General features: G+C 36.9%; 2 protein-coding genes across 13 annotated transcripts; one reads left to right on the forward strand and one right to left on the reverse strand.

The window, feature by feature from the left end:
* Positions 1-22,228: 22,228 nt before the first annotated feature.
* Positions 22,229-51,098, forward strand: LOC149136262 (histone-lysine N-methyltransferase SETMAR-like). Of its 12 annotated transcripts, none has more exons than XM_089351508.1 (4): positions 26,312-26,444; positions 29,229-29,333; positions 39,147-39,283; positions 50,509-51,098. In XM_089351508.1, exons 3-4 carry the CDS (start codon positions 39,269-39,271, stop codon positions 50,890-50,892), a joined length of 399 nt encoding a protein of 132 aa, XP_089207634.1. In that variant the 5' UTR covers positions 26,312-26,444; positions 29,229-29,333; positions 39,147-39,268; the 3' UTR covers positions 50,893-51,098. The 12 variants fall into 12 exon arrangements, with proteins under 12 accessions (XP_089207640.1, XP_089207635.1, XP_089207634.1 ...); XM_089351507.1 differs by having other exon boundaries at positions 26,417-26,587; XM_089351510.1 differs by having other exon boundaries at positions 26,443-26,533.
* On the reverse strand, positions 22,602-26,306 carry LOC106878846 (saccharopine dehydrogenase-like oxidoreductase). Its single transcript, XM_014928187.3, has one exon. The coding sequence runs from the start codon at positions 26,044-26,046 to the stop codon at positions 24,751-24,753; it is 1,296 nt and encodes a 431-aa protein (XP_014783673.1). The 5' UTR covers positions 26,047-26,306; the 3' UTR covers positions 22,602-24,750.
* Positions 51,099-72,089: the final 20,991 nt, after the last annotated feature.

A 72,089-nucleotide genomic window follows, 5' to 3' on the forward strand; every position in this document is an offset into this window, starting at 1 on the left:
AGATAGATAGATAGATAGATAGATAGACAGAGAGACAGATAGATAGATAGATATAGATCTCTATATACACTTACACATATGTACACATACACACATACCCCATAATACATGTACATACACACAGACACACACACACATACACACTATATAGACATGCATATACATATTTTATTTTCTCAAAGGAGGCAAAAATAAAAGATTTCCAGGTATACCTGACATGCACAATATCTTTCTTCCAACGAGACACAGCTGGTGACCAGCGGTGCCTTTGGGAAGATGTTTTGGCATGGGGAGTTAAGGGCACGTCTTGTCAATAGTTGATCTACAAATACATCTTTGTACCCCTACTTCCCACCACTTGCCAAGTTCCGTCATTAAGAGTTGAATTTCAACAAAAAAACACATAACTTGGTGGCTGGTTAAGCTTCTGTAATATTTTCAACCTGTTGTACACGCTTTAAAGACTATCTTTGGGATATGCATGGAATTTCAGGGTTCAAATTTATGATTATGTAAGGGCTGCCCTTTCGAAAGGAATGAGTTAATGATAGATATAACAGAACCTGTGAACATTTTGTTTGTTGTTGCTACTGTTGTTTTTAGTCTTTTAGCCTCTTTCTTCCTCTTCTTTTCACCTGTCTTTTCCTTTCTTTCTTTTTTTCTTTCTTACTCCCCCCCTCTTCTTTCTTTCTTTTTTCTTTCTTTCTTTTCCCCTCTCTTCTTTCTTTCTTTTTTCTTTCTTTCTTTTCCCCTCTCTTCTTTCTTTCTTTTTTCTTTCTTTTTTCTTTCCTTCTTTTCCTCTCTCTTCTTTCTTTCTTTTTTCCTTCTTTCTTTTCCCCTCTCTTCTTTCTTTCTTTTTTCTTTACATGCACTGCACAGGCACTTTTACATGCACTGCACAGGCAGTTTTATATATACTGCGCTGGCAGTTTTACATACACTGCACAGGTGGTTTTACATGGTGCTGCATGGGCACTTTTACGTGGCACTGTATGAGTGCTTTTACATGGCACCATGCAGGCACTTTTATGTGGCACCACATAAGTACTTTTACACAGCACCATACAGGTGCTTTTACGTGGCACAACATGATGCCTCACAGGTGCCTAAATACACTGCACAAGTGCCTAAATACCACATGTGCCTAAACACCTTCATCCATTTGAGTAAATTGTAGGAAACAACTTTTAATTTATAGATGTGTGCTTTATCCTTGTTACTTTAATTAATCAAGCTTTAAAATTAGGTATCACCCTGGCTTTCCATTCCAGTAATAACATTCAAGATGGATATATATATATATATATGCCCCAGAAAGCTTCTTACATGGTTGCTCAACCTGCTAAAAATAACAAATAAATTTCCTTCCTATCTAAAAAAAAAAAAGGGAAGAACACATTCAATAATTTCAATAATGTTACTTTGTAGCCCTTCAGCATTCAGATTCTGTAAAATGTAACATTTATTCACATCGTTTTGAATTAGTTATGCATTATCTTGTAGCTTCAAGTTTTTGATGATGTGAATGTTTATTTTTAGAATGACATTGAAGTGTGGGTATGAGAGGTCAGATCTGGTTGGTTTGAAGATAAAAATAGATAATAAGGGTGGTTGATGTTAGGAAGGGTATCCAACCATAAAAAAAAAACAGGCCAAAACAGACGCTGAAGCGTGGTGCAGTCTTCTGGCTGGTCAGCTCCTGTTAAACCAGCAGCCAATCCATGCCAGCATAGAAAGCTGATGTTAAATTATGATGATGATGATGATGATGATGATGATGATGATGATGATGATGATGATGATGATGATGATGATGATGATGATGATGATGATGATGATGATGATGATGATTAGAGCCTGATATGGCCTGTTTAAATACTAAAAGATTAAATATGTTATGCCTGAAATACTAAAAAAAAAAATATGACCATCACTCTGATGAAGGCTTGTTAAACCAGGGCTGACCTGGGGTTAAACAATACAATAGCAACTATTCATACTAATATGCATACACACACATCAATATACAGAGACACACAAACATATACACAAATATATTTATATTTGTGTGTGGACCAAAACGAAAGATTAAATGAGACAACTCGTGGCCTTTTCATTCTGTCATTCTACATCATTTGACTTTGCATTCATACTTTATTTTGAAAGGCAAATTATAAACATATATCTCTCTTGTTTATTTCTCGGTGAGGTCTTAAGAAGTATTAGTTTAATTTAACATTTAAAATTACCTACCTACCTACCTACCTACCTACCTACCTACCTACCTTTCTACATACATACATACATACACACTTATACACACACACAAATATATATGTACATATGTTTGTATTCGTGTGTGTGTGTGTGTGTGTGAGTGTGTGGGTGTGTGTACATATGTATGTCGTTATTTAGTTTAATTTCAAGATTTCTTGCCAATAGAGAAAGAGCCAGTTTCGGTTGTCAAGCGATGTTGGGGGACACACACAGACACACAAACATATACACACAGACACAAACATATATACATATATACGACGGGCTTCTTTCAGTTTCCGTCTACCAAATCCACTCACAAGGCTTTGATTGGCCTGAGGCTATAGTAGAAGACACTTGCCCAAGGTGCCACGCAGTGGGACTGAACCCGGAACCATGTGGTTCGTAAGCAAGCTACTTACCACACAACCACAAACGTTTCAAAGTGTACTCCTTATTGCTTTCTCAACTGGAAAAAGACCATTTTTGCATCAAATCATCACTTGTGATGAGAAATGGATACTCTTTGACAACAGCAGAAGAACAGGACAGTAATTAGATGCAGGAGACTCACCTAAACACTACCCAAAGCCACATTACACCCTAAAAAGTTAGTGGTCACTCTATGGTGATCTGCAAAGGGAATTATTCATTATTCATTTTTGCAACAAGGGAAAACAGTAACAGCAACATCGTATTACCTGGAAATTGATTGTATGCATGAGAATTTGAAGAAGTAACCCAGACTAGTGAATAGAGATGGCCCAATTTTGCTCCATGACAATGCATGTCCTCATACTCCTCATACACACACACACACACACACATACATATATATATATATATATACATATATACATATACATATATAGTTCACATGATTAGAATTCAGAAACTTTGAGAGAAATGAAATCGTTTTCTTAAGTAGGATGTAAAATAGATAATGCTTGTAAATAAAAGTGTGCAAATATTAGATTAAAAAACCTCTTGGATAAGTGCATGCATGTGTGTGTGTGTGTGTGTGTGTGTGTGTATTATGAAGTAATAAAGTAAAATCCAAGATACGATAAGAAAATTAAAGATAAGAAACTACAGCTTAGATGGATTAAAGATAATGATTTACATAAATAAATGGTCATAGAAGCAAATATACTGTATATATATGTGATTCTTAAGTAATTTTAAGAGGAGAGGAAGATATGAAGTGAATGTGTAAGGATGGACTCCAAGGTAGCAAGGAAAAATTTTAAAAAACTAGTAAGGAAGAATATGAATGCAGTTGTGTGATGATAATAGCAAGGGGAACATTGTGAAGGCTGAAAAGTGGGGTAGTTATGTGCAGTTATGTGGGCAGTAAATAGTTATCTCTGGAAAGTATTAACAATCATTTTAGGGAAATTGAAAGTTTAACGAGATATTAAAATATTAAAAGATAAAAAAAGAGAAAGAGAGACAAAAGTAAAGAAAGAAAAGTAAATAAGACTAAATTTAGTTCAAAATTAAACTATGATTTCTACAATGAAAGGGGGAAATAGATAAAATTGATTAATTTAATTTGAATTAATTAATTAAAATAGGTAAACTAAGAAGAGATCTACATTAAGGTAAAAGTGAAGTTGAGGATTAGGAGAATTTAAGTAAAGTGAAAACTGGAAGTAAATATTTGACATTTTAATGTTTAACCCTTTAGCATTTAAACTTCCATTTCCGGTCCGCATATGCTACTTTTTTTATGTTCTAATCAGCCAAATCCAGCCTATCACACATACCCTTCAATGTCATTCTAAAAATATACAACCACATCATCAAAATTTGAGATAATGCACTTGGCGCTAAGATGTCGGAGTGAAGGCATGTGACTTAGTGGTTAAGGTATTCAGCTCATAATCGTAAGATCACGAGTTCAATTCCTGACAGTTCATTGTGTCCTTGAGCAAGACACTTTATTTCACATTGTTCCAATCCTCTCAGCTGGTAAAAATGTAATTCAAAGGGCCAGCCTTGTCACATTCTGTGTCATGCTGAACCTCCCCGAGAACTACACTTAGAGTACACCTGTTTGTAGTACTCAGCCACTTGCATGTTAATTTCATGATCAGTCTGTTCTGTTGATCTGATCAACTGGAACACTTGTCATCATGACTGACAGAGTGCCAGTTCAGAAGTCAGGACAAATACCAAAAGGTATTATGCATGATATTCTATCAAATTCATTGCTCTGGATTTGTATTTTTTAATCAGTCTCAAAAAGATGAAAGAAGTTGATATCAGCAGGGTTTGAAATCAGAGCACAGTGTATTGGAGCAGAAATTACAAGGCATTTTTATTCAACGCTCTAACAACTCGGCCAATTATCAAGGTATATTGACTAGTTTTTTCACATCCAACACTTCTCTGTAGATTCAGGTGCTGCCTGAATTCATTGATGCATGGGCGGCTGAGGTCAAGTAATTTACTTTGATCTACTTCTCTGTTCAAAGCAAACACATCCTACCTACCCAACCTGCCAATCACTATCACTATCACTGAAGTTATCAACAATTGACTTAGACTGTGGTGGTGGTGGTGGTGGCGGTGGTGGTGGTGGTGGTAGTGGTGGTAGTGGTGGATGTGGTGGTGGATGTGGTGGTGGAGGTGGCGGTGGTGGTGGTGGTGGTGGTGGTGGCGGTGGTGGTGGTGGTGGTAGTGGTGGTAGTGGTGGATGTGGTGGTGGAGGTGGCGGCGGTGGCGGTGGCGGTGGTGGTGTTGGTGGTAGTGGTGGTAGTGGTGGATGTGGTGGTGGGTGTGGTGGTGGAGGTGGCGGTGGTGGTGGTGGTGGTGGTGGTGGTGGTGGCGGTGGTGGTGGTAGTGGTGGTAGTGGTGGATGTGGTGGTGGATGTGGTGGTGGAGGTGGCGGCGGTGGTGGTGGTGGTGGCGATGGCGGTGGTGGTGGTGTTGGTGGTAGTGGTGGTAGTGGTGGATGTGGTGGTGGATGTGGTGGTGGAGGTGGCGGCGGTGGCGGTGGTGGTGTTGGTGGTGGTGGTGGCGGTGGCGGTGGTGGTGTTGGTGGTAGTGGTGGTAGTAGTGGATGTGGTGGTGGATGTGGTGGTGGAGGTGGCGGCGGTGGTGGTGGTGGTGGCGATGGCGGTGGTGGTGGTGTTGGTGGTAGTGGTGGTAGTGGTGGATGTGGTGGTGGATGTGGTGGTGGAGGTGGCGGCGGTGGCGGTGGTGGTGGTGGTGTTGGTGGTAGTGGCGGTGGCGGTGGTGGTGTTGGTGGTAGTGGTGGTAGTGGTGGATGTGGTGGTGGATGTGGTGGTGGAGGTGGCGGTGGTGGTGGTGGTGGTGGTGGTGGTGGTGGCGGTGGTGGTGGTGGTGGTAGTGGTGGTAGTGGTGGATGTGGTGGTGGATGTGGTGGTGGAGGTGGCGGCGGTGGCGGTGGTGGTGGTGGTGTTGGTGGTAGTGGCGGTGGCGGTGGTGGTGTTGGTGGTAGTGGTGGTAGTGGTGGATGTGGTGGTGGATGTGGTGGTGGAGGTGGCGGTGGTGGTGGTGGTGGTGGTGGTGGCGGTGGTGGTGGTGGTGGTAGTGGTGGTAGTGGTGGATGTGGTGGTGGATGTGGTGGTGGAGGTGGCGGCGGTGGCGGTGGTGGTGGTGGTGGAGGTTAGAAGCAATGGTTTTTATGAGGCAGGGAGTAGATGTGTGTGGTTATGTGGTGGGGATAAGCAGACATTTCCAGTTTCAACATGTAGTGGTGGTGGTGGGGGAGTCACACTTTAAGATGGTCCCTCTTAAACATCTTCATCACCCCACACAAATGAAGGGGAATCAGTTCTATATGGTGGTGGTGGTGGGGGGTGGAGGTAGTGATGGTGGTGGAAGATGGGGTGGAGGTGGTCATGGTGGTGGTAGCATGAATGTTCTTTTGGTGGGTTGATTGGTTCAGTAGTGTCCAAAAAGTGGTGAGCAAGATAGTGATGATACTAACGAGGAGGAGGAGGAGGAGGAATGACAGTGATGTTACTATTGGTGTAGAAACGGTCTTCTTGGTATAGTAATAGTGTTGTTGGTGTTGGAGCTAGTGGTGTTGGTGTGTTGAAAGTAGTTTTAGTGTCGATGTAGAATCTGTGATGCTAATGTAGTGATAGCGGCCTTGGTGAAATGGTAGTGGTGTTGGCGTAGTGACAGTGATGTTAGTGTTGGTGTTGGTGTTGGCAGTGTAGTAACAGTGGTATTGTGTCAGCAACAACAGTGTTATTGGTGGTTTAGTAACAGTAGTGTTAGTCTAGTAACACTGGTGTTGGTGCTGGTGCTAGTACAGAGACAGTGGTGTTGCTTTAGTGACTGTGGTGTTGGTGTAGTGAAATGGTGTCAATGCCGATGCAGCATCAAGTGTTGTTGTTGATATAGTGAAAGTGGTGTATGTGCTGGTGTTGGTGTAGTGACAGTGTTTGCGATATTAGTGGTTGGCAGACATACTGCCCATGGAAAGCCACTGCCACCACATCACAAAGACTAATTCTCCTATTTAGTGGGTGGGAGATACTTCAGTTCTGATCATCTGCTGATTCATAACAAAATATGACTCACATTAGAATACTGCTGGACATTTAGGAAATAGTACTGCTGTGAGAATACATACGGAAGAATGCTGTTCATTGACAAACATCCACTCAACAGCATACTGCAATCACTAGCTGATAAACATGCTGTTTCCTCTTCTATCACTGTTACAATAGCTTCTGTTCCATTGGAGTAGTTTTCTGTGTACGTTACCATTGCCCTTGTTAACATACAGAAGGGTAGTGGTGGTGTAATGTGGAATGTGTGAAGTGTGCAGACCATACAGGGCAGCAAGTTTGTATATAGGTGCAGGCATGGCTGTGTGACAAGAAGCTTGCTTCCCAACCACATAGTTCCAGGTTCAGTCCCACTCAACAAGGTTGAGTTTTTCCAATCTTGATATCAAAACAAAAACAGGTATAATAATAATAATTGTTACATTTGTACAACAATCAAATCAGATAAATCTAATAATGGAAAAGTAATGTTTCAAATCAATCAAAAAATATTTCTTTGCTCATTTGTTCTGGTGATGAAGTTTTTCAGAAGGGTGTTCAAAGCACTTTCATTACCATTCCCCACCAAAAATTTTTTAGTGGGTACGCTCGCTCTCTGTGCACCCCCTATTCCTGAGTCTATGGTGATGTGAGATACAGAAAGAGATGGAAAAAAGAAAGACAGTGGGACTGAGTAGACCTCAGAGGAGAGCATATCCAAATAGGCTATTTCAGAACAACAGATATTATTGTGATAATGAGACTTGAGACAAAGAGAAGAAACAGCATTTAGACTCTAACCCGAATTAAATACCTTTACAAGATGTTTACTAGTTTACTTAACTAAGTAAACTAATGGGACTGAAACTGGAACCCTGTGGTTGTGAAGCAAGCTTCTTACCACACAGCCACACTTGCACCTACAGGGGTTGGACAAAATAATGGAAACACCTAGCATCATAGCGCCATAATATTGAAATATCTATAAAACCATCAAAAGTTTATTTATTTTTATGTTTTTTTATTTATTATTACTGTTGCTTAATATGTTTTGCTAAAATTGCTGTTTCTTTTCAGATATCATCAGAAAAGGTAATTAAAACTTATTAAAAAGACAGATCTATTGGACTTTCAAAGAGGTCAAATTGTTGGTGCTCGTATGGTAGGCACTAGCATAATGAAAACAGCTGAAATGTTTGGTGTATCAAGAAGTACTGTCTCGAAAGTAACAATAGCCTTTGAGAAAGAGGGGAAAAAACCTCCTAATCAAAACAAAAATCCGGAAGAACTTTCAGATAGGGACCATCGGACTCTTATGCAAATTGTTAGAAAAATACAGCTCCCAAAATTATTGCAGAGCTTAATGACCACCTCAAAAACCCAGTTTTCACAAAAACTGTTTACTAGGAGCTGCACAAAGAGAGATTTCATGGGAGGGCTGCAATCAGAAAACCACTACTTTCAAAAACAAACATTGCAAAGTGTTTAGAGTGGAGTAAAAACCTACAGAATTTGTCCCTAGAGCAGTGGAAGAATGTTATTTTCTCAGATGAGTTACCCGTTACCTTATTTCCGACCACTGGTCGAGTATACGTGTGAAGACAACCAAAAGAAGCATTTGACCGAGACTGCTTTCTTCTAACTATTAAACATGGAGGAGGATCTGTGATGATCTGGTTTGGGGAGGGGGGGGAGCTATATCTTGGAAATCCACCAGCCCAATGGTTTCCCTTCATGGCAAAATTAATAGTCAAGACTATTTAAGCATTTCATCTGATCATATTCATCCTGTGATTGCAGAACTGTTTCTGAACTGTCTTTTTTTTTTAAATTTGGACATTTGTAAATTTGTGAATTCCTTTGGGATGTTTTCCATGGTCTAGACCAGGATTCACAACATTCTTTTCATTCTGATTATCCTTAGATACATTTTTGGAAGTAATTTAGCCATGTCCTGTTTTGTTCAGTAATTTCAATGTACATTTCTACTATAATAAAGTAACTGACAAAACTGACATAATAATTAGAGGTGAGGAAAAGTGGACATAACAATTATAGATAAGAAAAAGCGGACATACCAATTATAGATAAGGAAAAGCAAAGTTGCTTACATATTGACCCATCACACCCGTTTGATCCTAGGATCGTATAGAAAAAGGAAGAAAAGCAAAAAAAAAAAAAAAAATCCCTTAAAATTTGAAATGGGAAGAATTTGGAGCATGTGAACAGTAAAGATCATGCCTATAATAATTGGTGCATTCGGAACAGTAAGCAAAGATGTAGACAAATGACTGAAGGAGACTGAATCGGAATGCCTGGTAGAGCTTCTATAGAAAGTTTGTCTCGTTGGGATAGCAAGGGTTATCGGAGGGTGGGGGGAGTTTTAAGTACTTAGAAGACTACTGAAAACTTGTGGATACCAGAGGATACAGCCAGTAACCCACTACCCACATAAATCCGGCCAGGAATAAGACCAAACCTGAGCCAAACCAAAATAATAATGATAGTAATAATAGGACATTGAAATGGTATGAGTAAAAACCAGATGTCACCAAGAATACTGAGTATAAGATCTGGTGGGATTTTACAATCCATTGTGATCCAGTGATTGATGCTCAGAGACCAAACATTGTTGTAAATTGATAAAACAATGAAGGAAACCAAGATCATAGATATTGCCATACCTGGGGATGTACAGGAGGTTGATAAAGAACTGGAAAAGATTGAGAAGTACAAGCCACTACATAATGAGATTGTACAAATGTGGGCAATGAAGAAAGAAACTGTCATTCCAGTAATGTTAGGGACATTGGGAGCAATTAACAACCAGGTCTGAGAAATTTGTTGGAAAAATTGGGACTGACATGAGGGTGGGACATGCTCATAAAACTGTTTTATTGGGGACAGAGAGGATTTCAAGACTGGTATTTGGATATTAAGAATCATGCTAGAAGATCCTGTGAGACCCTTGGTAACAAGTTGTTGTCTGCTCTTACAAAATAAGCCAGAGCAAGTGAAATGTATAAATCCTCATGATAGCAGAGTCAATATCAAAGAAATTGAAAAAATTGAGAAATATAAAGATCTATCCTGAAAGTTGAGGGAACTGTGCAAGACCAAGACAACAATTATCCCAGTAGTAATTGGTGCACTTGGCAAACACCCAAAATGCTACCAAAAAGACTGAAACAGATTGGAATTGAAACTCATCTCATTGCCCTGCAGAAAAGTACCATCCTATATTGTATAAGAATCCTAAGGAAAATTCTTCAGATTTGAGGAGATTTGTTGTCACGAAGCCTCAAGATAAAATACCTGCTGACTAAATTAGCATGCACTAGCGTAACATGTAAATATTTTAAAGAAAAGACAAATGTATTCTTATACTTGGGGATGGTCATATTTAGTCAATTAAATACATACACTATATATTTGGTCTTCACTTCAGCTTTATTATTAATATTATTATTTTACTTTCTTTGTCTAAGTTCTTTCGTCACACATTCTGTGACCTTTTCAACAATTCTCTATCCCACATGTCTTCTACTTATTCCATTTTCATTATGTATTAAAATTCCATTTCTTTTTTATATCTCGATATGGGCTGAATGCTTCTACAAATCTGTGTTATTAGAGCAGGTATTTTATGGTTCCCGAACGTTATCAGTGAACTAGAAAGCGACGCCTGATTTTTCATCCTGATTAATTAAAATAATGACGCTCACGTCAATGAAATTCAAAGTGCTGAAATTGATAAAAGTACTCACGTGCATACGAATGAAAAAAAAATATTTAATCACAGGTAATTTTTTTTTTATAGAAAGTATCAGAGACGAAACCATTTAATTTACGGATTACTTTAGAAAGTAATTAATAAATGATTCTTTCATATACATAGAGGCAACCTCAACTTACGTCGGTAATTGGTGGCAAGACATACGACTTAATTCAAAAAACAAAGTAGCACGAAAAAAACATTTAAAAAACTTTATTAGCTTATATTCGTTTTAATGATTTGTACATATTTTCACATATATATTATTTGATTTTCCACAACACTATTGGTTTTTAGGTGTTTTAATTTTTAGGCTAAAATCATTCTCCAAATTTGTTTCGTTTTATATTGTATATCAGGTAATCTGATCAAAGAGGCGTAACTCTATGTCATTTATTGTCAAAATTTGCCCAGTTTCAACCAAACTCCGAAAATGCATATAAACTGGAAGATTGTTTTCTATCATAATTTCCTTCACATTTACGATGCTTTTAAAGAATGTTAAATCGAACTTAGTACTTGAAAGCAAAGTTGTGATTTGAACTCAATAGGTAATGAGTTGTGATTTGAACTCAATACGTAATGAGCTGTGACAAAATCAGGATGGCTAGATTGAGCTAAAAATAAAAGACTGCTCTATTTTTCAGGACCACATCCTACTGGGAGTGGTTTCTAAGTATTTTAAAATTCAAAATTTTAAAGGCAGGAATTCTATTGATGATTATCATGCCAAACTTTAGCGTGAGGTTTTAAACCATTAATTCTTCGTTGACGGGTCACATGACTAGGTAGACTGTGTGTGAAGTCTAGAGTGACGACAATATTTATTTGAGTTTTCATATATTTTGTTCATCCGCATCGTTTATAACTACATGCGTACATGCAATTAATTAAATGGAACAAGTTCACATAACAAAGAACATAATAGTTAGGAATCTTCTGTAATACAATATGCTTGATAATATTATGAAAGTAGTACATAACTACTGAAAACGAAATAAGCTGGAGTTACAACTACTACAAATAAAGTAATGTGATCATGATTCGGCTCTACAATTCAGAGTTTGCACCTTTTGTCGAACAAAACAGAATCATGTCAAGTAAGAAAAGCGAAAGAGGACGACAGAGCAGCTCACTGAGCAAAGCGATTTAGTTTCATTTGGACGGCTGTGTGGCTCTTAAGTCTGAGGTTGAATTCGCTAACTTTTTTAAATCGTAAGCAGAAATGTTCCAGAGCTTTCGATGAAGCTATCGAACTCAGAAATTAAAGACAGGCGAAAAGCCGCTAAGCATTTTCCCCGACTTGCTAACGATTATGTCAGCTCGCCGCCCTAATTTAATATTATATTGAATAATGGCTCAATACTTTGTAAGAGTGTACATATTTACTCTTTTACTCTTTTACTTGTTTCAGTCATTTGACTGCGGCCAAGCTGGAGCACCGCCTTTTAGTCGAGCAAATCGACCCCAGGACTTATTTTTTGTAAGCCTAGTACTTATTCTATCGGTCTCTTTTGCCGAACCGCTAAGTTACGGGGACCTAAACACACCAGCATCGGTTGTCAAGCGATGTTGGGGGGACAAACACAGACACACACACACACACACACATATATACACATATATACGACGGGCTTCTTTCAGTTTCCGTCAACCAAATCCACTCACAAGGCTTTGGTCGGCCCGAGGCTATAGTAGAAGACACCTGCCCAAGGTGTCACACAGTGGGACTGAACCCCGAACCATGTGGTTGGTAAGCAAGCTACTTACCACACAGCCACTCCTGCGCCTATTTTTTTCAAGATCAGATTGACAGTGATTTCGAAGTCCTTAATAGAAGGAAATTTCAGCATCTATGGGTAGAAAGTGACTCTTTAGGAAAAATTACTTCATAATGGGAAATTGTGGGGGAATTTGGCCATGAACATTATTGTAAATTTCTTAAACCCTCGTGTGGTGTCGAATGGATTTAACACTGCCCAGCCATTCAAGGAATCATATGATTTGATAATAACTCGTATAATTTAACTTTATGAAATAGAAAGGAAACGATTAATAGAAATATAAAGCAAAATTTTGTGTAAGAGTCCTCTAAGACGTGGAATGTATTTTAAGAGTTCCGTATTCTTTTAGTTGTTTCAGCCATTTGACTGTGGCCATGCTAGAGCACCACCTTTAGTTGAACAAATCGACCCCAGGACTAATTCTTTGTAAGCCTAGTACTTATTCTCTCAGTCTCTTTTGCTGAATCGCTAAGTTACGAGGACGTAAACACACCAACATCGGTTGTCAAGTGATGGTGGGGGGACAAACACACACACACACACATATATATATATATATTTCTTTATTGCCCACAGGGGGCTAAACATAGAGGGGACAAACAAGGACAGACAAAGGGATTAAGTCGATTACATTGACCCCAGTGCTTAACTGGTACTTATTTAAGTGACCCCCGAAAGGATGAAAGGCAAAGTCGACCGCGGCGGAATTTGGACTCAGCCCGATGTGCTAACAATTCTGCCAGCTCGCCACCCTATATATATATATATATGCATATATATGCGACAGGCTTCTTTTCTATCTGTCTGTCTGTCTGTATGTATGTACGTATGTATGTCTGTCTGGCAAATATTAAAGAAGATTAAAGACAACTTGTAAGCGTAATGTCTCTGATATTTTTATTGGAATATAATACTATGTATATGATACATATATAATACAAAACCACATTAAAATACAAATCCAGAACCGAAGAAAACATAAACATGAGCTTAACATCAAGTGCCTCAATTGGTCGCACAGCACAAAGTTCAACGGAACCAACTGAAGCAAGCCAACACACTTGCAGAATTGCCATGGACGATGGCGAGACTAAGGCATTGGAACAGCCAAGCACCCTCATGGGCATTACCTGGCACCTCGGTAAGGCGAGCTGCTGACGATGGCAAAAACTTTGCTGTTAGTGACCCAGGCTGGAAGAAATAGTTCTCTGATAAGTCCCAATACTTAAGGATTTTGTTCCGTTCGGCTACGGAAACAATGACCCTCCCATTTATTGCAACATCCAGGATGTGGGAGGGAGCAAAAGAGTCACAGACTGTGACATCCCAGATGAGGCACCTATCTCTTACCCAGGAACAATGAGTAAGACCATCTGGTCTCTTCCCATTAGTTCTGGATAATTCTGCTGGCTCCAAAACTGAGGGGATATTAACTAACCTGAGCCAGGGCCCCACCTTAATGATTAAGTTTTAGCTCGGTGTGATGAGCGAAACGACCAGCATTTAGGCGGCAAGACAAACTATGAAAGTCTGGAGTCGAGGGACCTACACTGACGTTGGGACCCACTCTGAATGCAATGGAGATGAAGCAAAAGTAAGCTCAAGCGAAGTGATACGAATACATATATCCATACAGCCTTTTCCAAGACTATCACCAAACAGAAGAAATTATAACTGTATTGAATTTATAATACAATATTAAATATTAAAAGAACTTTGTGGTTAAAATATTAATGATTCAGCACGAATGTTAAATGTAAAACAATCAATGAGGAAATGAAAGTTTTTTTTTTTTTTTTTCTATAATGACTTTTGCAGTTTATACATTGGGGGACAAAGTTTCACCACGTGAAAACATCCACACTTGTGACAACGGCAGTGGCGGCAGAGACGTTTACGACTCTGAATAAATTAATGGTTATAATGGTTGTAATGGTAATGGTTTCAGTATTTGAGTAACGACATACAGCAGTGTTGTCTGTATTTGTATAGTGATAACGGTGATGGTGTTTGTTTCGAGATATTGCTGATGACATTGAGGCTGGTTTGTGTACATGTACTAATTGATAATGGTGGTACTTGGAACAATAAAGAAGTGGTGATAATGATATACTCATATTTTCTGTACCAGTTTATTTGGTTAACGGAGAATATTGATTGTCTGAGGAGGATATATAGTTCTACCAGGAGATTAATTTCCTAGAAAGACTTCAGGGAAATTGCAATTTAAATTTATTTACATGTGGACAAAACAGAGAACACAACTGAAAGAAATTAAAAGAAAAAAAATGAGAAAAAAGAAAAAAAAACAAAACAAGTCACCACCTTTGTTTGAAAAGTTGGGGGCGCTGGGAAACCTCTCTAATGGCTATTGAGGCACGCCAGCATGCTTGCAGCGTTGCCACAGGTGATGGCGAGGTTGATGTGCTGGAACAGCCAAGCGCTCTCACGAGCCTCACCAGTTACATCTGCAAGGTGATTTGCCAGTTAGTGGTCTGACCCCACCAACCATCTCGAATGCCACAGGATGGAAAATGTAGTTGGCCAACAGATAGCAATATTTCAGGATCTTGTTCCGCTCAGCCACAGAAGCTGTGGATCTCGCCCTGACTGCAGCATCCAGGATGTGAGAAGAAGCAAAGGAGTCGCTAACTGTGACATCCCAGACAAGGCATCTGCCTTGCGACCAGGGACACATGGTGAAGCCTTCAGGTCTCTCCCCATTACATCTGGATGATACAGATGGTTCCAAGATGGAGTGGATGTTTGCTTGGGTCAAGCTCCTCTTGAGTATCAGGTTCAACTCCATATGATGCGTGAAGTGACCAGCATTCAGGCAACAAGAAAGACCATGGAGGCTTGTGGAGTTGGAGCCTGCCACAATGACAGATCAAACCTGTGCATATGTCAGCTCCCACTCTGAGGGCAATGGAGACACATAGTTCGTCCAAGCTGTTGCTTCCTCTTCATAAGATTTATCTCTTACCCATTCAATGTTTCATAGTCTGGAGCTGAGTACTTATTTTCAGGTACATTAAATCTAGAGGAGGTTATTCAATATATACATTCATTTTTAAGTAAATAGAATAAAGTCTGAAAGAGACTTGTTTGCTATTTCTAGCTGCTCAAACTACCTCATAGAGGTGTCCTTAATCATTCTATTTACATACATTTTTAGATGTTGGTGTCAGTTGAATATTTTGCATACTTGATAGCATATGTGATGGTTAGGGTTATTGGAAAAGTATCGACATGTTAAGTTGGGGTTATCAATTGTAACAGTGATGGATTGATTGAACGTGATAGATGAACAACATTTTTATAAGAAATATTTATTTACCGTTACATTCTATGTTGCCATACCACGACGGGTAGGCCAGTGTAATAGTATATAAAACATGCACGGTTAAGAATTTCGGCTTGTGTCTGTATGGACCTTTTTCATAGTAGTAATTATATATAGAGAGAGATGGTAGGGTTATAGAGAAAAGGAATTGCTAGCTCGTATGCCTGCTTGTGTCCATGGCTTCAGATGCCTAGTGGCCACCGTGCGACCAAGCTGTTGAGAGAGAGAGAGAGAGAGAGGAAGTTTGCTTGGAGTGTCCTGTTTTTATAGCTAGTGAGAACAAAGGATTCTATTCTAGATTTGATGGAGTAGAAGAGGTCAGAAAAGGGTCAAGTGGTGGAGACACCACTTCGAAAACCATTGTCCCACCGCTGGAAAAGTTCTGTGGCATAGTGGATCGAATCCACTTCATGCCTGCCAGATTCCTACACATATATATATGCATACACACTTATGTCTCTGCAAGTTTGTAGCATTGGATCAACTGAAAAGGGTCTAACACTAGGGATAGGTTATCTTATAATAACTCAATATTTTAAATGCAAATAACTCGAACTGGAACAAGTGCATAAATGACAGAAAGTGTTAAACAAATAACCAAGGTTATGTGTTCCATCATTATCTAAGACACCCTGAATAAAGAAATGAAAAATTGCCTTTAAAAGCAGGAAATGGCACCAATTGATTGATTTAAACGTTTTGTTTTGGATTTTTTTGTTTGAAAAAGCTGTGTGCTCTAAGCCTTGTAGAGCCACTTAAGACTGGTCAAGTTGATGTGAGTAGTATGCAGCTCAAATTTCTGTCAGTTGATGTTTGTAGTGGGGAATAATATTCTTTTCTACTCTAGCCACAAGGCCTGAAATTTTTTGGGAGGGGTCCAGTTGATTAGATCAACCTCAGTACGCAACTGGTACTTAATTTATCGACTCCAAAAGGATGACTGGCAAAGTTGACTTCAGTGGAATTTGAACTCAGAATGTAAAGACAGATGAAATACTGCTAAGCATTTCGCCCGGCATGCTAGCATTTCTTATTTCTTTATTGCCCACAAGGGGCTAAACATAGAGGGGACAAACAAGGACAGACAAACGGATTAAGTCGATTACATCGACTCCAGTGTGTAACTGGTACTTAATTTATCGACCCCGAAAGGATGAAAGGCAAAGTCAACCTCGGCAGAATTTGAACTCAGAACGTAGTGGCAGACGAAATACTGCTAAGCATTTCGCCCGGCATGCTAACGTTTCTGCCAGCTCGCCACCTTTAGTGGGGAATAATATTGCAAGTGGTCTATGAGCTTTTATGATTCATATTCTCTCTATAGATAGGGTATGACTCATAGTAGCTCATAGGAAATGATGAAGCCTAAGATTTGTAAAGAGTCTGAATGTTTTAACTGTTCATTACAAGTGAAAAAAAATGTGTTAATGTGTGTAATGTTTTGAAGTTGTTGGATTAGGTTGTCTCATGGACATTAATTATATTTGCTAAAGTAATGTATGCCTGATGGGAAATGGTAATCAAAAAATGAAAGAGCCTATTATTTCCAGAGGATTGTGAAATTAGATATAACATGTAGCAGGTCATTGAAGTATAAGAAACAACTAAACCCAGACTTGAAACAATTTGAATCAGAGAGACCCATCAGCAAATACTGAGATGACTGTACAGTTCTTGACCCAGTAATGTCATTTCTTCAAGAAGCTGCAACCAAGATGTATTTCCCCATACTAATCAGGAATCCCCATTTCTCATTAGGTTTGATAGGCCCACAATTTCATGTGTCTCTGTCAATAATATCATTGGAGATGAGTGGTCTTTGTCTTCTGTTAGAGAGTGGAAGTCTCCAAAATATAACCTCTGAAATAGCTTAGTGTTCAGTACAATAGCAATGGTCAGCAAAACCTATCCTACATTATGTAACATAAGCAGAGATGGGTGGAATATGTCTACAAATCACCTCTTTGGCTTTGTGCTAATACTATGAGATATTCTGAGCCTGCATGAGAAGCCTAATGTACATTCTACCAAGACAGTCTTGAAGGTATGTGAATGTGTGTGTGCACAATGAAAGTGGGATGGTTCATCTTTGTTCACTTAGTATTTGGGTTTATTTTTTGATTTGGTTGAATCTTGGTTGTTTTTTTTTTTTTGTTGGTCAGTTATTTTTAGTGTTTTGACAGAAAAAAGTCAATCTAAAATTGTTTTTTAACATAAGCATGCCAAAACAAGTCAAATGCTTACACAGAGCAAGTTTTACAGCCACATCAGCCAAACTGACCGGGTGAAACCAGGCTTAGCTGCTAGTCACCTATAAATGAAACTTTATCGGAAAATAGTCACTGAGCTGAAATTGTGTTGGGTTGCTAATAACCCTTAATAATTTGCTGGGAATTTAGTTTTTGTGTGCAACAACTAAGTCCCTCTTGTTTGTCTCCATTATAAGAAACAAGCTCTGACTGCCATACCATTCACCATATAACCAACCAATCAGAGTGGGCCCTGCTACCAAGAGACCGAATGTAAAACATGAGATACCCATTGTACTGGTATGAGACATCCAGTACAATGGATGTCTCATAAAGCAGTTTGTGGTTTGCTACAAGTGTAAGGTCAGCTGTTTCTTTCCCATGAGTCGTCTGAAATACAACCAACATGCCATTAATGAAGAACAACAGCAATGATAGATACCATTTAACTTTCTCAGAAGGAGCATTCAAATATGAAAAATGAATTTTCAAAACCTTCCAACTTATTTCATAATAAATTAAAATTCAAGCATTTATTTAAGAATCAACCATCCCTTACATATTTTAGAAAACTAAAATGTAAACGATTAAAAAATTTTTCATGTACATTTAACTCAAATTTCAATATTAAATAATCAAATCTTTTTTAGACAGATATTTTATATTTTACTTCAATCATTAGACTGTGGCCATACTGGGGCACCACCTTGAAGAATGAATTGACTCCAGAACTTATTTAGTTATTCGTTAAGCCTGGTACTTATTCTATCAGTTTATGGGAACATAAACAGGCCAACACCAGTTGTCAAGCAGTAATGGGGGACACAGACACAAAGAAACTTCTTTCAGTTTCTGTCTATCAAATCCACTCACAAGGCTTTGGTCAACCCGACACTATAGTAGAAGACATTTGCTCAAGGTACCATGCAGTGGGACTGGACCCAGAACCATGTGATTGGGAAGCAAACTTTTTACCACACAGCTACACCCACTCTTAATAAGTAAAAACATACATAATCTTTTAATGCATTTTATCTCAGTCATGGGAAACTTCTGCCAGTTCTTTATATAAAGGATGTTTGCACGACTTCTATACACCCTTCCTCTGACTATTGTGCACATGCAAATTGACATAACTATACATAGCTGCAGTATATATACACAGCTGTTGCAGTATGTAGACAATTGCAATACTTAAGTATTCATATGACTGTTTGTCAATAAGTCCTTCAAATATACTTTATGCAACTATGACATTCAAGTGTAAAGGATCACTTGAGAATTGAGATTGTTGTTGTTTAATCTCAAGTTAGCAAAGCTATAACTAAGGGTATTCTATCTGTGACCATCCTCTCTTTTTAGTTTATCACAGACTACAATGTCCTTTGTTTTCTTCAGACAACCGAGTGTGATTTGAGAGAGAATTGGCTGCTACTTCAAACAAGTCAAGCTATCCTATTGAATTTAGTTACCTGGTAACCTGGATATTTTTAAGATAAGAGATTAGTGTACAGACTGCAATTAAATGCAGTATAATAATAATAATAATAAAAAATCCTACCCACCTCAACCACAACAGTGAAATATTAGGCTTCAGTAAATCTAATAATTTCTCTATGTTTTGAAGTTAAACATACTAACTTTCCATGGCAAAAGGCTTCTATTGTCCAAATTCCTGAACCAGCAATGTATTTTAGGAAAACTATAAATACTTTTATTTTTGCAATTCAACATGATTTGTCCAAATTAAGTCATGCTTACATTATTCACTTGTTCCTGTATAAATTTAATACTAAGTTTGCTATTTTTTAGTTTGTGTAGCAGCTGTCTAGGCTTCTGTTCTTCACATGTTGCAGATTCTCAAAGTATCAACTTCCACCTTGAATACATTATATTGCAATATTGCACATTAAAATAAAGCTCCAGGTTGGCAGCAAAATGGATAGCCACAATACTTCAGACTTACCCTAAAGTATATGTATAATAAATGAAAGGATCACAACAACTGTGAAGTTTTCAGCTGACTTTAGTGGAGACTTACTATCACATTACTAAACACACACCAGATTTTCCATGCACATTTAAAACATAATTTATCAAATTATAGAGGCATGGGGAATGAAGAGAAAATAATATAAGAGCAAGAGGAAAAGAACAAAGTGAGAGAAAGAGAGGAGAGGTATGATATGTATTAGGTCATTAAAACAAGTGAAAATTGTTTAGATCTAGTGTATCTGGAGCCAGTCATAAAGGCAGACACCACCCATATTTTCCAGATTAGCTACAAGAGGATTTGCAGTATAATAAAATGTAACGCATCACTTTTACAGTACCCATGCTATCATACAATAATTAAATGTACGTATAATACCTATACAAAACTTGATTGACAAGATCACTGATTATTCAATTTCTTTGCTTAATAAACATCACAATAATGAAATAATTTATTAACCTATTTTTAATCATTTTAACTGGGGGGAGAAATACAATGCTGAAAACCTTTGAAAATCCACTTAGACTGTTGAGGTTGATATGACTGACGTTAAGTTTAAATTTCTATAGAAAATAGATGGAAGAGGGAATTTCAGTTCTGGATATAAACATTTAAAGTGTTTAGAGCAGGACCTGAGATGAAACACAGAAGGAATGAGGAGGAGCAGTTCAGAGAAACAGGAACTGTTGAAATAATGGTGGTAGAAGGGACACAGGAAAAACACTGTAAGATTATGTACTAATAGCTTTAGTGTGGCATTTGACAATTAGCTAGATATCCTTTTATTGGATATAGTGTGTAACAATTTTGGACAGGTGGACAATAATTCAGAAGTGGTGCATTTGTCTTATTTTCAATGCTTGATAAGAAGTGGGGCATTTAGCATTTAGCTATATGTGGTTACCAAGAGAAATCAGAAAATTGTGAGCATCTGCAAACTTTATGAAAGTTTTAGTCATGAGTTGTGTATGGATAGTGAGCAAGAGAATATAAGATTGTGAGGAAGATTCCAATCCAAAATATTAAGATGTGGTGAACCCTAAAAGTAGGAAAATGTTAGATTCTTATGCAAAACAGTTAAAATGTTTTGCTTTCCAAAGTTGACAATATCTCAAGTTGATTGCTTACTATTGGCTGGATGTGACACTACTGATAAAGGAAAAGAAAAGTCATTGAATAGAATTAGTCTATAAAATATATATACCAAGAGTCCACAAGGAACTCTGTGTAAAATGCGATCCCCTTACATCATGTACTTAGTGCAAGCAATATACATTCAAAAGACGCAATAGAATTTCTAGAAGTCTGGTAGAAAACCAGGACTCCAGTGATCACAGTGAAAGAATGGTAGCTTGAGTTACCTAGGACAGGAGAATACAAATATTGCAGTTGTTTCTTTGAGCCAGGCCCATAACTTTTCTTTGCTGACTGCAGGTTTCACTCCTCCAATGGTTGAAGGGCTTGCAGTAAAAAAAATGAACAGGAGACTTACAAATATCCAAATTTGCAAAACATCTTAATCCTTTAGTATTCAGATTCTTGAATTAATCATGCATTATCTTTTAGTTTCAAGATTTTGATGATGCAATTATTTTTAAAATGACATCATGGAATGGGTGTGAGAGGCCAGATCTAGTTAGTTTGAACATGAGTCAGAATATTTGGGTCAGTTTAAATGCAAAAGGGTTAATTCTTGCATAAATAGATTTTTTAAAAACACTACCATCTTCACACACACACATCAATACTATTGCTGCACACATTTTATACCCTAATACTTTTTTCAAATGTTATCACTGCACAGGAAATTTAGAGCAATATTTAACCAATTCAGGGAAACTAGGCAACAAGAATAAATCAGGCATCTCTAAATTTGTAATTCATTTGAAGTTGTTTTTGTTTTTGAAATGGATAAACTCACTTGGCAATGAACAAAGACATTTTAATCAAAGTTTTTTTTGTTTTTTTTTAGCCAAGAGTAAATTAACTTCTACTGTGGTTTACAAAAAAATGACAATAGCTTGACTACTCAGAACATATCTTAAAATTATTTATTCATAGGAGGGACAGTACCTTTTGTAGGCCCTTCCAAATCAGCAAGATCAATGCAGATTATGTTCCGTTTGAACTAATGTATAGAAACTGAGGTATAGAATAAAATATTTAGTATGAGGTAAGGTATGGTTGGGCGAGAACAGGATAAGATGAGAAGAGACAAATACATCATGCTGGTCTCGGTATAGGCAATATACAGCATGTTAGCTCTGAGGTGCAGTGGTTTTACAGTAGCGTTTGAGGGAAGAAACGACATATGTTAGCTGCGAGTTGCAACATGTTTGGTGATGGAGACTGTCCACTAGCTTTCGTTTATTTGGATGAAGTCTTAACATGTATCTGCGTGTATAACATCAGCACTATATCAGATTTGCAAACAATACTATATAGTTACGAGAACAGAAATTGATCGGGTACAGAATATTTTCCGACTTGGAAAAGAAAATCTAGTCTTAGGTATGTAGTATTTTCGATGTTATCCGTGACGTTGCGACTGGATGAGAAATTGAGGCTTAGCATTACGTAGTGACTCACCAGGTATAATGCTTCCCAATATATAGTTAGCATTTTGTGTTTTCACAGGAGATTAAATATTCAAAAGGAAAAGCTAACATATTTCAATAATTTATTAGATTTTGTTATACATTTATATAAAAAGCTTAGACTGAGCAAAACCCTTCCATATATGTTGGCATATTAGGAAAAGAAAGTAATCCTTTATTTTAAGTAGAGTAGGGTTTTTTTTTGTACAATAATCACCATTGAAATAAGCTTTTAGATTTTGCAAAATAAATAACATAGTATATATATATTTTCATTTAAAGTAATTGCAAAAATGTTTTGTAATAAATAGTTGAAACAAAACAGCTGAAAGTATAAAAACTTGGTAATGAATACAGATTTTAATTTTTGGATAAAATAACAGAATTTAAAACGCGTTTACAGTTTATATATTTGCAAAGAAACAGTATGACAGTATATTATATTGAAACAAAAATGATTAAAATTCTAATTGTGAATATATACGAAGGAGAAAAATAACGGAACAATTTTTTTTTCATTTTTGCAATCAACAAGGAAGCGAAATCTAAGGCACAATTCTGGTGATTATCTGTCTCTTTGAAAGAAACTTTCTCTAGACATGTGAACAGTCTTTCAGGCAGTTGTAAAAATATTTAAGAGGCGAAGAGACCTTAACACATTTGAGTTATTCGTATAATACAAAAATCTGACTTGTTTGAGTTTGTTACTTTAGTATACTAGATATGATGAGCAGACATTCTTGTAATAACTTCGACAATAAAGATCCAAAGATAACAGATTGTTGAAGCATATTTACTAGATTTTATCTCTCGAACTTCCAAAATGAACGAGGGCGTTAACAATTTAATTCATTCTTTCACAAAAAAAGTGAAACAATAATATAAATGGAACATTAATGCCGAAACTTCGAACAGGGAATACAAAGATTAAAATAGTTAATTCCACAAATTCAAGTTAAGGCAGACATAAAAGCAAATTTACTTTAAAACTATTTCCACTTCTTTTGCTTCGTTTTCTTTCCATCAAATATTGGTTTACGAAATATTTGGAGTTTACCATAAAGATTTCAATCGTGCAAACAGGTGATCATACGTATTCCAGCTTTCGCCACCCCATTTTTTTTTATGAGAGGGGTATCTGGAACTGTTATCTGAATGCGCGTCCTTCCAGCGGAATGAGAGTTGAGGGGAATTTGGCTGCTATGTCTTGTAAGTCAGCCACGTAAAGTTCCTCTCAAGTTATTAATAGAAAATATAAAGCCTGGCCGGCTGTCTTTCATTTTTCCTTATCTCCACCCCACCCTATTAGTCTAAGTAAAAGTGGTTTGTAATAAGTGGGTGTAATGTCAGTATAACCTAGTCGTATTCGACTAAACTTTTCATTTCAGTACGCAGCTAAAATTAGACGTAAACAATCAGCCTATATACGTTGCATGCTACATATTTAATCAATATCAGAATGCTTGTACGGTTAACCATTGAGAAACCAAAATTCAGGTAAACGGGTTAGACAGCAAGATTTTGCTAACAATTTCATAATTTAACACAATAAGTTGAAAACATTCATTTAGACGAAAATATAAGTAGCCAATACTAAAAGATTTGGCTAGACAAAAATAAATTAAGAAAAAAAAAAAAGGCAAGAAATAAGTTCAGTAACCTTAAAATGAAATAGTTTAGTGTTGATAGAGAAAGTTATAACTAGTTGTCATATTGATTAAATGGCTATAAAAATGGATTGATATTGGTGCAAGAGATTTACAGTCGCTAGTCACCTATTCATAACTGGTAATTCAGAAAGTGTAACAATGAAAGCAGCTGATACATGCATATTTAAATAGACTAGAAATTTAACTGAATAGCTTCTGAAAACTCCTAAACACAAAATACGGATAGAATTTATACTGAAGTTAAAAGAAGTTTTTAAACACTTCCTGAGTGTTAACGACTATTTAATAATGTTATTAAACAAGTTCCATTTCTTTTATATAGACAGAGAGAGGGAGTTGGAGAAAGAGTTTATTCATTTCAAACAAAACAAATCTATTTTGTGTTCCCAGTTATTTTGTAAAGTTACGCAAGCAAGCACCATACACACACACACACATACATACATATACACAAACATCCAACTAACCCTAATTTTTATCACGGCTGCTAAAGTTGCCGTATAGAGAAGAAATAAATGCAATTAAAAAATGCAAAAGAAAGTTATTTAATTATCTCCAGCAGCGGGACTCGTCTCGTCGGCAGATACAGTTTGAAACTTTATATTCCGTTTGCAAAGTCTCTCTACTAGAGTGGTGTTAGCAAAAGCAGAAGCTGGGGTGAAAACCCCTCCACTGTTAGGCATCCTCTGGTTTTCTTTTAGGATAACAATAGCTGCCTGAGTGACACAAATGGCGGTAGTAACATAAGCAGGCTCAGGTCCATTAATCTTCGTAATAATAGGTTTATTTGGCAAATCACTGTGGGTATCGGTTAATTCTTTCACCCGGCTTGGGTAACCATTGCCACAAAATTTAAGAGAAAATGAACATTTTTCTACTTCTTGTTTAGTTGGTCCGCCTTTTTTAACAATGCCGCCACTGAAAAAAGTCGGGAAAGCCATGAGCAACTTCCTTCCAAAGGAGAACCTTGATAGAAAACTTAGGCAGAGACCAGAAAAGAACATGAGGATAAAGAAGATAAGTGACTCATTGCAAAAGTAAAAGGCATACTGAGTTGGTCGTTTCGTCTCTTGATCTTGGAGAAATCTCTGGGAGCGATAAACGACAGACCTGTAGGCATCGGGCCAGACACTGCAATATTTGGAACTATCTTTATCGTAAAACAAACCACTTTTAGGCTTTACCACGTGTTGAAACTCAAAATTTTTCGTTGTAAATAAAGATTTTCTTATTGCTCCGAGTTCATTCCTGTGCTGAAACCCATATACTTGGCATTCAAATGTAGGCAGTCCTGTTCTCACTGGTCCATCGACAGAAAGATAAGCTTCTACGTTATTAAGATCACCATTAAATTGCTGTGAAGTATACATAATACCTATGTCAATAGGTAGGCAGCGGAAAGCACAGGAACCCACAATATATACATCATTTTCTCGAGCAGGACCGTTATATTGAAGTTGTACTTTTTCCAGAAACAAAGGTTCTCCAGAAACGTCAACATGATGTGTTTTACATTCGATACAGGCTTCTATAACTTTGGGGCCATAGTAAACAAAAGGGCCACAGCAGTTAATAAGGCACTTGGTTTTTGTACACATATCCAAAAGAGATTCATGGTTCAGGGAATCCGCAATTAAGATCTGTATGTCGGAATAATCCTGGCCAGTGGAACTTGTAACGTCTGACAGGACTGCTTCTAATTTTTCCATACTTCTTCCCGCAATTGCCCATTTGATGTTGTTTTCATTGGCAACCCGACTAAGTTCTTCAATAACAAATTTGCCAGTGAAACCACTCGCTCCAAAAATCACAATATCAAACTCCTTGTCGCTCGCTGCCATTTTCCTTTGTTCTCAGACACAAAATAACACAACAAATATATATAAATATCTGTTATTATATACTGGTTTAGCAACAGCCCTGCTGTGCCAGCTGTCTGTCACTATTAGCAGGTCGCGGATAAAGTCTACTGGACAAGCAGCCGCTAACGGTGTTTGTTTATATTTCAAGCTTCGGGTTAGATAACTCTTGTTTCACTGGTTCTGGTGGGAGGAGTGACATCGCTTGTTGAGTTCGTGTTAGAGTGGGAGGTAAAAGAATATAAGTAAAAGAGAGAGAGATAGATAGAATGTGAGCAACTCACGAGAGAGAAAGGAGAAGAAATTCTGACGGGGGGAGGGGTGTTAAAGAGTAAGGAAGTGTGAGAGAGAAAGAGTAAGGAATTGTGAGAGAGAAAGACGTAAGTTAATTTCTCTTAGATTTGTTTTCTCATAGTTGAAAAAGGTTGTAATTTGAACTCGACCATGATATAATAACAAATTAGAAATGGTATGAACCAGTATTTGAAATTGTAATTTTGCATTTTTAATAGAATATTTATAAGTGAGTCGTTTATTATTATTATTTTTTTTTTTTAGAACTTCTTTTCTCTCGTAACTTTTCCACTTGTTTCTCTTGCAAAGATTCCTCTAATGGGAATTTCAAATTTTATTTCACGAAAACTTTATTTGAAAAATATATGTTATCAAAAGTCTGTCCTGTAAAAATAAATAATTTTTTTAAAAAAGCTGCTAATATCCTAATATCTCTTCTCTAAGAAATGCAATTAGTATCTTCATTACATATTTTAGGTTCATTTGACTAGTCGGATGACTTTATACTTTTAGGGGAGGGGAATTGAAATATTTTAATAGGTTAAAGAATCGGATAAAAGCCTAAAGTATTCAGTTTCGGTGTTACACGTTTTGAGTTCGAATCCCAACAAAGTCAAATATGCATTTCGTCGTTCCAATCAATTAGTACTAACGTTGGGTTTATCTTAATGTTCCTGAAATTAGATTAGTAGGGATATTAACTGTATATAAACTGATGGCTTCCAACGGGAACTGAAACCTCTTTGAAGCTTATTATGCTTTCTAAGTATTTAAAAACTCAAAGAACATTTTAGAGAATGTTTTCTAATAGAAATCTTCATATTATCCTCGGAAGTATAACAGCAAAATATTACTCTGGGGAAACTAGTGATACATCCATAAAAATTTGATAAATTTTAAAAGTTTGTTACTGTTACGATTTAGTTTCTTCTCGAAGTTCTTTCACTAAATCGTATAACCTAAAACAAACTTTTCATCACATTTCCCTTCCCGTGCCCAGCACACGAATCACAAGACCACATTTCACAGTGTGTGTGATTGATATTGAATTGATACTACTTTATGACTGGCACCTATTGACTTAAGAGAGATGTTGGCAGAAGTTGAACTTAGAAGATAGGACAGAACTGAATACTATATTTAGTGTGGTACTTGACCCATTCAGCCTATTTTCTATACTTATATTTATCAGTCAATTGTCGAGCTGCAGAAACTTGGTTGAAAGTTCATTTTTCATCAACAAGGCATCAATGTCCTTGACAAATATACGTCACTCACAATTACAAAGTTTACCTTTCTGTAAATAAGTAACATGAACACGCAATTCAACTTGAAAAAAAAAAGAAAATAAAAAGGAAATTATCAAATAGCTATTACATTAGTTTATCTTCAACTCAAATCTTGTGGGCCTATAAAAAGTAAAAAAAAAACCCAAAACCATTTCGATCGTTCTTTCGTCAAAGCTTTTTGTGGTGGTTAATAATTGCATTACTGCGGTCAAAAGATGTAAGTTGAGTGAGATCTTTTAGTCATCAAATTTAGTTCTGTTAACATTTTGTAATGATAAGAACACACCCTTTTGTGTTTGCGAAATTGAGTATTCAGAATCAAATGTCTGAGATCAATTCCTGACTGAAATATTTATGTCTACTTGGCATTGTGGTTGTTATTAGATGCCCCTAAATACGTTATAGTCCGTTTTATTTTATAAATATTCCTTAAAAATTGAGATTTGAATTTAATAGTTACATATATAGCACGTTTTTGTATGACACAAATATAATATAAAACCACATTAAAATACAAATCCAAAAGCGACGAAAACACAAACATGAGCGAAAAGAGAAAAAGAAATTATGAAAAAATTGTCCTAGGTCAAAGATTAGTAATGATTAAAGATCGAAATGTTTATAAATAGATATTGTAAATATATATTCTAAAAAGATTAACAGAATTAAGGGTCAAGCTAAAGTGTTTTTGCAACAAAAGGTGCAATAGGTGTACCACAACATGTGGTAAACGAATATGTAAAAAATTAAAAAAATGCGCGCTGGTAAATGGGGTACGGGGAAGAGGATTCGGAAAATTCACATCGGGAATGTTCCGAGTCCTCTCACCACTTCTCCGTCCGTCGGCGAATTTTTTTTTCTTCATATTCGTTTACTACACATTATTTTACACCTAGTACACTATATTTTTTTTCCAATTTTTGTGACGGGGGTTGGGCGGGGTGCGGACTCGGATAATTCACACGATCCAGTAACCTCCACTTCGACATCCGGTCACCAAAAGGAAATAAAATATAGTGTGAATTTTCTGAGTCCTCTCCCCCGCCACCCCCACATTTTTTTACCAGCGCACATTTTTTCTATATTCGTTTACTACATGTTGTTTTACACCTATTACACTTTTTTTTTCATTTTTGTGACCGGGTGTCGAAGTGGGGTTACTGGATTGTGCGAATTCTCCGAGTCCCCCCCCCCCCGTCACAAAAGTTGAAAAAAAAAAATAGTGAACTAGGTGTAAAATAATGTGTAGTAAACGAATATGAAGAAAAAGAAATTCGCCGACGGACGGGGAAGTGGTGAGAGGACTCGGAACATTCCCGATGTGAATTTTCCGAGCCCTCTCCCCCCCCCCCCGTTTTCCAGCGCGCATTTTTTTTTCATATTCGTTTACTACATGTTGTACACCTATTGCACTACTTTTTTTTTTCTCAACTCAAACACTTTACTTTGACCGAATTAAGTACGAGTACCTTTTATGTATGAGAACAAAAAAGCCATAAAACTTTATGTACCATGCAGTTAATGTTATAAAGAATTGTTTATTATTGTTTTCATTTTGTTGTTTTACAATTATTCTTCCAGTCGATTGGAGCAAATGTTTTTATGACTGGATGCCCACCTACACCACTCAACTTGCGTCTTGATGGAACCTGTTGTCACAAAGGCAAACAGAGTTATGTACCTTAGGTTGGGTATAATTATTAAATGTCGATATTATTGGTGAATATTACTGTTAATTGTAGTAATTTTAATTTACTGGTAAAATCACTATAACTATGTTGTCAGCTGTTCAGTACCTTGACCTTACAACAATTGTGTTTCATGTAACAATACTACATTGTCAAGAGACAGAAATTACATTCAATTTCGTTATGGGAGAGAGAAGCACACAAATATCTCAACAACTTGTGTTTCAGTTCCTGAAGCTGTTGGAGCCCTGTATAATTCACGGGTCATTCATTAACTTGGAATATTGAGTTCAAATTTTGCTATGAATGTTACCTAAAAAAGAATTAATTCTTTCAGTTTGGTGTGTCCTATGAAGATGAAATATTTACTTGACACTTAGGCACTTGTATGAAAACCTAATGGATTACAAGACTAAAAGCAAAGAAGTAACCATCTGATTTAATATCTCTTTGTTTGGATAATGTGTAGCGATTTAATATATATCATTTATTGCAGATCTTGATAAAAAAAAAACAACAACTTGTAAATGATTAATTCTTTTTAAACTTACTTTATCTTATAATATCACTGCATCAACCAGTCTATCAGATCTTGTTATACACTGCTGGTCACAATGTGCTTTCTCACATTGTTGTAGCTTTTGAATGACACTATCCACTACCTAGGTGAACAGGCCAACATTCCCCTCCAACAGAATGCCAGTCCATCATGGGGTTACAGCTGAGTGGACTGGAACAACATGAAATGAAATTTTTTGCCCAGAAACACAACACGTCACTTGTCTGGGAATCAAATCACAATCTACGGCAACCCTAAAAACTAAGGTGTCACCTTCATATCTTGTAATATCTAACATTAAAAACATGTGACCTAGTAATAATTTATTTGCTGATTTTTATTTTTTCAGTTTTAAACACCTTATAACTCAATACCAGTGTTTTCCAACATATTTTCTCCCAGGTCCCACTATACCTTTCCAAAAAAATGTATGCCCTACCAGTTGTTGGAAGAAAAAGCAACTTTATTTTTAATATCTTATCATAATTATTCAACATGAAAGAATCTACCAATAACTCTTTTATTAAGTACTGAGTATAAAAAATAATACATTATTGACTAAGAAAAAGAAAGTGAATCACTTTAATGAGCATCTTGTGCCTAACAACTATGGCACCATGCTCCATCACAATTTTCCCCACCGGTGGGGCATGCCCCACATTGAGAATCACTGCTCTATACAAAGTGTAGAGTCACTTTAATGAGCATCTTGTGCCTGACAGCTACAGCACCATGCCCCGTTTTCCTCCTACAAACACACACAGACATACACACCTGCACACGGACATCCTTAAAAAGCTATGGGAATTGTCTCTCAGGGCATCCAGTTGTAGAAACCATACCAAATCAAACTGGAGTCTGGTGTAGCCCCTCAGCTTGCAAGCCCCGGTCAAAACGTCCAACCCATGCCAGCATGGACAACATACGTTAAATGGTGATGATGATGATGATGATGATGATGATGATGATGAGTATCTTTAAACAAAACATTATTGAAATAAGAAAAATTCAATGCTTACCTTTTCGATGGAATAAACTCACTGCAATATTTTCTATCTTTTGTCTTTTACTCATTTCAGTCATTATACTGCAGCCATGTTGAGCACCATCTTGAAGGACCGACTCAAACAAATTCACCCAAGTACTTATTTTTAAAACTTGGTACTTATCCTATCACTCTCTTTTACCAAAGTGCTAAGTTGCTGGGGCATAAACAAACCAACATCAATTGTCAAGTGGAGGTGGGACAAACATCACACCAAAAGAAAGATACACATACCTATATGTATATATATATGTATCATCATCATCATCATCATCGTCGTTTAACGTCCGCTTTCCATGCTAGCATGGGTTGGACGATTTGACTGAGGACTGGTGAAACCGGATGGCAACACCAGGCTCCAATCTAATTTGGCAGAGTTTCTACAGTTGGATGCCCTTCCTAACGCCAACCACTCAGAGAGTGTAGTGGGTGCTTTTACGTGTCACCCGCACGAAAACGGCCACGCTCGAAATGGTGTCTTTTATGTGCCACCCGCACAAGCCAGTCCAGGGGCACTGGCAACGATCTCACTCGAAAATCCTACGGGAGCCAGTCAGGCGGTACTGGCAACGGCCACGCTCAAAATGGTGCATCTCATGTGCCACCCGCACAAGAGCCAGTCCAGGGGCACTGGCAACGATCTTACTTGGCTTGCCGGGTCTTCTCACGCACAGCACACCTCATGTATGTATATGTATATATATATATATATATATATATATATACACACACACCCACATAATATATATGCATACACACATATATAAGAAGCCTATTGTATGTGTGTGTGTGTATATATATATATATATATATATATATATCTCAGGGTTGCGAAAGATTTAGAAATTCATTTTGCTACCAGTGGTCTAGCGAGAAGAAAAAAAACTAGTCAATAGACTATATATTATTCATATAAATACATACAGTGTACATTTAAACACATAAGAGAGATGTCCACAATAGGACCCGCTAGAAGGAGCAGTCAAACTCCAAACCACAATTAGGGATATATTTTTTATTTTTTATTTTTTATTTTTCATTCCCTTTCAAACTGTTTAAGCAATCTTCTCAACCACACTGCTACACCCACACCTGTGATGCATAATAGATGAACTCATTAGTGGTAAACTTAATCTGTCTTTTAGTTTACCACAACCACCTGATTCTTCAATGGCTTTAGTAGAATCAAATTCTGTTGCAAACATTTGACCCCAGGGTTCTGGTTTATGAATAATGCAGTATTTTGATGTATTGCTTCTTCTTTTTCCTCCAACAGTCTTAGAGGCCTCCCAAGAGTCATGACCATAGCCATTTCTTCTGTGACTAAGCCATCAAAAATAAAACTATAGTCATATAGCATCAGATGGTACCATCACATTTCAATCAAAGAACTGCATGCGCATACACATTAGCCTGCAGCCTCCTACCTCATAGCTATCTATCGCATGTTCTGGTACAGACATGTGCTCTATTTCCTGCTAGATCATCCTACCATGGCTTTACTCTCATTCAATGCAGCAGTTGCAGGCTGGAAGAGATCTCTTGGCAGGCCCTGCACCAGATGGCTGGACATCATTAAGGAAGATCTCCAGAGGCTTGACACAGCCTTGGAGGACGCACAGGGGCTGGCACGGGAATGCCAGCAATGGAGAGCACTGCTGAGCCTAGTCAACTCTGTACATGATGACGTCTCTGGGACCACTAACCTGGGATGACCCCAGCCCTATGAAGCAAGCAGTCATATGGCATACAGAATGACTTAAACAACTGGTTCCAGTTACTTTCTAGAGAAGTATCCACTATCATAAACACTTGGATATTTAATTTGAGGGCATGACTGACTGAGTGTATAGGATACAAGACAAGTGTTAGGAGCTTAGTAGGCCATATCCTTGTCACTAAGTATTACTTTGTGTCCATGCTCATAACATTTAACTTCCAAATGATTCATTGTAACTAACTGTGAATAGGTATCACAAGATAAGCAAAACTTGCCACTCTGAACAGAGTCAGCATCCATAAATTGGATAAGTAGTTTGTTATCTTCTAACCTGAGTTTCACTCCTTCTGTGAGTAACAGCTTGGAAAGAAATGTATTCTAGCAGGCTTATTGCCCAAAGTATATGTTACATAAAGCCTTTGCTGTAAGGAAATTTATTTACAGTCACCACTATTTAACAAATATTGCACAGAAAAAATTTCTTAAACATTTTCTACAAATTTCCTAGGCACATTGTAAATGAACTGATTTGTAAACATTCTAAAGTTTGAAGTGTGTGTGTGTGAAAGAGAGAGACAGACAGATGGACAGAGAAATGCCAAATGTTTAATACTTATATATATATATATACACACACACACACACATGCACAAATATATATACATAATAATCATGTGATCACATAACCAGCCAGACTATCAAATGTTATTACACATTGCTGATTACAATGCGCTTTGCATTGTTTTAGCCATCGAATGATACCACCCTGCTGGTTAGGTGAGTAGGCCAACATTCCCTCTTGATCAAAAGGGGACTGGAGTTACATGAAATGAAGTGTTTTGCCAGTCCTCAGTCAAATCGTCCAACCCATGCTAGCATGGAAAGTGGACGTTAAACAATGATGATGATGATGATGATATATACATATATATACGATGGGCTTCTTTCAGTTTCCATCTACCAAATCCACTTACAAGTGGCTGGCCTGAGGCTTTAGTAGAAGACAATTGCCCAAGGTGCCATGCGGTGGGACTGAACCCAGAACCATGTGGTTGGGAAGCAAGCTTCTTACCACACAGCCATGCCTAGAAAAAAAATGAATGTAAATTTTGTTGTGAAAATGACAATGACAATAAGTTGATTTGAATTAAACTCTTATCAGAATGGAAGTAAAAATATACACATTGGAAGTGAGAGTTGTAACTATCCATATTAGAAAGGAATTGGAAAATATCCTTGATAGAAGGAACTGTGAGGATATCCATGTCAAAAGTAGGAATGGAAATATTCTTGTCAGAAAATAAATAAGTTATAAAAGTGTCAGTTTACCATATAAAGTCATTGGTATGTTGTCCTATAAATAGGTGCCATGGGAGGTATGGCTCATTACTATGTAATTAACAAAGGAATGTATTGTTGTTATGTTGTGTTATTTAACCCTAGGTCATTCCTGATTGAGTTAGCCAATCTAACATTACCTGCTGTCTTTTTCCAGACATGTTATGTTAGATTACATTACTCCATGTGCCTGATAGCTCACCCTTCAAGAAATAACAACCAAATCTCCTCAGATTACATCCTGCAATTTTAAAAAGGAAGGATATATTGGACACAGGCCATCATTACAATCCAGCTTGGCAATCTATATGCAACACTTGATAGAAATACAGCCTCATTTTTTCCAAATCGCGTTCTTCCATCTTAAAAAAAGGAGATTTTGAAGAAGTGTAGTAGATACATTTGTGCCTTTTAAAAAAAATGAAAAAATACATGGAATAAAATGGTTGGGTGTGATTTAGAAGAAATTTGGCTGCTATTTTTAGCAGATATTTTGTTGACCTGTAAAGACGTTGGTTGTTGTTGTGTGACACTAAATAAGCTTTGATTGCGCAGAAATACTTCTAATGCAAGGCGACAAGCTGGCAGAAACATTAGCATGCTGGGCAAAATGCTTAACTGTATTTCGTCTGCCGCTACGTTCTGAGTTCAAATTCCACTGAGGTCGACTTTGCCTTTCATCCTTTCAGGGTCAATAAATTAAGTACCAGTTGCATACTGGGGTCACTCTAATCGACTGGCCCCCTCCCCCAAAATTTCGGGCCTTGTGCCTAGAGTAGAAAAGAAATACTTCTAATGCATTCTGCCTTCTTTAAGATTGTTGTGATTTGAGGAATATTTGGCTGCTATTTCTAGCAGGCTGGGTGACCACACCAAAGCTGCCTTTGTTGGCTCATGATGATGACAGTTATTCTGTATAGCGGTAAGGGCAGATAATAAAGAATGAAAATGTGAAAACTGGGAATTATAAATATGTGTGGGTGCAGAGAGAGAGAGAAAGATAGATGTGTTATAGAAATATGTAGAAATCAAAGGAAGACCTATGAACAAAGTATATTGCAGAGCAGTGACACCTCGTGTATAGGAACTGCAGCATCCCCTATTTCCACTTGATATTATCAATAACATTCAATATAATGAGTCTTTTTTGGCCCTTTCAGGAAAGGGGCTAGTCAATAACATTGAACCCCAGTGCTCAACTGGTGTTTATTTTATTGACCCTGAAAGATGAATGGTAAAGTCAGCCTCATTGGAACTTGAACTCAGATTGTAAAGACAAGTGACATGCCGCTAAGCCTTTTGCCCAGCATGCTAATGGTTCTGCCAACTTGCCACCTTAAACCCACCTTTATATGCACTCCCTGTTATAATGTGGAAGACATTGTACTCTGCTCCTCTATCTCTTATTACATGCTTTTTGTTTTATTTACATCAAATCTCAAAAATCGAAATCATAATTGAATCAAATTCGATGACTGGCACCCACGCCAGTGGAGCGCTAACAGCACCGTCCGAGCGTGATCTTTGCCAGAGCAGCTGTCTGGCTTCCGTGCCGGTGGCATGTAAATAGCACCATTTGAGCGTGATCGTTACCAGCATTGCCTTACTGGCACGTAAAAAACACATTTGAGCGAGGTCATTGCCAGTGCCGCTGGACTGGCTCCTGTGCAGGTGGCACATAAGAAACACCATCTGAGCGTGGCCGTTGCCCGTACCACCTGACTGGCCCTTGTGCTGGTGGCACATAAAAGCACCAATTACACTCTTGGAGTGGTTGGCGTTAGGAAGGGCATCCAGCTGTAGAAACTCTGCCAGATCAGGTTGGAGCCTGGTGCAGCCATCTGGTTTACCAGTCCTCAGTCAAATCGTCCAACCCATGCTAGCATGGAAAGCGGACGTTAAACGATGATGATGAACCTCAATGCATTCCTATTTTCCATGAGTTAAGACTTCAAAAACAATCAGCTGTGAGGAAAGAGAAACTTCATCTTTTCACAAAAACATAACCTACCCTATTAAACTAATTTTATTACATGTAGCTCAGTGTTTGAGGTACAAATATTTCCTGGGTTATCACATGTAGCTAACTATTTATGACACAAGTATCTCTTGCTTTATGTAGTGGTTTCCATATGTATTTGTGGGGTCGAGTGTGAAATCTAATTCAACATCACTCAATTCTACTGCATTGCTGCTATACACAGCAGTGAGTTTTACAATCCATGGTACCTATTTAGAGATAGTTGGTATAATTCATTGACAGTTAAATTTCATGGCCATTGATATATACAATACCAGTGAACTGCTGATCTCTTGGCTGGTTTTCTTGTACTCTTTAAATCCAACATAACTATATCCTCACTGTTCAAGAACAATAAAACACAGCTCCACTCTACATATTTCATTTGAATGTGGGTGTATGATTACGGTCGATTTCATTGTTTGATATTAGTTTTATGCATCCCAAAGGCAGCGATCTGGCGGAATCGTTGGCACCCCGGACAGGGTGCTTGGTCTTACAATCCTCTGATAATCTTCCTTGGGGACCTTACATATACCATACAACTGAGGCTGCATCACAAAAGTAGTTTTTCTTGTAAAAGCTAGAAAATATCTCAACTGGTCTGGTTTTGTAGGTGAAGCAGATGAGAGATGAACTCTACTTCTAGATAGGACACCAGTCTATTTGCATGTAACATTCTTTTTTTTTAAATAATTCATCAGAGAAGCTGAGACAGTGCTCTGACATTTGTAAGCCCGATTAGATTGATGGGATTGATGCAGTTAATTAATATTCATTATGAATATTTGTAGCGTATGTAGGTCAACGTTGCAGGAAAAGCAACATTGGAAAGTCTAGAGGATTGTATTTCTTGCATAGTTAAGTGTGCAGTCTGGAAAGTGAGACACAGTGGCAGAGTTTGTGATTGCAGCATGATCTGGAAATGTATTCTAGACAGCCAAGGGAACTGAGGCAAACTAAAATGTTTTGCCTGTGAACAAGTATCCCAATAACTAATGCACTGAATCATCTCACTTCTGCTTCTGCAGTGTTGTACAACTGATTAGATAAACATGAATATTAGCTCTGTGATTCATGACCAAATCAGACAAAGATGATAATGATTGGAAAAAAAAAAAAATGGTATTCAATAGGTCATCAGTAAAGTTTGATGAAAGATTAAATCTATATATATATAATACAACCACTTTACCATAATTTTTTTAAAAATTCACTCTTGAACTCAAAAGCTGTCAGTCAACTGATAAAATGAAATAAAATATATTTTTTGTCTAAATGCCATACTTTTTTTTATATAAAAAGGTGACCTTCTGATCTTAATAAAAGATAACAGTTAACATTATTAAAAATAAAGGAATTGTGAGAATTCAAAAATTAAATTATTGATTTGTTCTTGCTTTTGTACAAGATCATGAATTGATAGTGGAGGTGAATGGAATTGTGAGATGCCTCCAAGAGCAAGCCAATCTTTGTTCTATGTTCTACAATATTTACTGGAATGTTTTAATATTGGTTTCAAATTTTGGCACAAAGCCAGAAAATTTAGTGGGCAGGGTTAGTCAATTACATCGACCCCAGTGCTCAACTGGTACTTATTTTGTCAACCATGAAAGGATGAAAGTCAATCCTGGCAGCATTCTGGCCCTGTATTTTGTAAGAAACCAATATTAAAAATATGTAGCAACAACAGAGCTGAGGTTAAAGTACCACAATTTAACACTGCATACTAAATACTTATAGTGTAGGATCTTATGCATGCAGTATTAGAAAAATTTCAATTCAGTGAAATTAGTAGAGAAAATCCCTACCGAGGACTTTTGAAAATGTAAAAATAATAAGCAAGGGTCATAACTCCAACAATATCAGCCAGCTGAAATTTTTGGAAAATTTTGAATAATACTGGCCTCAATTCTTCAGAGCTATGTTTATGTACATAGTAAATAATGTTCTAACAAGTGTATAACACCAAACTCCAGCTATTTATTATTTTTTATCTTTTGGTATAAAATTGTTGAGTTTTCCTATGACTCTGTACGAGACTTGTTCAACCTTTCTCTAGCAAAAGGTCTTACAAGACATTGCTTCATTGTAAATCAGGCCATACCACTAAGATAAATTAACAGAGTACGATATATATTACATGAAGTCAGAGAAATTTGTTTGAGAGAAAGTGTGATTGAATGAAAGAGAGAAAAAAACAAAATTGTTCAAATTAACAGAGTCAAAGCTAAATATATTAGAAAATTTAAATGAAAACTCATTGTTTATTTAATAATGGTATTATGAGTATCATACCAAAAGGCATTGAGGCGACATGTAGCTCAAACACTGGTAGGTTGTCCATGCCAGCTCAGTACCAAACTAGTTGATTTTAAGTCTCAAGATTTGTAAATAATTAAGTTTCAGAGGAAACAGCTTCATTTGAATTATGTCACCAACAGGAAAAATATTAACGTCACAACTTTCTTCTTTGCCTTATGAAAATATTCCAGTTTTCATTGGATTTTGATAACATATACTTAATAAGCTAACAGAACAGCATCTACGTATTTCCTACTCTGCTTAGAATGGTGTCACATACTCCCACTCCACCCCAACAAAGGCAGGATGGTCACAACCAGAACATGAAATTTAAGCATCTGCCATCTTTTAAGCATAGCATGTCAGGAACATTGTACTTATGGGTTGGGTTGTTATAAACGTTTTTGATTTGTTAATTGTATGTCATCACCCTATTCACAAAGATCTAATTGAGGCCATTCAACTTTATCATGATTTCCTTTGACAGGGAATGATCACAGAAATTTCCTTCTGAACTCTCTCCGTTCCTTAGGAGCCCATCACTCGTTAACAGTTTTCTTATGCATCTGCCATTTTTTTTATAACCACCTGTTCAACATCATTAGCTGTTATCTTCATTTTACACCAACTCTTTTTCTTTTATCAACTAATCATTCTTGTTGCAAATAGTTTGTATAGCAATCATGAAAGTTTTACTCGAATGATCTTGAATGATGCAGCTACACCAAAGCTATCACTGTTTCTGAATTAATTCAGAAATTGTCTAATAATTGGGCCTACTCAATATCAGCAATTACCAATAATTGTTTCATTATTTTCCAACAGAACAGCAAAGAATCTGCTGCTAATTGAATGACAGAGGTAGTTATTATTAAACTTGAAGCAGCAATGAAAACACTTAAATCGAAAGATGAACTTGTAAAATCTTTGATGGTTTCATCAAATGAATGGATTTCAAGCATGTGAGTTAGAACATTTTTTTTTTGTATTTTCTTTGTGAAACCTAATATTTATAATTAGACATAAAAGTTGATGTATAACTAATTAATTATTCTAGAAAAATTAGGCGACTTATGTAAGTATGGAAAAAGCTTGATATCAACCTCCATTTTTGGTTGATTTATAGTTAATTGTTCAGAGATGCTTATTTTCTTTTACTTATAATTTTGGTGTTAATATTTGCTGTATAATTTCTCTCCCAAAGAGCAATGTTGCATTTCATGGCTATTTTGGGGGAAAATATTTCAAAAATTCTTCAGTGTATACTTTTATCCTACCTATGTACATTCCATATATATATATATATATATATATATATATATATATATATATATATATATATATATATATATATATATATATACACTCCCTCTGTGTATATATTTTCCCTCCACACATAACTACGTCCTTCTATATCTGATGCATAAACACTTGATTACTATAAACAAATCATCTGTACAGGTTGTTCAGCAAGAAATTTTGGCATCTTCCTTCTCAGACCCAAGAGACTACCAAGAACAATATATGTATGTATGTATGTATGTGTGTGTGTGTGTGTGTGTGTGTGTGTGTGTGTGTGTATGTATGTACGTAAGTAAATGTATATATATGTTGGCGTTAGGAAGGGCATCCAGCTGTAGAAACTCTGCCAAATCAGACTGGAGCCTGGTGTTGCCATCCGGTTTCACCAGTCCTCAGTCAAATCGTCCAACCCATGCTAGCATGGAAAGCGGACGTTAAACGATGATGATGATGATGATGATGCTATGTTGGACCACTAAACTCAACAGGTTGTTTTTCATTCTCTCTCTCCATTTCATTCTTTCATTCTCTCTCTATTCCTTTCTGTCGAAGAGTGTAGGCTCGAGACGTAAAAGACTTTTCCATTTTTCCCAAGCATCAAACTAATACACTTGCTTGTTGTTCCTACACTTGTCTTTGTCTTTGTTTTTCTATAAATTTGAACTACACACACACACACACACACATACATATGTATATATAGAATCATTTGTTTTACACTTGATTTTCTATGTTAGTGTGTGCTAAATGAATATTGTATTCAGGCATTGTTTTACAGCTGGATGCCCTTCCTGTCACTAACCTTCTAACTCATCTGTTTTTAAGTAACAGATGTCATATTTCACATATCTATTACATGTCTGTGTAATTTTTCATGCAATTCCACCCAGCTGTTTGACCATGAATCCCAAGACAAGAAAGAATTGATCGTGTCAAATTTATGTGTATATATATATATACACACATACATATATATACATACATACAGAGTGTACTGAATGCTTTTACCCAGCACAGCATAGGTGCTTTTTACATGGCACCAGCACTTACAAACCTGACCTGCAAGATTAGGGATACTCAGCTGGAGAGGGTTGCAAAAGATGACCCTGTATGCAAGGGCGACCATGCATGCATGCATTCATACATACATACATACATACATACATACATACAGACAGACAGACAGACAGACATGCATACAGACAGATAGACATGCACACAGACAGACAGACATGCACACAGACAGATAGACAGGTGCAGGTATGCAGTGTGGTATGAAACTTGCTTTCTAATTGCATGATTTGGGGTTCAGTCCCACTGCATGGTACCTTGGGCAAGTGTCTTCTTCACTAGCCTTAGGCCAGCCGAAGCCTTGTGAGTGAATTTGGTAGATGGAGGCTGAAAGAACATTGTGTGTGTGTGTGTGTGTGTGTGTGTGTGTGTGTGTGTGTGTGTGTGTGTCCACCCACCACAACCACTTGACAACCAGTGCGAGTGTGTTTACATCTCCATAACCTAGTGGTTTGACAAAAAGAGACCGATAAAATAAGTACCTGGCTTTAAAAACAGAAGTACTGAACCCGATATATTCAACTAAAAAATTTTCAAGGTGGTCCCCAGCATGGCCGCTGCCCAATGACTGAAATAAGTATAAGATAAAAGATAAATACAGAAAATATATTTGGTATTCTATGTTTTATAAAACATAGAGTCTTGTCAGTAAATTAACCATTGAGATTACATAATTGCTTGTTGATATATTATAGAAGCTTGTTAATTCTCTTTCTCAATGGTTAGTAATTTTGCTAAACTCTGAGGAGGTAAATTAATAAGTTGTACAGTAAGAATGAAGCTTCTTTTTCTTTGTGGAGGTTCAATCAGACATCTTGAAGCTAGCAAAGTTGTGTGTCTCACTCTTTACCAAGCAAATGGTAAAGAGCAAACTTCAGTCATCAGATCTTATTTAAAGTTTGTTTATAGTTGCAGGAAACATTGCAGCTTGTTTAATTAAGTTGACAGAATTTCAACCTTCTCAACTAAAAGGTCAACAGTTTGTATCTTGTCAGCACTTCACGATGTCATTGGCTAAGATTCTTTACTTAATTCAACCAGCAGTAAATAAGTAGTATGAAGTATACTTGTCCATTGCTATAAACAGTAAAAAGATTGTTTAATTTTCACGTATAGGCACAGGAGTGGCTGTGTGGTAAGTAGCTTGCTTACCAACCACATGGTTCCAGGTTCAGTCCCAATGCATGGGACCTTGGGCAAGTGTCTTCTACTATAGCCTCGGGCTGATCGAAGCCTTGTGAGTGGATTTGGTAGACGGAAACTGAAAGAAGCCCATCGTATATATATATATATATATATATACACACTTGGCCATGTAACATCTTAGCTCGTAAGTTACTTCATCATTTCGCATTTGTCTTGCTTTTATATGTTGATTCCCTGAAGATGAATATATGTGGAATTCCAGCAGCTCTTACTTCTTTGAAGAAGAGCTCACATATATTTTGAAACATGTGTAGGAATTAAAGGAACTTTTATTTAGATAGATGGAAGAGCATTGTAGAAAATGAAGGAGAGTATATTATAGATTAAAAAAGAACTTTGTTTATCTCAATTTTGAAAAATAAAATAAGTATAAAAAAACCACATTATTTATGGGATGACCCAATATCTTTCCTATTTTTCTTTCTTTTTCTTTCTTTGTTCCTCTTTTTCCATTTATTTTTCTTGTGGTTTTGCATTTTATATGTAACATAAAATATTTGCTGTGAAACAAAAACCAACAAGCAAAATAAACCAGAATGTAATATGACAAGTCACTAGCATCACTGATTGCAATATTGAAAGTGGATGATGGATGTAGTCAGTTTAATGGACTGATGCTTATTTTGGAATAAAAGCAAAGTTGATGTGAGAAAGGTTTGAATTCAGGACATCAATGGGTGTTATGAAATACAAAATATTTTGTTTGGTACTGCTAACAATAACTAACCAGAGGAGTAATACGCAAACATTTTCCCAGCATTGCCCACATTGTAGTGCACCTGAGAACTGTATGCAATAAGTTCATTATTATATAATTTTATTATATTGTTCGTGGCCCGCCCAATGGTGACTAAATAAAACCAACAATCAATGTTCAAGCATGAATTAATTTAAACTACAGGATGTCCACAAAGTCTGTGGACATAGAGTAAATAAAATCATAACATAAACAATAAAGGCGGCAAGCCGGCAGAATCGTTAGCACGCTGGATGAAGTGCTTAGCGGTATTTCGCCCGTCGTTACGTTCTGAGTTCAAATTCCTCCGAGGTCGACTTTGCCTTTCATCCTTTCACGGTGGTGCATCAGCATGGCCGCAGCTCTAAGCTGAAACTTTAAAAAAAAAAAAAAAAAAAAAAATTAAATATAAGAAATAATAATTTATTAAAGTATCTATTAATCCCCATGTACCCAGACTTTGTGGACACCCTGTATAACATGAAGTAAAACAAACTAACGCTACAAATGATATATATACACAGGTTCGATAGTTTCCTTATTCCTGATGTCTTGCCCTCAGGACATCATCAGTAATTTGGTTAAAAATACAGAATCGCCGTAAGCCAATAAAAATTTTGTGTGGCTCACTTCAAAGCTATATATTGTGCCTTACTGTTCCAGAGAAGGCCGTGGTAAAAAAAAATCATATATATATTATATCAGGGGAGGTAATTATGGTGCAACTGAACTAAGTGGGTGTCATCGTATTTAACGCATGAACAACCAAAATATACAAGAAAACCACAATATTAGTTAATGACTAATTTTTATCTATTTCTAATAACTATGAGAAAAAACTCCAGTCATGTTTCCCACGTATTTTGGTATCATCAACTATGTATAATACTTCAAACTTCTGACGTGGTTTGGAACAAATCAGTAAATATATAGAAATGTAGACTTATGTGTTGAGAAATCAAATAATTCAGATTCATCATCTGCATTATACAAAAATAGCTAAGCACCTGCCAGTATATTTTAATTATTGATCATTAAAAGACTGAAATAGAGAAAAATATGCCGTGAGGATAAATTATCAAAACTCATTCTTATTAGAGTAAAATCATGGACTACATGACATTGTTGTAGTTATTCTGATAGAGAAACTATTGATGGAATCCAGTAATGAATAATACAGTGTGGATATGTTTGATTAGTTAATTTGGTCTTTTGCAATCTATATGCAGGTTTTCTTCGAATTTTGTTCTGTATTTGCAGCTATGAACAGTTGCTTAACTTATCTACATAGCTGGTTTAGAAGGGATATATAAAACATTGCCTACCTCACTTATCAAGTAGTACTTTGAGTAAGTGTGAGCAACACTTAGGAAGTTTTGATGCTCAAGTTTTATTCAAATGATTCTAACAAATATCACATGAAATGGCTTTAGTTGAGAAACAAGCAAAACTTACGCTACAAGCTTGGCTTGTTGAATTGAATGCTCATTACCATTGTATGGTAATTGTTACATAAACACACATGCACATACACACATTCCCTCTTTCTAATTCTTGATCTTGTAATGGTCACTCAATAAGGACCTATATATTCTTTACAACAACAAAGATTGGACATTTAGGACATGGCTCACATTAAAATGGTTTCAAACTTTAGCAGAAGACCTAGTGATTTTAGGGAGAGGGGGATTGTTAATTACATTAAAAAGTGAAAAGGTACATTGGATAATGTTACCCTGGATATAATGTAAGTAAAAAACAAAGACAAGATGATTACAGCTGGAACGTTTTTACTCATAGGTCTATTCAAACAGAACCTCCCTGAATCTGTACAACATGCTACAGCTTTTGTCTGTTAGAATCATATCTTGAATTAGGATTTATTTATTTATGTATATTGAAGATGTAATATATATATTTCATGTTGGATGGTAACTAAGTTGGTTGAGTCAGATTTGAAGAATAACAGGTTCTTGCAACACACTTATGCTCTTAGGAATTTGGATGTTCCATCTGTTCAGGCCTTTGTTGCAGCATTTCCTTTTTCCTGCATATGTTTTCTCCATTGAAGGCTTTGACACACAGCAACGAAACTACGAGTCCAACACTGGGGTCGATGTAATCAACTAGCTTTAAGCATATAGTAGAAAGAATTATACATTGTATCTCCTGCATACAGTAAAATATTTTACTTCTTTCTATGTACATATAGGACTCGTTAAAGCTACAGTCTTTTTTTTTTTTTTTTTTTTCATTACCTCTTTTGTAATGTCTAAAAACACGAGATTGTAGGACGAATTAGTCTGATAAGGGTGCTAATGTTTAGGTTAAAGTTTTTAAAATTCTTAGTTTAAGTAGAGAAAGCATCTGCAAGGGAGAGAACTCTGCATTATTAATCGGGAATCCAATTCTACTAAAATTGACACGAAGAAAAAGTAATCCTTCAGAGAAATAAGTATCATCATTGTAATCATCTTCTTCTTATTGTGGTGGTCGCCTGAATGGAAGTTCGATGTTGCAATCTGAATTAAAGTGGATGAATGGTTTCTATTAAAATTTGAAACTTAGCTGATTGTGCCTCAGGTAATTTTGGTAGAACAATTTGCATTTCAATTGGAAATGTTTTCATGTTGAAAATACTGCTTTGTTAGAGCTTAAACATCTTCTTCCACAATGTTATCATTATAAAAAGTATGTACAAATAGAACTATCCAATAGTACAAGAGAAAAATGGTTGAAAAGCTGATGTTGCATGTCATCAAGTCTATTAATTTCATTGGGTGTGCTAAAGGAGAAGATGCAATTATATCCACAATTCTATTTATACTCATAGATGTACCCTTTCTATTTAGAAAACTTCAGTTTCTAGAATATCTAAGCTTTGTCATGTCAAGCAGTAGAGGCGCAATGGCCCATTGGTTAGGGCAGCAGACTCACGGTCGTAGGATCGCGGTTTCGATTCCCAGACCGGGTGTTGTGAGTGCTTATTGAGCGAAAACACCTAAAGCTCCACGAGGCTCCGGTAGGGGATGGTGGCGAACCCTGCTGTGCTCTTTCACCACAAATTTCTCTCACTCTTTCTTCCTGTCAGCCTTGTCACACTGTGTCACGCTGAATCTCCTCAAGAACTACATTAAGGGTACACGTGTCTGTGGAGTGCTCAGCCACTTGCACGTTAATTTCACGAGCAGGCTGATCCGTTGATCGGATCAACTGGAACCCTCATCGTCGTAACCGACAGAGTGCCAATAAATATGTCAAGCAATAAATACCAAGGGCAAATGCCAAGAGTTGCAAGACTGCATTTTGAGGAATACTTCTTTGTTAATGGTTGATTTTATACATATGCTCAATTGTTGTGGGTCTCCATAATCCCTATATTTATAGCCTTGTAGCTAAAACCAAAATCATTAAGTACCCTAAGGTTACCTCCTTCAATTACGAAAATTGTTTAACCCTCAATAAAATACAATGAAAAGAAAATGTAAAAATTAATAAACATAAAAAGGGAAAAGATGGAACATCTTATTGAATCTGATAATATTTTTATAACAAATCATACAAAACTGAAAAAATTAATAAACATGAAAACAAAAAGAATTAATAAACATGAAAGCTGAAAAAATTAAACACGTTATTAAATCTGATAACATTTTTATAACAAATCATACAAAACTGAAAAAATTAATAAACATGAAAACAAAAAGAATTAATAAACATGAAAGCTGAAAAAATTAAACACGTTATTAAATCTGATAACATTTTTATAACAAATCATACAAAACTGAAAAAATTAATAAACATGAAAACAAAAAGAATTAATAAACATGAAAGCTGAAAAAATTAAACACGTTATTAAATCTGATAACATTTTTATAACAAATCATACAAAACTGAAAAAATTAATAAACATGAAAACAAAAAGAATTAATAAACATGAAAGCTGAAAAAATTAAACACGTTATTAAATCTGATAACATTTTTATAACAAATCATACAAAACTGAAAAAATTAATAAACATGAAAACAAAAAGAATTAATAAACACGAAAGCTGAAAAAATTAAACACGTTATTGAATCTGATAACATTTTTATAACAAATCATACAAAACTGAAAAAATTAATAAACATGAAAACAAAAAGAATTAATAAACATGAAAGCTGAAAAAATTAAACACGTTATTAAATCTGATAACATTTTTATAACAAATCATACAAAACTGAAAAAATTAATGAACATGAAAACAAAAAGAATTAATAAACATGAAAGCTGAAAAAATTAAACACGTTATTAAATCTGATAACATTTTTATAACAAATCATACAAAACTGAAAAAATTAATAAACATGAAAACAAAAAGAATTAATAAACATGAAAGCTGAAAAAATTAAACACGTTATTAAATCTGATAACATTTTTATAACAAATCATACAAAACTGAAAAAATTAATAAACATGAAAACAAAAAGAATTAATAAACATGAAAGCTGAAAAAATTAAACACGTTATTAAATCTGATAACATTTTTATAACAAATCATACAAAACTGAAAAAATTAATAAACATGAAAACAAAAAGAATTAATAAACATGAAAGCTGAAAAAATTAAACACGTTATTAAATCTGATAACATTTTTATAACAAATCATACAAAACTGAAAAAATTAATAAACATGAAAACAAAAAGAATTAATAAACACGAAAGCTGAAAAAATTAAACACGTTATTGAATCTGATAACATTTTTATAACAAATCATACAAAACTGAAAAAATTAATAAACATGAAAACAAAAAGAATTAATAAACATGAAAGCTGAAAAAATTAAACACGTTATTAAATCTGATAACATTTTTATAACAAATCATACAAAACTGAAAAAATTAATGAACATGAAAACAAAAAGAATTAATAAACATGAAAGCTGAAAAAATTAAACACGTTATTGAATCTGATAACATTTTTATAACAAATCATACAAAACTGAAAAAATTAATAAACATGAAAACAAAAAGAATTAATAAACACGAAAGCTGAAAAAATTAAACACGTTATTAAATCTGATAACATTTTTATAACAAATCATACAAAACTGAAAAAATTAATAAACATGAAAACAAAAAGAATTAATAAACATGAAAGCTGAAAAAATTAAACACGTTATTAAATCTGATAACATTTTTATAACAAATCATACAAAACTGAAAAAATTAATAAACATGAAAACAAAAAGAATTAATAAACATGAAAGCTGAAAAAATTAAACACGTTATTAAATCTGATAACATTTTTATAACAAATCATACAAAACTGAAAAAATTAATAAACATGAAAACAAAAAGAATTAATAAACATGAAAGCTGAAAAAATTAAACACGTTATTGAATCTGATAACATTTTTATAACAAATCATACAAAACTGAAAAAATTAATAAACATGAAAACAAAAAGAATTAATAAACATGAAAGCTGAAAAAATTAAACACGTTATTAAATCTGATAACATTTTTATAACAAATCATACAAAACTGAAAAAATTAATAAACATGAAAACAAAAAGAATTAATAAACATGAAAGCTGAAAAAATTAAACACGTTATTGAATCTGATAACATTTTTATAACAAATCATACAAAACTGAAAAAATTAATAAACATGAAAACAAAAAGAATTAATAAACATGAAAGCTGAAAAAATTAAACACGTTATTGAATCTGATAACATTTTTATAACAAATCATACAAAACTGAAAAAATTAATGAACATGAAAACAAAAAGAATTAATAAACATGAAAGCTGAAAAAATTAAACACGTTATTGAATCTGATAACATTTTTATAACAAATCATACAAAACTGAAAAAATTAATAAACATGAAAACAAAAAGAATTAATAAACATGAAAGCTGAAAAAATTAAACACGTTATTAAATCTGATAACATTTTTATAACAAATCATACAAAACTGAAAAAATTAATAAACATGAAAACAAAAAGAATTAATAAACATGAAAGCTGAAAAAATTAAACACGTTATTGAATCTGATAACATTTTTATAACAAATCATACAAAACTGAAAAAATTAATAAACATGAAAACAAAAAGAATTAATAAACATGAAAGCTGAAAAAATTAAACACGTTATTAAATCTGATAACATTTTTATAACAAATCATACAAAACTGAAAAAATTAATAAACATGAAAACAAAAAGAATTAATAAACATGAAAGCTGAAAAAATTAAACACGTTATTGAATCTGATAACATTTTTATAACAAATCATACAAAACTGAAAAAATTAATAAACATGAAAACAAAAAGAATTAATAAACATGAAAGCTGAAAAAATTAAACACGTTATTGAATCTAATAACATTTTTATAACAAATCATACAAAACTGAAAAAATTAATAAACATGAAAACAAAAAGAATTAATAAACATGAAAGCTGAAAAAATTAAACACGTTATTGAATCTGATAACATTTTTATAACAAATCATACAAAACTGAAAAAATTAATAAACATGAAAACAAAAAGAATTAATAAACATGAAAGCTGAAAAAATTAAACACGTTATTAAATCTGATAACATTTTTATAACAAATCATACAAAACTGAAAAAATTAATAAACATGAAAACAAAAAGAATTAATAAACATGAAAGCTGAAAAAATTAAACACGTTATTGAATCTGATAACATTTTTATAACAAATCATACCATGTCTATTGAGGAGGCCAAACGTCAGCAATGTGTTGAAGTATTGAATCAAAAGGATCTAATTCTTTTAATCAGTGTTGCCAACTTAAAATCAGAATTTTATACTAAATTTCAGTAGAAAAAATACAAAAAAAAAAAAATACTAAATATGACAAAAAAATGCTAAATATGACAAAAAAATGCTAAAGACTAATTATATCAAAAAGCTTAATTTTTATTTACATTTTTATTAACTTTCTTTAATTATATTCTGCATTGAGAAATAATTTCTTGAATGTCACTGATTTGATCACTTTCAGCTGCAGTGCCCAGGTCTTGACTTCTGTATACATTCAAGGTCCCAATCTTGTTAATTATGTGTTTTGGAATATCGAAGTTTTTGCAACATTTCCCATATCTTTTCAGGCCATATCTTATAAACAGTATTGATCTAAGCATCGGAAGATGCATTTTGTTTTTCAATTTTGATTTGATTACACCCATTCTACTGAACAACCATTCAACTTCTGCATTTGAGTTTGGCAATGTCAATAGATTAATGGCAAAATTTGCATCATTTCTAATAGGATTTCCTCCAGTAGCATCTTTATATTCCAAGACTTCCAACCAGAATGCCCCAGTATTAGACATATTTGTCCATTTAACTAAATGAATGCTATTAAACTGAATTTCAATTGAAGCAATTTTTTTCTTCATTTAAATGAATTGCTTCTAAGACAGGTAAAATTGGCTCTTTGAAATGCTGCAAAATATTCTCTACTGAAAAACATTTGATATTCCTCAGTATATTAATATTTTCTGGCAAACAGTGCTTGAGCTTTTTATAAAGGCAGAGTAAAAATTGTTGTGCTCTTTTGTGAACATTATTTCTTCAGTGGCTGTTACAGTCTTTTTGATAATCATTTCTGCTATCTTTCTCTTGAACCTGTAGCCTAAATTTGGTTTAGGATCCAGAAATTTTTCAATAGAAGCATCCAGATCAAGAGGATCAACTCTATTGGGTTAGCAACTAAGTTCCCACCGTTTCTTTAAATTTTAGAATTTATTGCATTTTTAAATTTTGGAATCTATTTTTTTCAAAAATTCTATTTTTGAATCATTTTGGAATCTATTTTGTTTTTTTTTTAGTTAATTTTTGTTTATTTTCAGATCATTAAAATGAGTCAAGTTAAGAAAAACAAGCATTTTCGACACCTCCTTCTTTTTGCTTTTACTCAAGGTTCTAAGGCCGCAAAAGCTGCTTGTGACATTTGTGCTGTGTATGGAGAGGGTGCCATAGTGGAAAGAACTGCTTGTGATTGGGATGCCAAGTTCAAAAATGGAGATTTTGACCTCAAAGACGCACCTCGTTCTGACCGTCCAGTTGAGTTTGATGAAGAGCGATTAAACCAACTTGTGCACGAGAATTCTCATCTAACAACAAGGAAATTGGCTGGGAAAATGGAATGCTCCCACACTGCTATAGAGAAGCATCTCTACTCGATGGGAAAGGTTCAGAAAGTATGGAGAATGGGTTCCGCATGCTTTAAGTGACAACAACAAAAATTAATGAGCTACAATCTCCGCTGGTTTGCTTGCTTGTCACCGCTCAACGCAAAATGCCTAGTGGTATTTCGTCTGCCGTTACGTTCTGAGTTCAAGTTCCGCCGACGTCGACTTTGCCTTTCATCCTTTCAGGGTCAATAAATAAAGTACCAGTTATGCACTGGGGTCGATGTAATCGACTTAATCCTTTTGTCTGTCCTTGTTTGTCCCCTCTATGTTTAGCCCCTTGTGGGCAATAAAGAAATAAGAAACATAAGCACGCCAGGCGAAATGCTTAGCGGTATTTCGCTTGTCTTTACGTTCAAATTCCGCTGAGGACGACTGTGCCTTTCATCTTTTCGGGGTCAATAAATTAAGTACCATTTAATACTGGGATCGAGCTAATCGACTGACCCCCTCCCCCAAAATTTCGGGCCTTGTGCCATCGTTGCCAGTGCCCCTGGACTGGTTCTTGTGCGGGTGGCACATGAGATGCACCATTTTGAGCGTGGCCGTTGCCAGTACCGCCTGACTGGCTCCCGTAGGATTTTCGAGCGAGATCGTTGCCAGTGCCCCTGGACTGGCTTGTGCGGGTGGCACATAAAAGACACCATTTCGAGCGTGGCCGTTTTCGTGCGGGTGACACGTAAAAGCACCCACTACACTCTCGGAGTGGTTGGCGTTAGGAGGGGCATCCAGCTGTAGAAACTCTGCCAAATTAGATTGGAGCCTGGTGTTGCCATCCGGTTTCACCAGTCCTCAGTCAAATCGTCCAACCCGTGCTAGCATGGAAGGCGGACGTTAAACGATGATGATGAAAGACTGTCTAAGGTGGTGAGCTGGCAGAAATGTTAGCACACAGGGTGAAATGCTTAGCGGTATTTCATCTGCCGTTATGTTCTGAGTTCAAATTCCGCCGAGGTCGACTTTGCCTTTCATCCTTTCAAGGTCGATAAATTAAATACCAGTTGCATACTGGGTCGATCTAATCGACTGACCCCCTTACCCAAAATTTCGGACCTTGTGCCAAGAGTAAAAAAAATATGATAATCAAAGACTATCTAAGGCGGCGAGCTGGCAGAAACGTTAGCACGCCGGGCAAAATGCTTATTGGTATTTCGTCTGTCTTTACGTTCTGAGTTCAAATTCCGCCGAGGTCGACTTTGCCTTTCATCCTTTCAAGGTCGATAAATTAAGTACCAGTTGCGTACTGGGGTCGATTTAATCGACTGACCCCCTCCCCCAAAAATTCAGGCCTTGTGCCTAAAGTAGAAAAGAATAATCAAACACTGTCTTGTTCTTACAGGTATCTAATGTCTTTTTTAAGGTGTAAATTCGGAGCGATTTTGTCACTGATTCTTTCGGCTCGAGCAACCACGAAAAGATTCCTTTAATATTCGTTCTTGACGTCAGTGAGATTAGTTGGCGAATTATGTTTTTAGGGTTTCTGTAAAGCAGAAATGATCTCCAGCTCCTTATATTCGAATCAATGAATTATATACTGGAGATTTGCGTGCGTGCGTGTGTGTGTGCGTGCATGCGTGCGTATATGTGTGTTTACTATTGCGTGTTCGACTGAGCAATTATATAAGCCTGACGTGCTACGCAAATGACGCGGTTAAATTCTCGACGTAACTGAATTCCATTCTTACTAGTTCCACATCATTTCATTTACATCACTAACGCCCTTGAAAAAATCTATGAACGTAATAGCTATTTATTTTCCCGCCATAAAAAAATATCAACTTGTAGCCTGTATAAAAATCAATATAACTCTTTTGTGGATGTACGTCAATGTTTTGAACAAATTTAAATTTGTGCGTACGTGCATGCGACAGTTATTGAGTATGCATGCACATATTTAAACATTACGTGTGTTGCTGAATGTTTCTATGCATGCATCCATCTAATCATTTGTATGCAAATAACCGTGTAAATTTATGCGCTAATGAATGTAAACTTTTGCTTACATACGTGTAAAAATCGCGTTCGTATTTAAATGTAAGCATGTGATTGTGCAAAAAGCGTATGTGTGCATGGATATAATGTTGAGGGCAAGTTACCTTTTGACAAGATATCTAAAGATAAGTTATCCTAGGGCAGGAGACCTGCCTCAAATTTTCGTAACATAGCAGACACCTCTAAAGGCATCGAAAGGCCAGTTAGTAGTTTTGTTAAACCGAGGGAACGATTGGGCTACCCCGCGATTTATGATTTTCTGCGCTTACACACATGCACACCTATAGTGTACGTGTGTTCTATGTGTAAATATACGCACTAAAACAGCGAGAAGAAATGGAAAAGGTATATGAAATTATGTATGAACCACACTTGTTTAACCACCCCAGCCCTTATGGAATACGTATTTTTCCTATGTACAGAGAATCCAGAACCACATTACTCAGTATTTCATTTTAAGGTGATTTAAAGGAGATTTAGTTGCTTTTTCTAGCAAATCAACCGACCACGTGAGGTGCAATTTAAGGAGATTTGGTGAATACAGTGAGGTATGATTTAAAGGCGATTTGGTTGCTATCTCTAGCAGATCAATCGTCCATGTAGAGGTTCCTCCGTTAGCCTGGGTATGCACTATTAGTATTTTGTATGTTACGTGTGCACATCTCTATATCATCAGAACCACTGTATGAGTGAGTAGCGATAGCGGTAGAAGGGAAAGTGTGAAATATAGAGAGGGGAAAATAGAGAGTCGAGTAGAGGTAAAGATACAGAGAGAGAAAGAGAGGGGGAGTACAGAAATGAGGAGAGGATAGAGGGAATGTGCGTGCGTGTGTGTGTGTGCAATAGTTCCTGGGAATTTCATTACTGGAACGGTTTAGTTGCTACATTTATGGCCTGCCAACAATCGTTGATGGCCAAAGAAGCAAGATGTAATGCAAGTCAGCATTTCTTTCATAGCGTTATACGAACAGATAGAAGAAAACAAAGAATAATATCGAATAAAATCTAGATTTATGTTAAAAAAATATCACCTTGCAAGAATACGAATCTAGTCAATATTTCCTCCTGTCTTACGCCCAACCTTGATTCTTTCTACCTACCGCCTTTTATAAACTCGCAAACCACGAACCGACAGGGGCTCCTCTACGTGGCCACTCGGCCTGCTAGAAACAGGAGCCAACCCCCCCCCCCTCTCCGTTTTAGGAAAAGACACGTTAAATTATGTGATCCTGTGTGATCCTCAGCGCATAGAAATATCCACAAGTGGAATGCTTTTGTTTATAGGTCTGTTTGATCAGAGTTGGCTTGTGCCTTAACCAAAACACAAGCCACAATCCTTATTGCTGAAACATGCTCATCTTCTATCTCTATCTAACTCATATATACTGTTCCGACCACACTGTATTCCAGCTTTCCCATTAAAGGAAGCATCTACATGCATGTAGAATTCGCACACCCTGCATCTAACCTCCACTCCCACCTGGCTAGATATTAGCAACATTGACTTCAATGCTGAGACAGCAGATGAAATGAGATATGAGGAAGAGAGACTTTGAAGTAGAGTAGTGACGTAGTAACTTGAAGTCAATGTTGCTAATATCTAACCAGGTGGGAGTGGAGGTTAGATGCAGGGTGTGCGAATTCTACATGCATGTAGATGCTTCCTTTAATGGGAAAGCTGGAATATAGTGTGGTCTGAACAGTATATTTAACTCATCACAACCAATAGTTTATTCTACTATGCCTCATCACGTATTGAGAATATCCATCTCCCATCAACCCTCTCTCTCTTCTCTCTGAAATAATTCAACGCCCTTTGGCTCTTAAAATACTCTCGCATTGACACTACTGGCACACAAAAAGAATTTGCTTTTGCGAACTATCTGCACCAGTTTGTATTCTTACCTACCCACATCTCTGACTAATACTACTGACCTCTTTCTCTCCTCCCAGATCAAACCTTTAGCTAATCTTTTTCGTCTTTACTACCATCAAGTCGCTTGACCACTGCCCAAATCAAGGTAAACCATCTCACATTTTCCTACCGTACAACGACTATGCTCCACGAATAACCGGCAACCTCAAACACTCAAATCTCTGCTAATTCTCCGTTAAATGCCAGCAAATGTGCTTCGCTTTTTTTTAATACCCACATAAAGCAGCCAGTTAAGCGAGCGATTGCTCCCTGTCAGACATGCTCCACCACATCTTTCACATAACCAAACCTCAGAAGTCCCACAAGCTCGGAAGCCCAATTGGTTTACCAGAGCCGAATAAAGACCCATAGAGGCCCTAAGCAATTAAGATTTTGGTACCCCTATATATATGTAATTCAAAAATGTAAACAATAATAAACCATCAAATAAATTTTTATTTTTCGAAATGCAACAAAACTAACAGTAAGATGGAAAATAATGGTTGTTTTTGTATATTTCCATTTTATTTATATTTGAAAAAAATTCTCCTACTTTTTAAATTGCAAAGTCTTTGATCAGATCCTCACTATGACGCCGTGAACACTTCGAAATTATATTTCCGATCATATACACCACTTCGAATATTACTTAAGCAAGTTAAAAATGATATCTTTTGTGCCGTAAACCATTTACCATTTCTGTGGTGCCCCCCCCCCCACTTCCCTTGATGCTCTAAGCACGTGCTTATTTTGCTTAACGGTTAATCCGGCGCAGTGGTTTATGCGGAGCACTATTGCATATATATTAAGAGCAGATTATTGTTCTTCGATGAGGTTACGCTCCGTCACCAGCTTAGAGGCGTTTATCTGTCACCTCGATGCCTGCAAAATTATTATGGAAAAATTAAAGGCTGAATTGCAAGATCTCTTGCTTCCCAGCCTGCAGTTTTTTCTTCTTAAATTTGGTGAATTCTATCCTCATTTCTTCGACCGATATCTATAAACGTTGTACCGACTGGTAAATCCATCAAGTTTTCTACCTGTTTTTCCCTCTGTTTCACATAATATACTCATTAAGACCACTTCTCTCAATCTCTTGAGTAATAATAATAATAATAATAATAATAATAATAATAATAATAATAATAATAATAAGTACCAATGCAGGGCAGTGGATTGGCGGAACTATTAGAGGGTCGGGCGAAATGTCTTGCAGTAGCTGATCCGGCTCTTTGCCTTTTGACAGCAACGCCTGCGATACATTGGTATCAAGCTGTGTCGGCTTGAGTCGATGGCTTTTCCCTTGGATAAACATCAATGGTGTGGAGAGATAAGACTTGCTTACATGGGCATCAGAAAATCTCATTCAGTTCTGCATATATACATATATGTGCAGATGCTTGGTCAACGTTGATCGACGCAGGCCCTACAAGTCCTAAATACGCAATACCCGAAAAAATGCATGATGATGGCTGGAACGCTTTTGATTATAGTCAAGACTGATGTGGGTCCGTCTCAGCAGTATTCTAAGCCCCTGGGCAAATCACTGCACTGAACCTTATAGTATACATATACTATAAGGCACACAGTACAATGCAAGCCACAACATACATAGATCAGAATTGGGCTCCTAGACCCGTTAAAGTATCCAACATGCTCGTACCTTGAGGTGGTACTTGTTTAAACGGCAACTACAACAACCAAGTGTTATATAGGAATCTTTTACTTGGTTTCCCAATCTGGTTGGGAAAAAAAGAACAAATTTCCCTCTGTTGTCCTAAAAGGGGGTGGGGTCAGTCTACATAGATGCTAGATACAGTCAATATACCTACAAAAAAATGGGATAGTCACGATTGGAATGCATTTTATTATAAGTTTGCTCAGTCAAGACTTACCTGGGGTTATATAATGACTTTAACCTTAACCTAACTAACGGCATCATTCCCTTTACGGTAAAAAAATAAATAAATAAATGCGCCCTTTTAAAGCCTAGCCAGGCTCATGGACCCGGTTTCCCGGTTTCAATGGCGTATGCGTTCCCCAGCTGAGTGGACTGGAGCAACTTGAAATGAAGTGTTTTACTCAAGAACACAACGCGTCGCCCGGTCCAGGAATCGAAACCACAATCTTACGATCATGATGCTGACACCCTAACCACTAAGCCACGCGCCTCCTCCTTTACGGTCAAACAGTACACTAAATTGCCTCTACAGAAGTTTGTCCGAATCTATGCAAGCCAATTAGTGCGCCCAAATAGATTGGTAACTTCCTCCCAATCGTTAATTATATCTCCTTCATCATCTTAAGTTTTTCTTCCTTTTCGATAACCACCAGTACAGTTGTTGTAGAGCTATTAAATCGCCCTTGTGAACTATAACGAAAGCAGTCTTGTTGCTCTTGATCCTTTCATAGGTTTCATCTGTGCTGTTATGTAAAAAAATTGCTGAGAATCAAATCGTTTTATCTAGCTCAAGTGTTCAGCTTAAGTATTCAAGATAAGAATGTCAGTGTATTCCTTTCGATTGCAAATAGCTCTTTCCAGTTTTCAATCAAAGGCGCTTAAACGGGATGTGGATTGAGGGTAAGAAAAAATGATTTCATAGCTTTCACCAACACTTTGAAGGTTGAGTTACTCTGATACTTTTTGTATTCTTATTAAGCGATGAAGAAATTCAGGTGGTGGATCCTTGATTTCATTTTTAATAACTGGATCGACGCTGAGCCACTTTTCGCGTGCTTTTTGGAAACCGGCTTCTCAGAATGTCACTGTAAAAATCTTCGACGGTACATTCATCAGTCGACCCACAACTGACTCGGGTAAGATTTCTCAACGTGTCAACAGTCAACATTACGGCAATTACCAGTGGAACGCCTGTCAGTGGAACAAAATTTTATTGATTTCCTCAAATTGAGCTATATCTTTAGTTGAAACAGCATCAGTTCGATAATGTATATATATTGCTACGAACATAGTGATAAATAGAGTCCATAAGTTTAACATGATTGACTCTTTGCTCATATTTATTGATAATATTTTAAACTTCGTAAGCAACCTCCCCTACCCCGGTTCAGATAATTAATTAGACGATTGGGGGCGGCTGTTTGGATGCTGACGATTTGGTTCTGCCAAATAGACATAGGCGCAAGAGCGGCTGTGTGGTAAGTAGCTTGCTTCCCAATCACATGGTTCCGGGTTCAGTCCCACTGCGTCGCACCTTGGGCAAGTGTCTTCTACAGCATCGGGCCGACCAAAGCCTTGTGAATGGATTTGGTAGACGGAAACTGAAAGAAGCCCGTCGTATATATATGTATATATATATGTATGCATATGTGTGTATATATATGTTTGTTTATCCCCCCCCAACATCGCTTGACAACCGATGCTGGTGTGTTTACGTCCCCAAAACTTAGCGGTTCGGCAAAAGAGACCGATAGAATAAGTACTAGGCTTACAAAGAATAAGTCCTGGGGTCGATTTGCTCGACTAAAATGCGGCGCTCCAGCATGGCCGCAGTCAAACTGAAACAAGTAAAAGAATAAAAGAATTCAACCTGTTTTGGCGATAGTACGCTCTATCACTCGTGGCAAACAAACGCACGCGCGCGCGCAGAAATATACTCATTCAGATAGAGTCGGAGAGAAAATGAGAGGACGAGAGAAACATTAAAACGTCTCATGTTAAATCAGCGACGCCAAAACATCTGTGTCAAAATGTCTTGTACCCATCCAGAAAGCTACCCAGGGACCAGCGATGCTGAAAGTTAAATGCTCTTTTGTGAAGCGTCAGGATAGTCGCAGGTGCAAAGTAGAGACCTAGTCGCACGGAGCGATTCCTCTAAAATGTTGCTCTATCGTTTTTCTAGGCATCTTCCTTGAGTAAAGAGTACGTTTTGTAATCCATGGTGTCCCTTTTAGGCATTCATTTTCCAGTGAGACTAGATGGAATTGCTCTAGTTTGAACTTGAATAAAAAGGAAAAAATATGTACAAAAATCTCGGGGCTTAAATTAGGACCCACAGCTTGAATGTATTGAAGCTAGAGCACTAAACATGCAAAATATATTTTGAAAGCAGCAAATTACTGTAGGAGCTTTCATATCTGATTGCGCAAACGTATTCCCTTACTATCGTAAGTAACGATAACAGACGATAATAAAGTGATCTTTGAAATCGGTACTGGGAAGCTCAAATCATTGCGAGGTATTGATAAGATTAGCATTAGAAGGAAGGTAGAATCGGGATTTCAATTAAGACTATACAATGCATTCGTCACGAGTTTCTTCATATTTTCCAAACGAAATGGTTAGACCATACGTATGATATAGTGCCATAATCGAGTAACTCCAGGACAAAACAAAATCTTAGGTGAATGTGTGATTCCAAGAGATATAGAGAAACAAGTAATAACAGCAGCAACTGTGCTTTTTTTCATCAGTTATGTATCGGCTGCCATAATTGTAGAACGATAATTCAATGCACCAACAAAAATCTTATTCCTCATTTTTACTCTAGTTTTTGTGACTAAATCTTATTAATCTCTGTTGTGTGAAATATTCTCGAAGAAAAATCGTCCGTCTTTTCCTAACACATTTTACGAGAGACATAACCTCCTTTTCGGTTGACGAGAAATTTTATTCCTGGTTGAGAGAGTTCTGGAGTAGAAAGCAACTGGTTTACTGCGTTGTAAAAAGGACACACGAAATTGTAGTTTCAGAAGCATTAGTCTCGACATGCATTGGAAGTTCAGATAAGATAAGTCAGAGAGTAGTATTAGCTATTGAAGATGTTTAGATGTCTTTCTTTACAGTGGAAAAACAGGGTTTAGCAGTAGTTGAATTAGTTCACAGAAAGGAGTCATTGTAATTGTTAAGTTATTGTTAGACGGCGAGCTTTTACTCTGTCAAGATCAGCTTGCCGGGAATTATTTTCTATTTTATATCCTAAGTAACAGATGAATTTGTGGAGGAGAAGACATTTGTCATTGTTCAATGTAATGTTGAGACTCTTTAATAAATTGAAATAAATTGCGCCAAGTTCCCATCGTGCTCTTCAATAGCTTTACCAACGTTGAGAGGGGTGTGAAGTCCTTCGATATCATTGTTGGTGATTATATTATCCATCATTCATTGAAAAATATTTTGAGTGCTAGCTACATCAAAGAGGAACTTTGTAAATTGGAATAATCATCCATCAGCTTAAAGTATACTGTATCTCTTATTATCATTATGGTCCTATCGGTCCTATCGATCCTATCGGCGACAGTCACCCGAGGGAAACATAACAGAGTTTATTGGCGTCGCCGATAGGATCGATAGGACCGATAGGACCGATAGGACCGATAGGATACATGCTTACTTTACCGTAAAATTATTCATCGTAATAACAATGGCTGAAAAACAGACAGTAGAACTTATTAAATTGTTTAGGGAACAAATGGACAAGCAAATGCAACAACATCAGAGATATATGGACGCTCTGTTAAAACTGTTTGGTGCTCGACAAGTTGAAGGCGATTCTAGTGGCTATTTTTCAGCTGCTTCAACAACAGTGTCGATTCCACCATTTACTGCATTTGATTCAGCGACAGAACTATGGCCTGATTACTGGTCAAGATTCCGTACGTTTGTGGCTGCTAATGATGTACCTGAAAAACGCATGGCACAAGTGTTCCTGACCAATCAGACTGCTACTGTTTACAAACAACTTGCTAATCTGGCTACCCAACAAAATCCGCCTAAAGATATCAACAACTTGATAATGGACGAAATCGTTGACTTCATGAAGGAACAGTTCGACCCTAAACTTTTCATTGTGAGAGAGCGTTTCAAGTTTTGGAGTGATATGCAGCGGAAGCCAGGCGAAACTCTCCAGGAGCTGGCAGCACGTATACGCCAGGATGCAGCTACCTGTGATTTTCCAGCGATCACCAACCCACAGGATGAAGCTCTGAGACAGAGATTCATATGTTCGGTTAACAATGAAGCGGTTCTGAAGGCGCTTTTTAAGATAAAAGACTCAGAACTAGATTTTGCCCGTGCTGTCCAGGTTGCCATTGAGACTGAAGACGCAGCAAAGGTTGCAAAAGAAACTGTATACGGTTCCAAAACCAAGCAGGTGTACAAGGTCCAGCAGAACAGGAATAAGAGTCCTCAAAAGAAACATCAGCAGTCTTATTCCACAAACCAGGAGAAATGCTACCGATGTGGAAAGGCCCACAAAGCAACAGACTGTCCTTTCAGGGAAACCAAATGTCATTTTTGTGATAAAAAGGGTCATTTGCAAGCGGTGTGTAGGAAAAAACAACATCAGCAACGCAATGGTCATTCACAAACTCCCGTGAAAAGAATCACAAAAGCTGAGCTAGTCAAGGCGATCCTAGGTGAAGTTTCCCGAGACACTCACAGTTTAATTGTGCCAGTAACAATCCAGAACAGACTGTTCACAATGGAATTGGACACTGCTACTACAGGCAATTTTGTTTCCTTGTCAGTCTGGAAACAACTTGGAAGACCAAAGCTGCAAGATGTCAAGCATCGCTATGAATCTGCCAGCAAGCACAACCTGCCTGTTCTAGGAACTTTCATGGGCCAAACCAAGGATCCAACAACTGGTAAGCAGGATCTTATACCTTACATAGTCACCAAGATCTCTGATCTTAATTTGCTGGGTCGGAATGCTATCCAGACTCTGGGAATTTCCGTAGACACTGCTCTAGGTTTGAAAAGCATAGACAGCCAAGCTAAGAGGGAAGGTGCAGAAGGGATGTATCCAAAGACCTCAAGCGAGCCCTATGTTTCCCTGCAGCAAGATTGTCACAACATGTGTGATGAATTTCCAGATCTTTTCAAGCAAGAATTGGGATGTCTCAAGAACTTTGAACTGGAAGTGAAGTTCAAATCGGACGCAACACCAGTCTTTCACAAGGCACGTCCGGTCCCATTTGCTCTTCGTGATGACCTGGCCAAAGGTTACGAAGAAGGCATCGCCAAGGGAATCTGGAAACCTGTTCAATTCAATGAATACGGAACGCCAGTGGTACCGATTCGTAAAGCACACGCTTCAAGCAACCTGAAGCCCAAACTACGGATTTGTGGTGACTACTCTGTGGGAATTAATGACCAACTTGCTGATCACCGTCATCCAATGCCACTCCCTGCTGAACTGATGCAGAAACTCGGAGGTGGATTCGGATATACAAAGATAGACCTTGCTGATGCCTATAATCAGATCAAGCTGGCTCCAGAAAGTCAACGCAGACTCGCACTCAGCACTCACCGTGGAGTACTCCTGCAACAACGACTCCCTTTCGGAATCAAGTCAGCACCTGGTTACTTTCAGGAGATCATGGAAAACCTGACCCATGATCTACCTGGAGTGGCCGTCTTCCAGGATGACATGCTCGTCAGTGGGAAAGATGCAAACAGTCACTTAAACAACCTAAAGTGTCTGCTCACACGTCTAAGCGACAATGGACTCAGATGTCGCCGTGAAAAGTGCCAGTTTGCACTACCCAGTGTAGAATACCTTGGACACATTTTGTCGACTGAAGGGATCACTAAGGGATCCAAAGTCGAAGCAGTCTTAAAGATGCCACGTCCAACGAACGAATCAAGCTTGAAATCTTTCCTAGGTTCAGTTCAGTTCTATGGAAAGTTTATCCCAAACTTAGCCAGTATAGCAGAGCCACTCTATTGCCTTACGAAAAAGTCAACTATTTGGAAGTGGGGAGATGAGGAACAGTCAGTTTTTGATCACTTGAAAAATGTACTTTCATCAAGTCAAGTTCTGATACACTTCGATCCAAACAAAACTTTGGGACTGGCTTGTGACGCATCAAACGTTGGTATTGGAGCAGTCCTGTTTCACCGCTATCCTGATGGAAGCGAGCGCCCAATATCCAATATGTCCAAGACTCTCACTTCTGCACAGCGTAACTACAGTCAAATTCAAAAGGAAGCCCTAGCTATCATATTTGGCTTGCAGAAGTTTTACCAATATTTGTACGGTCGTAAATTCGTACTCGTGACTGACCACAAGCCACTGACATCACTATTCAGTCCGAGGAAAGGGACGCCACTTCTCGCTGCTAACAGACTAGCACGATGGGCCCTGTGGCTGAACCAGTTTGACTACACCATTGAATATCGGAAATCAGCAGATCATGGCAATGCTGATGCCCACAGTCGCTTGTCATTCGGTGATGATAACGACTTTGACAGAAAGGAAAATGGTGAAGACATAGACATGGTGTGTGCCATCAAAGCTCTTAGTATTCAAGTCCAACCTGTGGATGCTAACGTCCTCCGTCAAGAGTCAGGGAAAGATCCAGTGATATCTACAGTGATGCGCTACGTCCGTGAAGGCTGGCCACCAAAGAACATGGAGATCAATGACGAAGTCAACAAGTTCCGTAAGTTATCAAACTCACTTAGTATCTGTCATGGATGCCTTATACATGGATCTAGAGTTGTGATTCCACATAGCTTGCAGCCAAAGATCCTCAATCTTCTGCATCTTGGACATTTTGGCATGGAACGCATGAAACAACTAGCAAGAACTGCTGTTTATTGGCCTGGTATCGATGCTGCTATAGAGATAGCCAGTCGACGATGTGATTCATGTAACGAACATCAAAGGCAGCCATCTAAGCCTCCAGTTCACCCATGGATGTTACCAGAAAAGCCGTGGAGCCGCTTACATCTGGACCATGCAATAAATTTTATGGGTAGAGATTGGCTAGTGATCACAGATGCTTATTCCAAGTACCCATGCATTCATCCCACTTCCTCCACGTCCTCCAAAGCCACTTTGAATCTGCTTGAGGAAGACTTTGCGCACTTCGGATTTCCTCACACACTGGTCACCGATAATGCATCAACTTTTACGTCTGAGGAGTTCCAGAGCTGGTGCAAAGAACGCGGGATCACACACCTGACAGGGGCACCTTACCACCCAGCTACCAACGGAGCAGCGGAACGTTTGGTGCAGACCTTCAAACAAGCTCTGAGGAAGTCTTCTCTTCCGCCAACACGAGCACTTCAAGAATTCTTGATGCAGTACCGGAGAACACCGACATCCTGTGGATTCTCTCCAAGTGAACTTTTGAATCACCGGCAGATACGAACAAGGATTGATTCTCTGCTGCCATCGCCAGTACACATTGCTCAAGGCAAACAGTCTAAGGAAGCACATAAGTCTCAGGTGACTCCAAGCTCGGCTGATGTCGCTAAAGTTACCAGGCAGTACAAGGCCGGAGATCCTGTGTATGCACTATACTATGGACCTCGCCGAGACAAAGATCCCCGATGGGTACCAGCAATCATTAAGAAGTCATTGGGTACTCGCTGCTTTAATGTGAAGGTCATACCTCATGGCCCAATGTGGAGACGACACTGGGAACAGCTGCGACCGCGGTACACAACTGAGGAAGACAATGAACCTGGTGATGCAGAAAACACTGTATTTGAATTTGCAACAGATCACCCGATGGAGATCTCGAAAACTGTGCCACTAACACAAAGACAAACCAGACCCAAGACCATGTTACCCGTTCCAGAGTATGGACCAGACAACCCAAGACGGTCCAAGAGAACCCGTAAAACCCAAGAGAGACTTTGCTGTTGATACTTCTTGTGTAGCATCAATTTCAGTGGGGAGGTGTTATATGGACTGTTAGATATGTAATTCGTCTGACGTTCCGTGTGTCATGTGGTTCGTCTGAGTTCATTGTTTCATTGTTGTTGTCTTGTGGGACTGTCGTAGTAAAATGTCATTGATATATATATGGCGGACATGACTTTTGTTTATTCATAACGAACATTGGGTAAGTGCGTTCTTTGTATGTAATTGAACAATAAATGTAATAATTAAATGGTATAACTCGTTTTGTTATCTCTGCGAGTCACCCGAGGGAAACATAACAATTATAGAATGAGGTCTAGTGGCATGTTGCTTTTAGATCGAGATCTTCAGTATTAGAAAATAAGGCGTGCATCGAGAAAGCTGTGACGATTTATCGTTTAGGAATAGTCGCTAGCAAGGATGTTGCTAATCATAGTTTTTTCCTTCTGTTATATGTGCTCGCTTGAAAAGACTGAGGCCTCGATATAATGCCATTATTTTCAACAGACGTGGACACTTTTTTTCAAGAAGCGGACTGCATGAGACATGGCTCATTATCAGACGGGCCGCACTGGCATGCCATTCAGAAAGTTCCGCAGGTTGCGGACCTAAAAGCGTTTTTGTCTTTTTAAAAAGAATTTCAAGTGGAGGAAAGCAGCAAAATTTAATAGCACCTAGTTTCAAACCTTTCTATAGATGTGAGAAACTACGAGGGGGAGTCACCAACATGGGAACAAGTTGAGCAGCAATATGATTGTTAATAATCATCTGAATTTAAATCTATCGTTTAAGTCTTGTTTGAGAGTTATTGAGGAACACAGGTTAGGCAAAACATTTAGATGCAGATTTTCATTAAAAAAAAATCATGAAGTGTTTGAAACATAGAAAAAAAATATAGTCTACTTGGGAAGCCAATTCAAAGACATTGCTGAGATGGGTGTGAAAGCATTCTCATATATGAAACTAGCGACACAATCTGGATCGTGTTTATATGTTGATTAGCCCTGTATACATTGATTCTTTTTTTAAGTTTATTTTTTTTATGTGCTCGTCTAAGTTCGTTGCAGCTGTGGCAGTGGTGGTTCGTCTATATGGACACTGTTCTTACTGCAATTCCAGTTATGGCGCTGAGAGGGAGAGAACATCAATGATAAACCTCTGCACTTTATCCACGCAGCTGCCAGAGGTCAAGCTTGGGCGATTGCCTATTTCAAATTCAATAAAGAATTTTCGACGTGTCTTTCTAGAAATGGTTAGGCGAGATCCTGGAAATAAATGAATCGCCAATACTTTCCTTTCGATATTCATCAGCAGCTATAACCTGAAACTTACAGTGTTTGGCGAGGCTGCAGAATATTGTGACAGATTCATTGACTCCATCTTGTTGATGTTTACGTGACTGCAATTGGAATCTGCAAAAACTTGTATCTTGCTGTTTAATAAGATGCGATCGAATTTAACTACTACAATATTGTAGTTAATACGATCTATAATATGGCTGAAGGTTGCAGAGGAGTTGAAGTTCGTGAACAGTTGTGTTTTCATCGTTCAATCGAACCTGGGAATTCAATTAGAAATGTTTAAACTGTGGTTTTCCAACGTGCACACTTTGTGCTTGAATTTGATAAAATGCCACCAAAACGATGTATCAAGACATTTTTTTTTCATAGTGATTGTTGCTGTTGTAATTCATTATGGAAAGAATTGTCTCGGATATTTTCTGGTTGTGAAAATAATTATTTTCTAGTTTCGACTGAATAGATTGTTGTCACGACAAACAAGTGCCGATCATTGAATCGTTTTATTTAACTCAAACGTCCATTTTTCGCTGTTCAAGGCACAAGTGCAAATATACATCACAAAGGCACCTGCACTGAACGTAACAATAGGGATTTCATAGCCATCTTTTTTCTCATCCTTTCAATCCTCGTTCTCGTTTCCTGTCAAGACGTGCAATCGCAGCGTGCCTTGGAGAGACTCTCCAACCCATATTCTACAAACCCAATACCATCTAAAAATATATGTACACTGGTTAATTACCCTGAATCTCCACGACTCTAGGGTCCCAATGCTAATTTGTGTATGATGTAGTTCTTGCTATCGATAATAAAAACTATACTAAGCTATAAATATTTTTTTGTTGTACATCATTTTTAGAACGGATTTATTTAAAATTTTATTTTAGAATATATTTTTAGCTTAACCATGAAGTTAGACAACGTAAGTTGGCAAAGCTTTTAGATTAAATATTTTTAATGTCCGAGTGAATAACCCTTTGACAGAAATGAAGCATGCTGTTTTAAGTGAAGCACAGAAGATAAAAGCAGTAAAATAGAAGGAAAAAAATGGGCACACTTCCAAAAGTAACATCATGATTCAATATAAGTGCAACGTCATCCACTAGTGTTGCCCCCTCACACATAACATCTCCATTTACATCCATGCTTACATTTAATCATCTAGTTCCAACAGATATGCTAATGTTCCTTTACCTGTTCATGCTACTGGGAACATCCCACTAGAGAAAATACAGAAATCTGCAACAGCAAGGCAGTTCGCGATCTAATTCACAGATCCGAGACTATGGTGCATTAAGACTGTTAACACAGTGAGTTACTGGATTCGTTGTGAGCCGTCATCGTGTTAGAATAACGATAGCGACATTTCAGATTCATGTGGAATGTATACAATGGAGTTAGAGGAGAGAAAACTCAGACAAGTTTTTTTCTCAAAGAATATGTTCAAACGTGATCTGCGGACTGACGAGAGAGCCAAACGAGAATGGCTACTCTATTCACCCTTCTGAGGTTGTTTGTACTGCTTTGTGTGTTACCTATTGTCCAAAATAGAATCTACCATTTGCTACGTCAGGATTCAATGATGGAAACAATGTTTTCGTAGAACACGAAAATAGAAAAAATATCGCAGCATATTTGATTTGACAAAAGTAAAAGTATAGATTCTGGATCTGCTCAGTTTCGTTCACAGATTAAAAAATAATTTTTTTTTTACTAAGCACTTTGAAACTTCGTATACTGGTGTAATTTCTCACGCTCAATACGGTTTACTTTCAACTGAATACATGTCGTTGATTGGTTAAATTTACCCCCAATACGACAACTTTAACAAGAAATAACTTCTAATATTCGAAATTTTGTCAAAAATGTTGAAAGTAAACTGTACTGGCTTAAATTGTTGATACTTGTGATTTCTGTAATTCATTTTCTTGCATCCAGCAGTTTACCATTCCGTAGAGATAGTCAAATTATTGGGTTGGCAAAAAAAAAAAAAAAATGTGAACTATTTAGGTATTCCAGAGTTTTAAGTAAATTTAATCTTGTCTCAAATACGTTTGAACATTATGCTGGATTGTAATCACCAGCAACTGAATTAGTTCGCCATCTGCGTCCCTTATGGCACACACACAGTTTGAACTTGATGGCGGTAAAAGCGGCTGAGTATTGTCTACGGGTTATAACATTCTTTGAGTTTGTTCAGCGTCTGTGTTCCTTTTTTTCGTTTTTTCTACAATTTTTATAGAATGTTCTGACATCGTCTACAGGAAAAGATATAGAAGATATTGCAGTGAAGGAAGTACATCATATTTTGATACTAAGCTCTGTATAGAGATTTTGAGAAAATTAGACTTGTACGGGTTTCTATTTTAGCTGACACAGAATAGTAAAGAGGAGAACCAATGCGAAGACAGAAGGATTGAATGAAACAAAGGATATAGAGACCTTAGAAACGATCTTTCTGATAATACTCGGAAGAGTAAACCAAACAATTAGGGCTTTGTAATCAGAATATGCGAACATACTTCTTGAATCTCAATTCATATTCACTAAACGTGTCTTAGAGACGTTTGTGCTGAACACACGAGTAATCTATGTTTAATCTGACTTAACATTTACATTTTTAGTTTTGTGATGAGCCGTTAATCTCGATGAGATTTGTGGTCTTACCTCTGCGCAGTAGAGATCCAAACTGAGGAAATTTATTGAAAATGGCACTAGGTGAATATAGAAATCTACCTTAGATAAACAATACTTAAACACGTTTACCATCGATAAAACAGTCATAATGATCCAAACGACCGGCACATGATGAAGTTGAATAAAAGAAGTTTATTTATTCAGTGGTTTTGTTCTTTTCGAAATTTCAATTTCTTTTTACATAATTATGTTTTGATAAATCAACTTTTGTGTGCGTTTGTGTGATTGCCTATGTAGGGCCCCTAGTGCATTCCTTTGCCTGAAGGCCTATAATACTCTTAAGACAGCTACGTATGTACACTGAGCATCCTAACGTTCGGTTCCACACTCTTTGTTCTGTACATAAATGTATACATACTATTACTTCTAACTACACTCCTAAAAAGATACACCTTCACACTTCGCGTCTTAATTCGCCATTCACCGTGTCATCAGGCAACCAAGTCATCTCACTGTAGAGTTGCTCTGCTTCAATGAATGGAGGTTTGAAAAACATTTTTCATGACAACCTTTCCACAGCAAGAAGATACAAAATAAACAGCCATGCACTACATTCTTGCCATGCATGAATAACATATAACTAAGGTTTCCAATAGTTACTGTCAACAGTTTTGTAGATAAAAATGATCGTGCAAAATCAGAATTGTTACAATAGCCAGTATCTCCTTCAAAAAAAAAAAAAAAAAAGAGGAAAATAATTTAAATAGGCTAATTGTTTGAATTAGAATAAAAGTATGGGTTGATATTATTGAATGTCCTAATCAAAAAGAAAAAATAGTCATAATTGAAATTTACCGTTTAGTTGAGAAAAGAAAGACCTAGCAACAATTGTTAGCGAATGTCAAAGGAAAGGGGAGATAATTTCCAAAAAAAATTAAGAATTACTCTCTCAAAGTTAGTTTACATATTTAGGAAAAGAGAGTTAGATCTTTGCTTACTAGCAAGAGATAATGGTGGATGTATATCAGTCTACTAGATCTCATCAGCTTACCACCCCGATTGCGGCCCACCTGATGCACCCATATCTTTTCCCATTTGTCTGCACTATTGTATCTCAATCCCAGATCATGTTCAACTCTTTTACCCAAATATTCCCCTCTAGAACTGCTGACCTCTACATTTCCCCTACCTACAGCTTTCTTACAGGAGTGAACCTATAAAAGTCCAAACAGAACTTCAACCACATCGGTTTCACCACTTTCAGATGAAAAACCGTTACTGTTTTCGAGGGGCAGCATTCACCATGGTCACGAATGCTGCCTCTCGAGAACAATCAATCCATCAATGTCTGTCTATCCATTTATCTCTCGTTCTTTTTCTGATATATATGCATTTTTTGTTTTCTTTCTACTAGCTCCTCCCTCCCTCCCTCGGTTTCCACATCATTTTCCATCGTATTTCATTCTATTTATTAAATTCAAGAAGCTTTCCTTGATTTTGTTTCTCCGAGCATCTCTGCTTCTTTTTTCTTTTCGATCCCCTTTTTTTCCCCACTCATCTCCTCAGCATATTCTTTCCTCCTTCTTCCTTTCTTTCTTTCAATAATTTTCACCCTCATTTTCTTTCTTGTCTATCATATCTCCTCATCTTTCTTCTTTTGGTTCATTTTTTTTTTTCACTGTCTCATATTCCTTTTTAGCCATAATCTCTGCTTCCTTCTATTCTGTTTTCCACTCACGCCTCACTCTCCCCGTTTCCCTGTACGTCTTTCTTCTCTCTCTCCTTACACACACACACACACACACACACACACACACACACACACACACACACACACACACACACACACCACTTGATGCAGTCGAACTGCTTTTGTTGTAACAACCATATCAATAACATCATCATCAGCAATATCACCACCGACTTTTGCTGTTGTTGTTGCTGTAATAGTTGCGATGCAAATTAGTTATTGCTCAATCCATTCTGTCCCTAGTGTCTTTAGTCAATTGGAAAATTGACATCGACAGCTTTTTAACTGTTAGTATGGCGTTGTATATTTATTTGCACCGAATATATGTGTTGCGACTGGCTTTGAATTATAAAAACAAAATAACGAAATAAAAAAAAAACTTCATCGACAGCTACAACTAAATGGAGTAGAGAATGGCAATAGAAGTGAAGAGAAAATATTAGGTCTTATCTAACATAGCTATATTAGAGTAGAGGATTGACAGACAAATAAATCAATAGAGTATAACTCAGAAAAATACATGGATGTTTGTAAATATATTATGTATGTATGTATGTATGTATGCACACACACACTCACACATACATACACACACACAACGAGAGAGAGAGAAAGAGAAGCGCGATTTGGTTTTGGTGTGAAAATGCTTGAATGAAAGAACGAGAAAAGGTATTGTGGATAGAAACAGTAGTGTGTGTGTGTGTATCGGTGATAGTGTGTGCGTTCGTGAGTGTGTGTCTGCGTGCGTGTGTGTCTGCGTACGTGTGTTAAATTGAACGTCACAGCATAAATACATGACAAAAAAAAATTACAAAACCGCGATAAAGAGAGAAAGAAAGAAATGAAGAAATGATTGACGGAGGGGGAAAGAAAGCAGTGAAGAGAAAAGAAGAAGAGAGAGGAGTAGGGAAGGAGTGAGAGTAAAAGATTAAGAAAAGAACTGTAGTAGGAGTGAATGCCTATGTTACTCTACTCAGATCACTTTCTCCAGTTACCGGTGTCATTTTGCTGCTGTTCTGGCGCTTCGTCTTACTTTCGGGGATTTTAGTTTCATCATCGATGGTGGTGCCTAGACGAATTCTGCCAATTTCTCCCCCATTATTTAGTGCCAGTTTCATACATGACAACTGCTATCAGCCTTTCTCTTAACACATACTGAGATTTGATTTACTCATTTAATCACATATAGACGAAAGTATTCGCGGAAACCTCTCCATTATATATATAAAACTACCACCACCTTAAATCTGCATACATTCATATTTCTCTCTCTCTCTACACATATATATATTTATATACATATCTTGCGGATATTCAAATACCCTTGCCCCACGTAAGGTGAGTACATGCATAGATTTTTTTTTTCAATGTAAAACAAGGAATCACGACTATTTATTTCCCTGATATGTATGTTGTTGAAAAGTAGAGAGGGAGCCAAGGCATCTTTTTGACTTTGTTTACATTTTAATCCTGGTGTAAGGTTTATGTTATTGTTTATTATTGTATACCAAAGTTGGAAATCATTGCTGTGTAAGAAATAATTATTACTATATTGTAAACTACACAATATCCCTGCGAAGGTCTTTAATTGCTCATCATGTCAACCTGAAGAATGTACTCCATGTGTGGTTGATATAGGTAGATGGACAGGCTGTAAGAAACGATAGAAAGATGAATGAAGTATCAAGACTGCTAAATGAAGTGTTTATAGAGATAGAGGGATCAAATTATAGGGGTAAGATGGAATAAGAGTGTCGTTTATGTGCGTATGTGGAAAATAAAGACATGCACTTCACAGGGTACGTCAATATTTGTCAAAATGAAATATATTTCACTGAGAGTGCTCTGTAACTAATTAAAAATTAGAGCTATGAGAAAAGTGATCGAGCGAATTTCTGAAGGCCAAATCCTGAATACAAAGAAGTGTAGAATAGGACGGAGTCTCTTAAGAAGTCTGAGGTGGACATTTACCTATCTTTTGTCACCCTGATGAGTTTTCAGTGTTTTGTTATCGAAGTAGTTGACAA

This window comes from Octopus bimaculoides, chromosome 4 (genome assembly GCF_046866305.1).
Source record: "Octopus bimaculoides isolate indiv1 chromosome 4, ASM4686630v1, whole genome shotgun sequence".
Lineage (NCBI taxonomy): Eukaryota > Metazoa > Mollusca > Cephalopoda > Octopoda > Octopodidae > Octopus > Octopus bimaculoides.

Coding starts and splice junctions, on each gene's coding strand:
- LOC106878846 (XM_014928187.3), bottom strand. CDS start 26,046: ATGGCAGCGAGCGACAAGGAGTTTGATATTGTGATTTTTGGAGCGAGT.